General features: G+C 38.2%; 2 protein-coding genes across 3 annotated transcripts in view; one reads left to right on the plus strand and one right to left on the minus strand.

The window, feature by feature from the left end:
- Window positions 1-5,260: 5,260 nt before the first annotated feature.
- On the plus strand, window positions 5,261-51,878 carry LOC5579017 (protein msta). 2 transcript variants are annotated; one of them, XM_021838785.1, is made up of 8 exons: window positions 5,261-5,579; window positions 20,601-20,783; window positions 21,391-21,922; window positions 39,051-39,235; window positions 39,631-39,907; window positions 49,059-49,178; window positions 51,056-51,318; window positions 51,637-51,878. In XM_021838785.1, the coding sequence occupies exons 1-8, from the start codon at window positions 5,442-5,444 to the stop codon at window positions 51,763-51,765; spliced, it is 1,827 nt and encodes a 608-aa protein (XP_021694477.1). In that variant the 5' UTR covers window positions 5,261-5,441; the 3' UTR covers window positions 51,766-51,878. The 2 variants fall into 2 exon arrangements, with proteins under 2 accessions (XP_021694477.1, XP_021694528.1); XM_021838836.1 differs by lacking the exon at window positions 49,059-49,178 and having other exon boundaries at window positions 5,263-5,579.
- Window positions 51,879-67,651: 15,773 nt separating this feature from the next.
- Window positions 67,652-72,089, minus strand: part of LOC5577559 (zinc carboxypeptidase) — a 12,021-nt gene continuing 7,583 nt past the window's right edge. The window contains exon 2 of the mRNA XM_021838947.1: window positions 67,652-68,814. Coding sequence (XP_021694639.1) covers window positions 67,795-68,814 — 1,020 coding nt within the window. The 3' untranslated portion in view covers window positions 67,652-67,794. The remainder of the gene's footprint in view (window positions 68,815-72,089) is intronic.

Consider the following 72,089-nt stretch of genomic DNA (forward strand, 5'->3'; position numbering starts at 1 on the left):
ACTTGTTTGTAAACAACTGAAACTGATTTTGGCCAACCACCGAACAAAGTCTCCTCTTCCCGTCCTCGCAGCGCCCCTCATACAAAATTTAAACCACAATTGATATGCCCTTTCGCGAAACTAGAAAATTGTCGACCGCGCGCGCACATGTCTGTCATCCCCTTCTCAACCCAGGCAGCAAATCGCCCATGACAGGTGGGCTGTCCATCATCCCTCGGACGCGGTGCCGCCCAGATCGTCGATATCAGAAATAAGATCTCCGTCAAATAAGTGCTCATCAGTGATTTTTTATAGATTACCTGCATGTAAGGGCAAAACTTTAAAAACATCGTAGAACCCATTTTGAAGTTACGTCCTATTGACATAGTAGACCATGTCCTAATGCGTGACATAGTAAGCTCATCGAGAAACCAAGAAGACAAGAAGACAACAAGACAAAAAGGCAAGAAGACAAGAAGATTTTGTTTGAGGCCGTTTTAAGCCATTTTAGGTCGTTTTAGGCAGCCGATTTAAACCGATTTAAGCCATTTTAGGATGTTTTAAGCCATATTAAGCCGTTTCTAACCAATTTAAGCCAATCTAAGCCGTTTTTGGCCATTTTTAACCGTTTTAGGCTGCTCTAAGCCGTTTTAAGCCGTTGTAAGCCTTTTAAGGCTGTATAAGCCGTTTAAGGCCGTTTTAAGCCTTTTTAGGCCATTTTAGGCCGTTTCAAGCCATTTTAGGCAGTTTTAGCCGTTTAAAGCCGTTTTAGACCGTCTTTAACCATTTTAAGCCGTTTTTGGCCATTTTAAGCTGTTTTCGGCCGTTTTAAGGTGAAGATGAATCGAAGCCAGAGTTCATATTTTCAACAGCATGGATCTGGAGAACCAAACATCTGTTTGAGCTGAAAACCTAATCGATTGGTCACCACCAGCTTAAGTTAAAGTTTTCAGTTAAAACGGATGTTTGGTTCTCCAGATCCGTGAACTTAAAAATTTGAAGTTTGGCTTCGATTCATCTTCACCTTAAGCCAATTTAAGTTGTTTTAGGCCTTTTAAGGCCGTTTTAGGCAGCCGATTTAAGCCTTTTTAGGCCGTTTTAAACCGTTTAAATCCGGTTCAGGCAGTTTTAAGGCGTTGTAAGCCTTTTCAGGCTGTATCAAGCCGTTTAAAGCTGTTTTGGGACGTTTAAAGCTGTTTTAAGCCGTTTTAAAGCTTATTTATAGCCGTTTTAAACCATTTTGAGCCGTTTCAAGCCGGTTTAAACCTATTAAAACGTCATTTTGAGCTGTTTTAGGCTTTTCAAAGCCTTTTTAGGTCGTTTAAAGCAGTTTTAAGCCAATTTGAGCCGTTTAAAGCTCTTTTAAGTCGTTTTAGGCAGTTTTGATCCGTTTAAAGCCGTTTAAAGCCGTTTAAAGCCGTTTAAACCGTCTTTAACCATTTTAAGCCGTTTTAGGCCGTTTTAAGCCAATTTAAGCCGTTTTAAGCCTTTTAAGGCCGTTTAAGCAGCCGATTTAAACCATTTTGAGCCGATTTAGGATGTTTAAAGCCATTTTAGGCCGTCTATAACCATTTTAGGCCAATTTAAGCCGTTTTAGGCCATTTTTAACCGTTTTAAGCTGCTCTAAGCCGTTTTAAGCCGTTGTAAGCCTTTTAAGGCTGTATTGAGCCGTTTCAGGCCGTTTTAAGCCTTCTAGGCCATTTTAGGCCGTTTTAAGCCATTTTAGCCAGTTTAAGCCGTTTTAGACCATCTTTAAGGTGAAGATGAATCGAAGCCAAACTTCAAATTTTCAGGAGCACGGATCTGGAGAACCAAACACCCGTTTGAGCTGAAAACCTAATCGATTGGTCACCACCAGCTAGTGACCAATCGATTAAGTTTTCAGCTTAAACGGATGTTTGGTTCTCCAGATCCGTGCACTTATAAATTTGAAGTTTGGCTTCGATTCATCTTCACCTAAAGCCAATTTAAGTTGCTTTAAGCTTTTTAAGGCTGTTTTAGGCAGCCAATGTAAGCCGTTTTAAGCCGTTTTAAGCCTTTTTTATCCGTTTTAACCCGTTTTAAGCCATTTTGAGCCATTTTGAACCATTTTGAGCCATTGAGCCGAGAAAGGCCTCTCGGTAAAACTTTTACTGAAATCTCGGTAAACGTTTACCGAGATTTTGGCAAACAATTTGAATTGCCGAAATCTCGGTAAAATAAGTATCGAAATTTGGCATTGAAAATTACCGAATTCTCAGCCGATGGGTCCTCGGCAAAACGTTTTACTGAGGACGGTGAAATATTTTAAAAGTGTAGGCCGTCTTTAGTCTTTTTAGGCCGTTATAGACCGTTTAAATCCGTTTTAGACAGTTTAAAGGCGTTGTAAGCCTTTTCAGGCTGTATCAAGCCGTTTAAGGCCGTTTAAAGCCGTTTTAAAGCCAATTTATAGCCTTTTTAAACGACTTTGAGCCGTTTCAAGCCGGGTTAAACCTATTAAAACGTCATTTTGAGCTGTTTTAAGCTCATTTAGGTCGTTTTAGGCCGCTCTAAGCCGTTTTAAGTCTTTTTAGGCCATTTTAAGCCGTTTGAAGCCGTTTTATGTTTTGGGCTGTTTAAAGCCGGCTTAGGCCGTATCAAGCAGTTTTAAGTCATTTAAAGCAGTTTTAATCTTTCTTTAGGCCGTTTTAAGCCGTTTTCGGCCTTTTTAAGTCGTTTTAGGCCGTTTGAAGCCAATTTAAGCCGTAAATGCCGTTTTAGGCCGTTTTAAGCCGTTTCAGGCCATTATAAACCGTTTAAGCCATTTTGAGCCATTTCAAGCCGTATTAAGCCTTTTTAGGCGGTATCAAGCCAATAAAGGCCGTTATAGGCCGTTTTATGCAGTTTTAAGCCAATTTTAGCCGCCTTAACACGGCTTTGACGGCCTGAAACGACTTAAAATGCCAATAAACGGCTAAAACGACATAAAAATGACATAAACGGCCTAGAACGGCCTAGAACGACATAAACCGGCCTAAAATGGCTTAAAACGGCTTTAAACGACTTAAAACGGCCTTAAACGGCTTGAAATGGCCTAAAACGTCTTAAAACGGCTTAAAACGGTCTGAAACGACTAAAAACGCCCTAAAATGACTTAAAACGGCTCAAAATGACATAAACGGCCTAAACTTGCTTAAAATGGCTGTAAACGATTTAAAACGGCTTTAAACGGCTTAAAATGGCCTAAACGACTTAGAACGGCTTATAACGCATAAAACGATTTAAAACGGCTAAAAACAACATAAAACGGCCTTAAATGGCTTAAAACTGCTTTCAACGGCTAACAACACCTAAAACGGCTTATAATGGCCTAAAATAGCTTGAAACGGCTTAAAATGGCTTTAACGGTTTAAAACGCCAAGAAATGGCCTACAAGGGCTAAAAACGGCTTAAATCGACTTAAAACGGCCTGAAAAGGCTTGAAATGGCCTGAAGCGACGTAAAACGGCCAGAAACAATTTCAAAGGATTTTGGATTTTGGATTTTGGATTTTGGATTTTGGATTTTGGATTTTGGATTTTGGATTTTGGATTTTGGATTTTGGATTTTGGATTTTGGATTTTGGATTTTGGATTTTGGATTTTGGATTTTGGATTTTGGATTTTGGATTTTGGATTTGGATTTTGGATTTTGGATTTTGGATTTTGGATTTGGATTTTGGATTTTGGATTTTGGATTTTGGATTTTGGATTTTGGATTTTGGATTTTGGATTTTGGATTTTGGATTTTGGATTTTGGATTTTGGATTTTGGATTTTGGATTTTGGATTTTGGATTTTGGATTTTGGATTTTGGATTTTGGATTTTGGATTTTGGATTTTGGATTTTGGATTTTGGATTTTGGATTTTGGATTTTGGATTTTGGATTTTGGATTTTGGATTTTGGATTTTGGATTTTGGATTTTGGATTTTGGATTTTGGATTTGATTTTGGATTTTGGATTTTGGATTTTGGATTTTGGATTTTGGATTTTGGATTTTGGATTTTGGATTTTGGATTTTGGATTTTGGATTTTGGATTTTGGATTTTGGATTTTGGATTTTGGATTTTGGATTTGGATTTTGGATTTTGGATTTTGGATTTTGGATTTTGGATTTTGGATTTTGGATTTTGGATTTTGGATTTTGGATTTTGGATTTTGGATTTTGGATTTTGGATTTTGGATTTTGGATTTTGGATTTTGGATTTTGGATTTTGGATTTTGGATTTTGGATTTTGGATTTTGGATTTTGGATTTTGGATTTTGGATTTTGGATTTTGGATTTTGGATTTTGGATTTTGGATTTTGGATTTTGGATTTTGGATTTTGGATTTTGGATTTTGGATTTTGGATTTTGGATTTTGGATTTTGGATTTTGGATTTTGGATTTTGGATTTTGGATTTTGGATTTTGGATTTTGGATTTTGGATTTTGGATTTTGGATTTGGATTTGGATTTTGGATTTTGGATTTTGGATTTTGGATTTTGGATTTTGGATTTTGGATTTTGGATTTTGGATTTGGATTTCAGATTTCAGATTTCAGATTTCAGATTTCAGATTTCAGATTTCAGATTTCAGATTTCAGATTTCAGATTTCAGTTTTCAGTTTTCAGTTTTCAGTTTTCAGATTTCAGATTTCAGATTTCAGATTTCAGATTTCAGATTTCAGATTTCAGTTTTCAGATTTCAGATTTCAGATTTCAGATTTCAGATTTCAGGTTCCAGGTTCCAGGTTTCAGATTTCAGATTTCAGATTTCAGATTTCAGATTTCAGATTTCAGATATCAGATTTCAGAATTCAGAGATCAGATTTCAGATTTCAGATTTCAGATTTCAGATTTCAGATTTCAGATTTCAGATTTCAGATTTCAGTTTTCAGTTTTCAGTTTTCTGTTTTAAGATTTCAGTTTTCAGTTTTCAGTTTTCAGTTTGCAGTTTGCAGTTTTTAGTTTGCAGTTTTCAGTTTTCAGTTTTCAGTTTTCAGTTTTCAGTTTTCAGTTTTCAGTTTTCAGTTTTCAGTTTTCAGTTTTCAGTTTTCAGTTTTCAGTTTTCAGTTTTCAGTTTTCAGTTTTCAGTTTTCAGTTTTCAGTTTTCAGTTTTCAGTTTTCAGTTTTCAGTTTCAAATCCTTGGAATGATCATCGGCGTAACCTCGGAGTAGGCCCTACATTTTTTTAATTTTGCCCTGATATTTTGTCTGATAATTACGGTCTGGGAGCACCGCGTCTTCGCTTTGGCCTACTATGGTCGAAGAGGAGTGAGTGAAAAACGAAGCAACCCGGATCAGTGGACTACAAATGGAAACAAGACAGTCTACTTAGTTTGACTGCTCACGGTGGAGCATCTCGCGATTCATCGCATCGGTTAGGTGAAGTGGTGATCGCGTCAGAGTGTTATAAAACAGCGCAGTAAAAAGAGATTATAAATTGATCCATCAGCCTTGAGAATTTAAGGGAGTGGGGTTCAATGGCAGGTCGATGTGCGGTGTGTGACGCTTCCGGTGGAAAACAATGTTCCGGCTGTCAACAGGTCAGCTACTGCGGTAGGGATCATCAACGGCAGCACTGGAAGGCTGGACATCGCGAGCAGTGCCGGTGTTTTAAGGTGCATGGTGGGCGAAGGGAGGCGAACGTGTAATTTGAAAATGTGAATTTCAGGAGAATTTCAGAGTCGTTCTGTTGGTGCGATTCAGGAGAATTAATGTAAAAATCACGTTGGTTGAATTGCTGGTAAAAAGCGGAAGAGAAAATTGATTTCGCATTTTCTTTGTCATTTCCAGTGTGGTTTGAAAAGCCAAATTGGCCATGTTTTACCAACAGCCATTGAACATTTTGCTCCCATCTGTTTCTCCCGGTTGGACTTAAAGGAGATGGTCCCAGTGTTGTAATCTACTTCAAGGGGTCTACCTTAGCTTTGGGATAACATTCACAGCTACGAACCAAAACCCTGACCTTTCCTGAATGCAATGTATTGTCACTGACGTTTCGTCAGTTATAAAGGTTGTTTGCTCTTAGAACATTAAGCCGAAAAGCAGTCCCTGTCCCATTGGGAACGTAACACCATCAAAAAGGAGAATCACTTTTTTCAATGACCCAACCAGAAAGGAATCATTTGTATAGCGTCGTGTTCATTCCACACAGCTCGAATGCGAATGTGCTGCCTTGGGTTTAATTTTCCCTTTATTGGAGATTCGACCTTTTCGGTTGAATGGGATTCGCAAAAACTTGTCCGTACGAAATCCGTATTAAGCTGTCGGCTTTCTGTTGGGCCCCGTTGACAATGATGGTAAAATATTTATCGTTCTTTTCTGTGTTCGGTTTTGGGAGCGAGTAGGGATTTAAAGTCTGGCGACAAATTTGCAGTCGACTTTAAGCTTTGAAGTGGATCTTGCTGTGCTGGATGTTGAATTTGATAGGGAATTATGTTTCACTGAGGAACATTGCGTTTCATTGGTACACAAGCCTCGTTTTACTTAATACTTCATACGTAAAATCAATATAGAATATTTTGCAAATTACGCTTAAATGTGATCTGATATCTTATGAATGTTCCATAAACCAAAGCAAACCCAATGATGCACTGTTTTTGACATGGAATTCTTTATTTCTTTAAACCTAGCATTTTAGTTGGACTGCAAAGCGTACGATCAGATTTCTGATTCAGCAAACTTCAACTCTCAATCATCGGCCAGTAAATTATTGGAATGTTTAATTGCATTCACCAAAGCTCAAATTATATCTGAATTCATTCTGCTATTCGAGCGTTTCAGAGCAATCTGGCAAAAACGAAAAGCAGATAGAAATAGACTAAAGCTGGAAATTTAATTCTTCCGAATGAAATTCCTCATTTGAGTGCATTATTGTGCTTTAATGTCCGAATCTGAAAAGAGCAGGGGTTCCACCGGTATGGTGTACATGAACAGATAGCAATTAAAAATAGAAATAAAGGCACAATACATTCATTGTTCTCTTTCTTGCATGAGTTCACTCACATATCACATTGAGTTTATATATGAAATCGATACATATTTTCTTTCCGAAAACTGACCAACTAAATTGTGCATTCATAGTCATCCAGAATTAAGAGCAACTGTGAAATTGGGTTGTATGCTGACATTCACTAACCGGTGATGCCAGATAGATAACTTATTAGCCTATTTCAGATCTGTTCAAGGTTTACCATGAGAGCTATCGAGTTTTGTCTCAGAATTACGAAGCAAATGGATCAGAGGCTGCTTCTCTGACTTATGCATTTCTATAACCTACATTGTCTTTGGGCCACCTTTAAATCACCACCTAGAAAGCTATAATTTTAACAAAACACTATTTCTATGGTAAGGATGATAAGGAAGATATGGGAGATTGGACTTTCAAACTTTTTTTTATTTTGAACCGCTCTAATGTCCATATTAGCTTCCATTATATTTCATTATAACTGTTCCAAGAGTTTCACTACATTTTTCGAATCTTTTTTAAGAGTCATTTTCACAATGATTTACCAAGTAGTTCGCTCGATCCCTTCAGAACATTTTCGACGATTCCTTCTGTAATTACGCTTGTGATACCTCCAGGAGATTTTCTAGCGATTCCTACAAATTATATGCCAGAAGAATGCACAATGGTTTTGTCCAAGACTCCAAAAATTTAGTTAGAAAGTCTTTCATGGATCTTTCCAAGAATCAATCCATAGATTGACACCTGGAATACACGTAACGCGTATAGATCACTTAGTAGTGTAGTGCGTAGAAACAGGGGGCAGGGGGCTTCCCCGTCAATATCCTGGAAATTCGGTTCCCAAAAGTTGTATGTTTTTAATAATGCAAACATTGTTGTTTTAAAGTTTCTAGCATAAAGCAGAATATTCACTGTATTATGATTTCCCACAATTTTGGATGTCCTGTCGACTTGTTCGGCGATGATGATGATTTCCCTTATAATAATTCACTTAATACATCCATACCTTAACTACAACTCGTATCATGCCGAAAAAAAACTATTTGAAGAAAATAGGCAACATTACTGGAGAAATTTCTTAAATAACAATGGGAACCTTTGACGAAAAATAAGGCTTAGTTCATAACAGATCTTCTCAAAGAATTTCACTCTAGCTAAGTGACTTAGCTTGATTTTGCTTCAATTTTCACATTAATAAGCTTATTGCTTAATATCTAAACCACATTTTTTCAAGCAAAATCACGTTTTAAATTTTCAAGAAATTCCAAACAATATTTCTCAAAGAATTTTAGTATAATCAAATTCCTCAAAGCAAAATCAAAAAATGGCTTCAGAACTTTTGCTACAAATCTCTTGGAAATTAGTTAAACAATATTGATTTTTTCATAACGTGAATTCCTGCTGGAGCGGGTTGTTCTATTTATACTCTTTATCCACAAATTGATTCCAGAATATGTTCGCGGATTTAAGTAAAAAAACTAAAGGTTCAACCTACAAAAAAAAAACATTTATTTTACCAGATCTGCACTGAGATATTTCGCTTAAAGTTTTACTATAAATTCCTCTGTGAAATAGTCAATAGTTTTATAAAACATTTCATTACAAATAATTTTGTTAATGAATTATTTCCATAATACATCACAAATTACGTCAGAAATGCGTCATTGTTTATTGTTATAAAAATTATGCTTCAAATCTCCGAATTATAACAGGATTATCTGCAAAAACTGTCTTCAAAATGCCTCTTGCCTTAAAAATTCGAACTTCAGAGTAAGTTTGTTGGAAGCTACCAGGAATGCTTTTGCTCTCGGAATCAGCATGGCGTTAAAGAATGAGAAAAGTAACATTTAGCAAAACTAATGTGGAGGGATCGGGAGTTGATTTAGAAAACGCTGGTATTTTGCTTGGATGAGAGCTTTTGAAAAAAAAAAAAAAAACAGTTGAATGAATTCATCTAGAAATGTTTGAATTATTTAGAGTTGGAATTTTTGAGAAAATTGTAAAATTATATTTTGATAGACTTTTGAAGGAATTCGGCAACACCAAATTTTTTTTTTCGAATCTCAAGAAACACGTAGATATTTTTTTGTTGAAAAGTGCAGATAGATTTGCAGAGAACTTTGCTAATGAAAATCTTGAGAAACATTAAGAGGAATCCTTAGATTAACACCTAGAGGAATTTTGTAAAATTTTTGCAGGAAGTCCTGCATGCGAATTTTTCAAGCAGTCTTTGGAACAATTTCCGAGAGATTTTCTGAAAGATTTGTAGAAGGTGCCTGAAAAAAAACTTTAGGAAGTACTTCAAAGGCAAAGTTGGAAATACTGTTGATGAATTCTCTGAAGAATTTATTAAAAGGGTCATTTGTTGGTGATCTTGAAGACAATTTTGGTGAGACTCCTAGATTACTTTGTTACTATTTCCTTAAAGTTATTCCAGAAAATCCTAAACAAATAAATAATGTACAACTGGATAGTATTCAAATCTAACAATTGGGATTCATATGTAATACAATGTCGAGGATGTTCCAGGAGAATTATTTAAAACAATTTCTAAAGCATTCTCTGGCGCAATTCTTCAATTGATTTTAAAACAATTTAATAAAGATTCTTCGATAAATTTTATGATAAGATCAGAAAAAGAAACTTCAGGAAAAATCCTTTCAATAATAACTGCTAATCCCGTGAATGATTTTCCGTAGGAATCTGAACTGAAAGAACTCATTGAAAAATGTCAAAGGAGTTCTTGAAGAAAGTACTGAACAAGTACGGAAATAATTCATGAAGAAATCCCTGTGGTTGTATATGGTTAAATTTTTGAAAAGTTTGTGAAAGAATCACAAGGGATAGGGGAATTCGGGGTAAAACCGACACCCTAAGCTTATTGATAAATTTGTGTACTTTCGCTTGTTAAACGAACCTAAAATTATTGTAGAATCACATATTGGTTATAAATCTATCAATCCTTGCGATCGCTGGATGATATATTAAGGTTATATATTGATTTGAATTGAATTGATATTTCATCATTTTTAACTAAGACAATTAAGAGTGCGGGTAAGATCGACACCCTGTTGGGGTAAAACCGACACATCCACTTTGAGTAGAATTTATACATTGTGAACATCACCATCACATTGCATGTTAAAAGAATGCTTCAAATATGTCTTTCGACATTTATGTCCCCTTCTTCCAATGGATTATTCACATATTACGTAAACTATTGAGAAAAAGCCAAATATCCAATAAATATATGTAAAAATTTCAAATGTCCCATGCTAAGATTATGAAGTTGGGGTGAATACACATGGATATTATTAACTTGTGTTCATGGAATGTTTACGATGTTCTAGCGAATGATTGGTTGTGAAAATAAATACTGTTTTATTTTAACAAAACAGAAAAGTGTAATTATTTTTAGATAATAAAAACTGTCGAACCTCATGGTTTGTAAATAAACAATAAGATTAATTTATGTGAAAACTTTCAAATACTATCAATTCTGCAATTTTATATGAGAAAAATTTCTTCAAGCTTCATCAAAAAAGTTGAAACGTACACGCTCAAAAAAGAATTCTGAAAAACGTGAACTGTCAAAAATACACCATGAACTACCACAAATGGTCACATAAACATGATCTAGTTCACGGTGTATTTTTGTTGTTGACGAGTTCACGTCTGCTGTTCACGGATACGAGAACGGATTTTTTTCTGTGTAATAACATAGAAATATTTTTTTTAAATACTTAATGATGGCTTGTGGCAAGTCATACAGTGTCAAATTTTACATATTAACAAGTTCGGTATCCGTGAATTTCACTGTAATTCGAAAATAAAGACTCACATAAACTACAGAGATAGTCTTTCGATTAGAAAGATTCGCTGAAGTTTGATTATGAAGCAAAGAAAGGTGTCGGTTTTACCCCAAATGAAAGTGTCGATCTTACCCCGAGTGAACATTTATTTTTCAGTAGCATTTTCAGCTGCCGAAAAACCAAAAATTAATTTCTCCTTCATGCTGTAACAACGTAATAATAGTAAATGATGATTTAGACGCAGAACAAATAATGACATTTTCAAAATTTCACATGCGAAATAGTTAAAGAATAACAGCGAAATATTGCAACTGCTGTTGCTTCTATGTTATCCAATATGATTTTGTTGTTTATTTTGGCAGTTTATTGGTAGCATCAGTTGTAATGTCATTCGAAACACAACATTTCCCAAGTTAAGATAGAGCATGGTGGAAACTGCATGAAAATCTGGTCAAAACATGAAAAATCAAAGGGTGTCGAGCTTACCCACAGTGTCGGTTTTACCCTGATTTCCCCTATTCCTCTTGGGTTATTTGGAAGAACTCTGGTTGGATTCTTATTACTGGATTAGACAAAGTGTTGAAAATTGAAATTTACATATATCACTTGTGTGCAGCGATATAAGACAACATTACAAACAAATGAAATCAATACTGATCTATTACGAAACTTGTGAAATTCGTGATTATTGCGGCCGACAAACAAGAATTTGCTAAGCCCCCTCTAGGCCCCCTCCAAAAAAAAAATCCCAGCTACGCCAATTCCATAAGGTATAAAAAGCGGTATCTTTTTCGAGTTCCGGGTTATTTGGCCCAATTCCGTTTGGCCAAATGCCGTTGAGCCTAAATTGAAAAAATATTTAACTATAGTAAGCATGCATTTGTAATCAATTTCAAAGCTGAGTTTCAAAGAACTTATTCAGTCTATTCTTGAAAAAGAACGAATCAAGATTGATTTACAAATAATAAGCTCTTCAATGTTAGTTCAAGAAACAGCCAGTGCTGACGGATTCCATGTCATATCGGTCAGTCACAGTACTCGACCATCTTCGACTTGGATTAAATTTTGCACATGTTTTTGGTATGGTAGAATAAGTGTTTTCCATAGAAAAATTGATCATTTTGACTCAAATGTAACTTTTGAAAATGGCCTATATATTTTTGCCTGCAACTTATTTGAAAAATTCTAACTCTGAAACTGATGATTTCAGAGAAAAATGTTCTAAGAAGAAGTTGTAGTAAACCATTTGGACTATAAGAAAAAAATATACACTGAAAAAATATTTTATTTATTTTCATAAAACATTCAAAAATAAAACTTTAATTTGAAATTACACATAACCCCATTTTTAATATTTTTTAAATTATCACCGTAGAAGCTTGATAGTAAACAGATGTTTGGGACAAAGTTTCATGATGGAGACATTTTTAATAAAAATGTTTTTCAAAGAACAACTTTTGGTCGATATTCAAAATTTTGATTTTTGTCAAAATAAATACGTTCTGATGATATAGTAACCATCTTGAAATGATTCTAAGCCATAATGATTATATAAATAATTTCTCTAGAGGTAGCCATTTTCGAATTATATGAAGTTTAATACAAAATATACAGTGCCTTCCCGATTTTGGCAACACCCGGTTTTGTTTACCCCCGTTTTTGGCAACACCCGTTTTTGGCAACAATTTCTTCCCGAATTTGGCAACACATTGAAAATTATTTTTAATTCATTACTGAAACCTAACATTTTGTGTTAAAACAAAGTGAAAATAAGTCAAAACAAAAATGGTGGTGATAATTGCGAGCTAATAAACGTAATGTGGAACGTTCTTATGAGTAGAACTCAAATATTTCAAAATTATTATTCAACGTATAGGAGAAGTCTTATAAAACAGGCTACGTAGTTTTATAGGCATCATAAATTTGTGGAATAGGATAGTAATTGACAGTAAAAGCAAGTTAATAAAAAAGCTTCAAATGTTATGATGATCATCTATACTGTGAGATGTTTTGCTAATGTTTTGTTGTTATTGGGCTTGTATTTTTTTAACATATCAGTCGGATGTGGTGGTCTGATGAGCCTGAAAATGTTTTCAAATTATCGTGATTATTGATTACTTAATCCATAAACAAATTCATTGAATAATTGGAGGGTGATCTCTTTTAGGTATTTCTGTCAGCATTTTCAATAACAGTTGTTAAGGAAAACATTGAGAACCTTTGTTCACAACTCTAGATGAAAATTTGGGCAAAATGTTGAGAATGGGCTTTGACGTAGTCATTGAAAAACGTGTATACAGCATACAGGAATTCTTAAAGCGAATCAAAGAAGAGTCCATGGTCAAAATTCTTCGGACATTGTTAAAAATTTGTGGTTTCCTCCTTCCTGTCACGTTTATCCAGTATAGACATATGGAAATTATCTTTAGCAATATAGACCAGATTGACACTTCTTTAACAGTCAAGAGCTTTTCTGACCACATCCTTGCGACAGCTGGAAGGTGGTATAGGAGAATATTTGGATGCTTGCTATAGACCATCGCTCCTCAAACTTGGCTTCGCTTTGCTCGTTCAACAAAAAGCGAGGTGACGAAGTGTTGGGGGGTTGCGAAACCCAAGTTTGGGAAACGATGCTATAGACATTTGCAGACGCCTCTACCTTTAAAAAAAATCATTAAAACATATTACTGTTATCAAAAACAAACGTAAAATTTCACACATTATTTAGCAAGTCGAAGAAAGAAGTAATGATTATTAGAAATTTTTCCGCTGATTTCACAAAATCCAAGCTACATTTTGCTACCATCTGTTTTTATTTTTAGGGATACAGGTCGGACTCGATTATCCGGAGTATTGATTTTTTTTTCACTCCGGATAATCAAATCCTCCGGATAATCGAATCAGTAAGAAAAAAATTGAAATCTTTGACAAAAGAACTAAAATATTATCTTTTTTTGTTAGTTTATTTATATGATGCGGTGGCGTAGCCAGAATTTTTTTTTCTAGGAATAGTAGGGGTCTTTAAAAGAAAAAAAAATTTTTTTGGCCGGCATACACTAAAAACCACTTCTTCAAACCCCTCTTTTCTTAAATACGGTTTAAACTGCAAAACCATTCATATTGTATATTGGAATACCAAGTTGTCCCAGATTTATGCATAAAAATTGAAAATCAAGAACATCAAAAAACAAATTCCGGATAATCGAGTCTAAAATTCCGGATAATCGAATCCCGGATAATCGAGTCCCCGGATAATCGAGTCTCCGGATAATCGAGTCCGACCTGTATTACAAAAAATCCACAGAACATTAAATCGAAAATTGTATCCCTATTGTATCGTATTTTCATCAGAAGCATCAATTGGGGGAATCTTTGAGAAAAATCATATGTGCCAAAAAAAAAACACAAACAGCTCCTTCAAGATTTCGTTTAAAAAATCTTTGATTAAAAAAGAAACTCAATGAAATGAACAAAATTTCACCATTTAATAATTTATTGAATTATAAGTTCGAAAATTACTCATCATGTGTCTTCAACAATGCGGCATAAGTTACTTATCTAATCCATCCAATCCTCTGATCAGGCATTGCAGAATTCACTCTCATTTGAGTATGAAGCACGATCAAAACAAACAAAGAGAAACATCCCATCTGTTGCTGTCCACGATCGTCAATGTACCGCAAGTTGTAAAAAGATCAGATAAATGGTAGCAGCGAACGAGAGCCCCAAAGAGAGAGCGATGATAAAATCCATTTTTCTCGCTTGTTTACAATTGGAGGTAGGTGTTTTTTTTTTACTGGCACGATAAACAATCCACGAACTTCCAATAGCAATAGAATCCCCCAGGTTTGGAGCATGTTTAGAGGGGTTTTATCATGCACTACTATCCCCCCAATCTGATCAAAGTTGTATCAGTATACGATAAACAGTCTCTCATAGTGTGCTGCATGTTATGATAGTTACAGAGAGTGATACGTGAGAGATTCTCTCAATTTTCTCAGGGTTCAATCCCTGCCTCTGATCATTCGTTTGCTGCTCTCAGCAGAATATTTCCCGAAAATCAGAAAACGGAAATTATGCTTGATGAGATCTCGTCATTTACTCAATTTCTGGGCACACTCGATAATAAGCATTGAAATAGTGCAATGATCCGAAGAAGACGTGCAGTTTTATTCAGTTCCATCTTCAGTTCCATCTTCTCTTTTTTTTATCCATCCCTGACATTACCGTTCAACAGTGATAACACTGATTTTAACATATTAATTTATAAGAATTTCCACTTTTTTCAGCTCGTTCACTACATAATACGAGTGGTAACCAAAATTGCAATCTTTGTTCAAGCAATCCCCAAAAAATAAACTCACTCGAAAGTGAAGCGTACTTTTAAACAGTCGCAAAACAGTGGCCACTGAAAATAATACCACGCTTGTACTATGTACAACAAGTGTGCTTTTCAGATGGTGCATATAATCAGTGCATGATTTCTATGCTTTTAGGTCGAAAGCTGAACTTAAGAAGGCTCCCAGGCATTGTTCACATTATTCGTAATAGTTGTCATGCATTTTCTGATACTTTTAGAGATTAAAATGAAAATGAACATAAGCATTTAAAAATTCCCGATTTTGGCAGCATCCCCAATTTGGCAACATAAAAATCACGCCTTGTTGCCAAAATCGGTAAGGCACTGTATTGTTTAAATATTAAAATAGGCCACTTTCATAAGTTATTCGCGTTTGTCCATTAATAATAATACGTTTTTGAGATTAAAGACCATATTTCTTTCCACTTACTTATTTTCCTTGATGGAGAATCGTGAATAACTAATGAAAATGGCCTAATTTAATATTTAAATAATATTTTTTGCATTGAACTCGATATAATTCGAAAATGGCTACTTCTAGAGAAATTATTTATATAATCATCATGGCTTAGAATCATTTCAAGATGCTTACTGTATCATCAGAACGTATTTATTTTGACAAAATATCAAAATTTTGAAAATCGACTAAAAGTTGTTCTTAGAAAAACTTTTTTATTAAAAATTTCTCCATCATGAAACTTTGTCCCAAACACCTGTTTACTATCAAGATTCTATGGTGAAAATTTAAAAAATAATAAAAATGGGGTTTTTGTGTAATTTAAAATTTAAGTTTTATTTTTGAATTTTTTATGAAAATAAATAAAACATTTTTTCAGTGTATATATTTTTCTTATAGTCCAAATGGTTTACTACAACTTCTTTATAGAACATTTTTCTCTTATATCGACAGTTTCGGAGTTAGAATTTTTCAAATAAGTTGCATGCAAAAAATTATAGGCCATTTTCAAAAGTTACACTTGAGTCAGAATGATCAATTTTTCTTTGGAAAACACTTATTCTACCATACCAAAAACATGTGCAAAATTTAATCCAAATCGAAGACTATTGAGCACAATTTTCATTTTTTTTGACTCATTCTAGATGGAATTCGTCTGCTGAAAGAAGTGCATCCTAAATGTAAGCAATTTTTCACTTCCCTGCTAGTGATAATAAATTAAGCTGTCAGCATTGCGTTCTTAATCAGCTTCTGATAGTAATTAAAACAATTTAGGAATGATTCGTCATTCTGCAGGATCGGTTTGCTTCGATACCTCGAATTGTACTAAGTAAATTATTTCAAAGTTCTAGCCATCACAAGTTTTGGCTTGCTCTCTTCACGGAGAAACAGTGAGCTTTTTTTGAGGTAAGGGTTTGTAGAGTCATTCGGTTTACTGCTATACGCAAGTTCACACGTTGCAATCTTAATCCTAGAGGGAAATGACATCTTGGCCTAAGTTAACCCTTGAACAAAAATAAATGTTTTGAATAAAACTGTTTATAAACGTTTATGATCTAATACATTATAAAAATACTTTTCTTTTGAAAAAAAAAAACAGCTTATAATCAAAAGAAAGAAAAATCTCTCATAAAAAAATAACAAGAAAAAACTGCTGATGATTTAAATTCACAATCACGATATAAACTAAATTATTGCCAATTGAAATAAAAACAGTATAACTCGAAAGATTAGCTTATGTTTAAAAGAAGGAAAAATCTCTGGTGAAATCATTAAAAAACACCCTAGCACCCTAGGTAATTCAGAGACGAATCAATCATCAGCTTAGAGCTATGTGGGGAGCTCACTACTGCGACCTGAATTCAAGGGTCGATTTTATCATACGTTTAGAGCATTTATAGACAAAAAATCATCAAATTAATTGTTTTTTGGGCCATACTATTGGGCCATACTATGAATCCAACACATCAGCGTTGTAGCAAGTTGATTATATTTTTGTTCGTAATTCGGCCAAATGGCATTCGGACAAACGTCATTCGGCCAAATGGCCGGACACTCTTTTTCTAAAAAGGCTTTATGCAAAATGGTCAAGAATGATAATTGTATAAAAAATACTTCTTCATTATTTCTCAATAGAAATTAAGTAGAACGACATGCACTAAACAAAGGACACGGGTTTACTACAAAAGATCAAAGAAAACTGGTCGCAGTGGTTCATCCCGAACAGAAACAGAGCCCCAGGAATTTCACGACTACCTTTTCAAGATTTTACTCCAATAATTCCTTCAGTGATTGATCCAAAGATTCTTCTTCTTGGCATTACGTCCACAGTGGGACAGAGCCTGCTTTTCAGTGTTCTTATGAGCACTTCCACAGTTATTAATTGAGAGCTTTCTTTGTCATTTTCGCATTCGTACATTGTGTGGCAGGCACGATGATACTCTATGCCCAGGGAAGTCAAGGAAATTTCCTTAACGAAAAGATCCTGGACCGATCGGGAATCTAACACCTGGCAGAAACCTTCAGCATGGCTTTGCTTTGTAGCCGCGGACTCTAACCACTCGGCTAAGGAAGGCCCCACAGATACTTCTAGTTAAATAATACATATCTTTTTTCAGAACTTCCTCCAAAACATCACAAGGATAATGTTCTAGTAATTCTTTTTAACATTCATGCCGGTGTTTTGCCAGTTATTTTTACAAAAATTATCGTAAGATTTCCTTCCCTTTTACTGCAATTGTAAGTCCTCCTGATAAATTTCTGGGATTCATGCAGAAACTTACTAGACATTACTCAAGAAATACTTCCATGGATTTATTTGTGAAGAGAATTTGAAAAAAAAAACTCCTCAATAGTTTTTTAGCAGAACATGAAGGGTTTCTATAGATATTTCAATAGCAACTTATTCAGTGATCCTTTCAGTAATTTATCCAGTCATTTCAAATTCTTCCAGATATTATGCTAGAGGTTTGTTCAAAGATTATTCTAGAATCCCCCTGGAAATTACTACGGAAAACTATCAAATAGTTCTCTTATTAGTTTAACGAATTATTCTACTCCAGAAAACTAATCAAGACTGTTACAATGGTCTAGTCTTCTGGAGTCGTTGCAAGAGCTGCTCAGGTATTTCTTCAGTATTTTCTTCACTAATAGCGTCATCCAAACATTTTTTCTAGAGTACCTTCTGGATCTAGAACACCAGAAAAATCTCAATGAGTCTTGGAGGAATTCTTCGAGGACATCCTTGAGAAAATATCAGGAAAATGTCTAAATCCTTAGAGAAATATTGAAGGAATTTTTAACTTTTAAATGAAATAGAGGATAAATAAGTTCTGTTTGATCCTTCGACCTTGAGGCTTGCTTCTTCGATAGCGGGTGATGAGGGCAGAATTAATCGTGTTGCGCGTCGCTCGCGTGCCACTGTGGAATAGTATCGCGGGTCGCAGAACGCGTTAGTAGTGTTTGATCCTTTGATCTCGTCGCTTGCTCCTATGAGGGCGAGTGAGCGTTTATCGAGTAATATTGAGAATCCGGTTAGGCGCATTCATTTCAAATTATATATTTATCGTTTACCAAAACGAATCCCTCCCCCATATCCAAACTCCCAGTGTTCACTTGTGGAAGTGCAGAGTACTCCTCGGCTTCCATAAAGCAAGTAACACGTCAACATTTTCCTCCTATCCCCAAATTGACCTGCATTCGGACGCAGCCGGCACCGTTATTGTTTATTATAATAATGAGAGCACCAGTACTTACACATTGAGGATGCTACTGATCCCGAGTAGCGTCTGTTGGTTCCCTGTGTAAGTACAGCTGTTCTTGCAATAACGGAGTAGCATCTGCGGGCGGTCAATCATGCTCATGCTCAAATGAAATAGATTTCACGAGCTCTTTTTCTACAAAATCTTCAAGAAGCCTCCAGCAAAGTTTATGTATATATCTTTTAGAGAAAAAAAGCTCCAAGCTCTTGGAGTATTTTTGAATTGATTCTTGAAAAATATTCTGAAATAATTAAAACCTGGAGGGTTGTTGTTAATATCGCTAGGGGTGCTTAAAAAGAATCCTTGACCAATTTCCTGGAGAATTTCTCATCAATTGCAATACGATTTTTGAGGTCTCTTGAGTTTCTGAGAATTTCAAGAAAATCCCTAGAAGCGTTACGCGTATATAATTTGGCCACCTCCATTTGATTTAGCCGTTAATGGCCAAACTATGTACGCGTAACAGTCTGTCCAAATTATTTTGATCACTCTAGGCAGTCCGCAAACCAAAAAACAAGCCTCACTGCAAAAAAATTATCTTACCGCCATTCCTTCCCGCACGAACTGGCATAGATGCAGGGATATTTTCGGACTACTGTGGGCCAGTTTTAAATGCAACATCAATTCCCCACCCTTACCCTATTGGTCTGTATTTTGACGCATTGCATTTTGCATTTTTGCATTTTTTTTTTCTATTAATCGAAGTTTACCAGCACTTATACACTTCTTGTGTTAGTGCAGCTGATCTGGCGATTGATACTCACACTCCAATACTTATTTAGCTTCAGGTGTCAGGTTCGCTGCACCATTACACCATTACGCTGCCACTAAGGCAACTTATGCTTTACGTTTATTTTTCAAGATGATTGATGTTTAATGATACAAAAACTCTCAAGGGCCCAAATACCCTTTATTTCTCAGAAATGTTTGTTATATTTTCTGGCAAACACTTCAATCTGTATCAATCATTGCTTTGTTCAGTAAAAAAATACAGCCAATGTATTGAGTGGGCAAGGGCAATTGATATTTGATCTGAAAATTGCATTTTCAAACATGCATTTCCATTATGACAAGGGATTCATCCTGAGTACATTGTGGGTAATTTAGTTTTGTAATTACCGTTTTGACTCATATTCCGAACACTTAAGGCCAACAGTGACTTCAAATGCATCTGGTTGGCATAAATTAGCTGATATTTGGGTAAATTTTAATTTCTTCGCAAAGTTTAACTGTTAGTTATTGGGTGTACCGATAAAAATGTTGATTTAATTAGTTTAAGTATTGGTTATACGTAAAAGTATGGAACAACACTTTGAATCAAATTCCGAACAAAATAAATAAATCGTATTCATATGAATAATTTCGCAAATAAATTTATCTGAGCTTGTTCTACTGGTCTCAAACTAGAGAATCATCACTACTCCCGCGGTATAAATTATTTTGGGAACTTTAAAATAAAATTGTACTTAACTGCCATTTCCTTGTTATTTGGTGACATATTTCAGCGAAACATGTCAACCACATCGCCATACAAAAACCGAGTGTTCGGAATATGAGTCTGTTCGGAATTTGAGACAAAACGGTATTTTATTTATATTAAGCAATCGACTCCGAAAGCCACGGGCATCACAAGGTGTTAAACATACACTACCCACCAAAAATATGCATTCACTTCATCAAATATTGCAACACTCAGCCAAACGATTCCATACTTTTGGCAAATATTGTATGTTTATTGTCGGTTTTGCACTCGACGCGCAAATAACTCTATTAACAATTGCAGATTTCCAGCAACGCCATCCTCGGACGCCACCTCACGGCCACCCGCCCGATCCGGCGAGGGGAACTGCTTTTCACCGATTCGCCGCTGCTGTTGGGACCGAAAATTGCCAGCATTCCGGTTTGCTTGGGTTGCCATCGGAACCTACCGCCGTTGATTTTAAATCAGGAAATCGATGCTTCACAGGTGTGTGTTTATTTCGTTGTAAAACCATTAAAACGTTCAATTCCATGTGAAATGGGTCGAAATAATCAGAAATCGAGACCGATAATCGATTTGGACTAAGTTTTTAATATAATTTCGTCGTGATTGAATAAATGTGTTCTGTGTTTCCCATTCGGAGAGCGACCATTTTAATTTAAGAGGAGCTTAATGTTCATTATTTTTTTTTTTTTTTTGAATTTCGTCCTCACTGGGACAGAGCCTGCTGCTCAGCTTAATGTTCTAATGAGAACTTCCACAGTTATTAACTGAGAGCTTTCTTTGACAAAGTTGTCATTTTCGCATTCGTATATCGTGTGGCAGGTACGATTATACTCTATGTCCAGGGAAGTCAAGGAAATTTCCATTACGAAAAGATCCTGGACCGATCGGGAATCGAACCCAGACACCTTCAGCATGGGTTTGCTTTGCAGCCGCGGACTCTAACCACTCAGATAAGGAAGGCCCTTGTGTAATTCTTACAACACTGAAAACATGCGTAAAATTTGATCCAAATCGAACATGGTCAAGCTCCGTCACTCCCCGATTCGCCCTGGAATTTCTCATTAGCCAAATGAATTCACACTTGCAGGTTGACTTCTACCACTGCCGCCACTGCAGTTGGCCTCTGTGCGGTCCATCGTGTGAAACCGCAACCTCGCACAAGGACGAGTGTCCTCTCCTGGCGCGCTCATCCAAAGCCATCGGTTCCCGACTTCAATTCTGCTTCTCCGATCCAACCCGCAAAGAGTCGGTTTACTGTGCGGTGGTTCCTCTGCGAGCTCTGCTGCTCAAGCGCTCCAACCCAGAACGCTTCCGCGATGGCTTCCTAACTCTGGAATCGCACCTAGAAACACGACTGAAAACGCCCCTTTACGCGGCCCTTCGAACCAACCTGGTGCCCTTTGTGAGGGACATTCTCGGAATGGGCGGGGAGGTCACCGAGCGGGAGTTGCTGGAAATTGCTGCCATTTTGGATACCAACTGCTATGATGTGCGGCTGTCGGAGCGGGATGTGAAGGTGCGAGCCCTTTATGAATTGGGGGCCATGATGTCCCATCACTGTCGACCGAACACCAAGCACTACTTTGATGAGCGGCTGCGACTGGTCGTGGTGGCAACAGGTGAGTTTGTGGGTTTTTTTTTTTTTTAACCTAGTCGATTGGTCACCACAAGCTAGTGATTAATTAAGTTTTCAGCTTAAACGAATGTTTGGTTCTCCAGATCCGTGCTCTTGAAAATTTGAACTTTGGCTTTGATTCATCTTCACCTTAAGCTTGTGTTGGGATTTCAGTGGGTAGGTAGATAATGTGGAAACTGCTGCCGTTTTGCAGCTTCGCATGTACTATTTTGAAAACCACACAAAGCCTATAGGGTGATGTGCTAGCATCCATCGTATTAAGCATTGTTCAGTGAGAACTGCAATTTTCCAGGTATTGCAGTGAAAGATGCTGATACAAACCGATGCCAAACAATTCTTTCTGAAAACGGCTTCAGCATTGTACATTAACATTTTGATAAATCTTGATCTCTTTTTGGAAATAATGCAAAGAAAATGCATCTTACCGTATTCTCAATCCGTCGTATCGTTTTCAACTCCGTCGCAATCAGTTTCCAGATTCGTCTCACAACTTACGGCTCACTGTGATGTATTGGGTGATTAAAACACAACATATCAACGCTATAATAGAATGTTTTACTAGAATATATAGATCTACGGGCATCTCCCTCCATTCCTTCAGCATGGTGGAATATACTAATTTCCTTTAAAATTAATTGTTCGTCATCAAAATTCAGCCCAAACGTATGATCACAAATCCTTTTGACCGTACAATTATGGCATTTGCTCACAGTACAGCGAAAACAACACAATCAAAGGAACCGTATTTTTACGTCGACCGTCGCGCACACAATTGATGCGCACAAGCTTTTTTTCTCAGTACGACGGATTGAACTTTGTTTACATTCTCAATTATACGCGGTGGTTGAGGAAATTTCGTAAAATTTGGTGATTTATTGAAGTTTTACGGCGTGTGATTGGAATGAAATCCTTCAATGAAGAAGTACGAAGGTTTTCCATTGTGAAAATAAGTGCCCGGCGAAGTAAGTCCGACTTATGAAACAATACTCATTACATAGACAGATATAATTTCATAAGAAACTGTTTTTGGTTATCATACGCATTGATCATTGGCTTCCATAAGACAATCTAATGGAGTACGATTTTCTTAACAATTTCATACGAAAATCTTATGAAACACGTGGAGCGATAGTAATAACATAATATTCATGATAGAGATTCATAAGCGCGCGTATGATAATGATTAGTAACACTTGTGAAAAATAGTCGACTTCCTATCGAAAAACACGTAAGAATTTCATACGAATTTCTTATGGAATAAAGACATAAGAAGCATCTAATGAGATTCATAAGAAAAACTTGTGAACTTCCATCGATCATTGCGTTCATAATATAAATGGGTATAATATCATTAGATACTCTTATGAAGGATCATAGATATCAATTATGGAACTCTACACGACCATTATGTATTTAGAGAATCGCTCTTTGAATTAAGGAAAATAAAGATATTCATAAGATCTCTAATGATAACGACAAGAATTTCTTGTGAATATCGGACGTTTTGTATTTCATAAGAATCTTATGAAAGAGAGAAAACCAGTCAAAAATCAATTCACAAGCGTTCTCTTATGAAATTCGTACGCAATTTCTGGCTCAGTATAGTGGAACATTTAAAGTTTGATACGGCGAATAGTAGCGCTTACGACGATGTAGAACGAAACCCTATGGTAGGGCCCGGAATTTCATTAAATGGTACTTTAGAATGATATGACAGTTAACATGTACATCTGGTGTTATCGATGATAGTTGGCGTAAATGATTATACGTATTTTCAGTGCGCATCGTACCTTCGTGCTGTGCGTACACGAATTCTCTCTGCTCTTGGAAGTTTTCTTAAAAACTACCTAAAGCAATAAAACAGTACTTTTCAGTGCTAAAATTAAAAACGGTACTTTTTAGTGCTACTTAAACAGTACTTTTCAGTACTATTTTTTCTACTATTGATCCCTTTACGATCCTTGTTTGGACTCGTGCCTTCGATTTTTCGTTGGACCCGTTGGCGAAAGCTAGCGGTGGTAATCCTTCTTGGACACCGTCTAGGGAAAAAACCTCTCAAAGGTCACGTCTTTCTCGTTTATTAACTAAACATGGTATCAACAACTAACAAAAGGAAGGGTGAATCTCTGAATTCACTACTTCCTTCCAAAAAAGTGGGTTTTAAAACTGTCACTACACGTGGCAAGAATGGAAGAATGCGAAGTTTCTTCCAAGGGTGAAATGAATAATTGTATCGAAATGAGCAATCAGTTCGATGCTCTAGACAAATTTTCCTAACACCAAATCGAAGCAGCCTCTAGCCCAGGCTCTTTGATTCAAGTGAGGAAGCAAAGAGTGCCGCCTATCGTGGTCAGTTGTTCCGAATTTTAGGGATTTAGGCAGGGGATCTTGAACTCCATTAGGGGAATCAAGGTTTCCTTCCAAATCACAAAGAAAGGCGACTGTCGCGTTTTGCCGGAAACTCTCAAAGATCGCGAACAAGAAACATCTTGAAGATAAGAAGCACAATTTTTTTACTTATGACGACAAAACTGAACGTTTGTTCAAAGTTGTCTTGAAAGGTCTCTCAAGTGACTATAAGTCACCTGAAGAGATCAAAAATGATATAAATGGTTTACTTGGATTTTCCCCAGTCCAAGTAATCATTATGAAAAAGAGAACCCAATCTGGCATTGTTCGGAAAGGGCTTTCTCAAGAATTTTATTTAGTTCACTTTAACAAAAAATAACTAAATAATATTAAAGCTTTAGAAAAAGCAAAACTTATGTTCGATGTCCGTGTGACATGGGAACATTTCCAGAAACCTGGAGGAAATTACCAGAACCCCACTCAGTGCCGTCGTTGCCAAAAGTGGGGTCATGGTACAAAAAATTGTCGCATGGATGCTAAATGCATGATTTGTGGAGGTTCTTCTCACGCTAAGGACGTCTGTCCAGTGAAGGAAGATACCACCAAGGTCATATGCTCTAATTGCGGGGATAATCATAAGTCAAATTTTTGGAATTGCCCTTCACGCAAAAGAGTCATTGAGGCTCGTGCCAGGCAGATGAGAGATAATATCTGTTGCGATAACGGTCGTTTCCGGAATTTCCCTGGTAGAGTATCGAACAATGCTCATTTTTCAGTTAACGATCGCTTGATTAGGAATCATACCCATCAGGAAGTTCATAATCATGCTCATTAACAAACTAATTTTGTTCGAATCTTTCAAATTCAAATGTATCTACCCACGGTAAATCCTTTGCCGATATCGTAGCAGGTGATTTGAACTCCTCCCCTATTCGTACTATGAGTACCCATTCTACTTGTTTCAAATCAAATGGAAAAAAAACCCTACCGCCACAGGTAACTCCTACTCCACTTCTTCGTCTACCGAAAATTCTAATGGGAAATTATCAGATAATGTACCCACTTCAAGTGATATGTCTGCCTCTGATTTTAATTTTCTAACTGAACAATTGAATCTAATGATTGATGCAATGTTCAAGGCCACCACTATGACTGATGCAGTCCAAGTAGGTGTAAAATTTACAAATCAAATTGTTATTGGATTACGTTTTTCTAATGGATCTAAACAATAATTTAGTAAAGAGGATGAGCTGTTTAATTTTCTTACAGCTAATAACGTGCATATAGCAGTTATTACTGAAACGTATTTGAAACCTGGATCTGAACTCAAAAGAGATCCTAACTTTTTTGTTTATCGTAATGATCGACTTGATGGAGCATGTGGGGGAGTTGCAATCATCATTCGTAGGCGCATAAAACATCGATTGTATTCGTCATTTGAAGCTAAAGTTTTTGAGACTTTAGGTGTTTCTGTTGAAACACAGCTTGGTAAATATACTTTCATAGCTGCTTATTTGCCTTTTCAATACTCTGGACAGCAAGTTAATTTGCTCCAAACTGACTTGCGTAAATTGGCTCGCAATAAGTCAAATTTTGTTTGTCATTGGTGACTTCAATGCCAAACATCGGTCATGGAATAATTCTCAAAGTAATTCCATTGGCAGAATTTTATTTGATGAGTGCTCTTCAGGATATTTCTCAATTCAATACTCTGATAGCCCTACATGTTTTTCCTCTTCTAGAAATCCATCTACTATTGACTTGGTCTTAATCGACTCTAGTCATCTTTGTAGCCAATTAGTTACTCTTGCTGATTTTGATTCTGATCATGCCCCTGTTACATTTCAAATATCCCATGAAGCGATTCTCAATCCTATCAGCCCCACTTTCAATTATATTTACGAGCCAACTGGAATATATATGAAACGTATGTTGACTCTAATCTTGATGTTAACATTTCTTTCGAAACTAAACTTGATATCGACCATGCTCTTGAAACTTTAACAAATTCCATTGTTGAAGCCAGGAGCATTGCAATTCCAAAATGTGAAGTAAAATTTGAATCCGTGATTATAGACGATGATCTTAAACTCTTGATCCGTCTTAAAAACGTGAGGAGAAGGCAATTTCAACGCACTCGTGATCCTGCTATGAAAATTATATAGCAGGATTTGCAGAAAGAAATCAAGAAACATTTTGCAGATTTAAGAAACAAAAATTTTGAAAATAAAATTTCTCAATTGGATCCTGGCTCTAAGCCCTTTTGGAAATTATCTAAAATCTTGAAAAAACCTCAGAAGCCAATACCGGCATTGAAAGAGGAAAATAAATAATTGCTAACTAATTACGAAAAAATAAATAAAAACTTGCTATGTAGTTTGAAAGTGCGCACAATTTTAATTTAGGACTTCCTAGTCCAATTTAAAATCAAGTTACTCAAGACTTCGAAAATATTCTCAATCAAGAGAACGTTTTCGAAAATGCCTTGGAGACTGATTTGGAAGAAGTAAGAACTGGGGATTTTTTTTTTATTTCCGTACAAAGTGGGCCGAAGGGTTTCAGATTTTCATGAAACTTTTTCCACAGGCAGGGCTCATCAATATATGAATAAAAAAAATTGAGAAAAATTCAGGGTCGCCTATTATCCCGGAAAAATCAGTTCCATTTTCATTGTTTTCCTCTGACACTACTAACTTTGAAGAATCATAACTCAAGAACGAAGCATCGTAGAAACAAAGTTTTTTTTATGAAAATGAAAGCAAATTTTCTCAGGAATAAAAAAAAACATTAACTGGAAACAGTTTGATAAAAAATCTTTGTTTTTCCGATGCTTCGATTAAAATATGGGTTTTCAAAGAAAAGGCTTATATGGTCATTTTCCACAAAATTGGCCATAACTCAAAAACGAAAAAAAAATACCATTTCAAAAATTTCAGCGATTAAAGCTTATAAAATTAACTTCTCAAAAATATGTTTTTGGAAATTTTCCACGAGTTGGAGCATAGTTTTTCCGGCTTTTCTTTACGAATTTTCTTTACGGTGGAAAATTTTGTGGAAAACTTTTTCCAGTTAATATTTTTTTTATTCCTGAGAAAATTTTCTTTAATTTTCATAAAAAAAAACTTTGTTTCTACGATGCTTCGTTCTTGAGTTATGGTTTTCCAAAATAAGTAGTGTCAGAGGAAAACAAAAAAATAAAACTGAGTTTTCCGGAAAATAAACGACCTGATTTTTTCTCAATTTTTTTTATTCATATATTGATGAGCCCTGCCTGTGGAAAAAGTTTCATGAAAATCTGAAACCCTTCGGCCCACTTTGTACGGAAATAAAAAAAAAATCTCATGCTAGCAGTTCGGAATGAGATTCAGTTGCAGTTAAGACAGTCTCCTCTCTGCCATGGTGTAGCTTTGTAGAAATTGTACTTCGTCATAACGCCACAGTAATCCAGTCTCGAAGTCTTTACGTTGTACCGTTGTACTTTCCAGAATCTCCCTTGACAAACGCCGCTTTCATCTCCCTCCAGTGTTTGTGGAGTCCAATGACTTTCCACTTTCCTCCGTGAAGAAACTTTATACTAGCTCATGAATTCCTTTAAGTTCCTCGCACTCGAAAATGTGAGACGACGGTGATTCAGGTCCAACCTAGTTTTGTTTTCGTAGCGACAGGTTCTCGTGCACCGTACTCTCTTCTTCGCAGAGGAAGAGAGAGACGAATGTTGTCCATCCCTATAATCGTTGGAACCGCTTGCTTGTAGACCTCAATCGGAAATCCTTCCAAATACATATGGTGTCTTACTAGCTCGCTATATTGCCTCAGTAGAGCCAAACCTTCTACGGTACGAACTTCGTCCAACACGAACTTTGTATCACTCGATAAACCAGAGATTAGTAAACTATCTTGCTGTGATGCGGCCTTTCTTCGTTTGATGTTTGCAGTCCAAATGATGCACAGCGGACGTACTTCTCAGACGATATGCATATATTGATATTTGTGTCTCTTCCCCGTAGAGCGTGACCGGGATGATGCCAAATAGGATCGTACTCTGGCGATGCAGAGAAACGACCGCTGGTGCACTGGCTCCGGAACGTGAAGACTCCTCCGGCTGACCCGGATGTAACAACGTATTATGCGGCATAATTTATGCCCTTTAGAACAATACCCAACTTGACACACACTCTATTGTCTACTAGCTTACCTCCGACCACGGAACGGAAGGGTAACTTAGAGCAAATGAACCTTATGAAATGTGATGACATTCGTGTTCGAAAATTCAAATAATTTTATTTTGGGTTTCACCTATTTCATTTTAATCGTGTGATAAAACGTCAAATCATCTGGTATAAAAGTTGCGTCATTATTGTCACAGCCGATTCCGTGTATTACGGTTTATTACATCAGACTATATTTTTAATTTAAGCGTCACTAATGCTGATCGCAATGCTGTTCCATATTATATGGCCAGTATGACTAAAACAACGCATTGGCAATGCACAAGTGCAGTTCAATTCACCAAGCTCATGTTTGAAACAAATTTAAAATTGTACGACACGTTTGTTTCAAACTTGAATCGATGTGAAATTGAAATAGAACTTTGTTCCAAATTTGTCCGATAGTGTTCGGGTATTCCAAAAACAATTGTTAACCTGGATGTTGAATCATTTTTGCGGTAAATATATTCATAAATCTTAGATGTATACTGACGGGGTTGGTGGTCTGATGGCTACCGCTTCTGCTTCATAATAAGCAGAAGGTCCTGGGTTCAATCCCAGGCCCGTCCCTTTCCTCGTACAAATAGTTGTATATCTCTCACTTGCTTCTATCTTCCATTCTAAATCAATCACACTCAAACTATTTGCTATGAGCAAACGCTAGAACCCGATACGGACAAGAAACCGTTTCCCTAACGCTTCCATTCTTCCACGCGCATGCCTTTACTTACGCCTGATACATAGGCAGTCTGCTAACCACAAAAGCAAATTTCTCTGCCATGCCTTTGCCCCAAACCATACACTCCCGCATGTACTGGCGTAGATGCAGTGGTATATACGGTCTACGTGGGAGCCAGTATAATGCATCATCAATTCCTCCCCCTTCCCCACATTGGTCTGCATTCTGACGTGGCAGGCACCATTGTCGCTAAAAATAGATCACCAGCACTTATACACTGAGGATGCCTGTTAGTCCCAAGCAGTCATTCGGTTGGTTCCTTGTGTAAGTGCAGCTGATCTGGCGATACTGGAGTAGCATCCACGGGCGGCCAATCAAGCTCAAGCTCAATCTTAGATGTATACTTTTCAGTATTATTTTTCTACTTGTGATACCTTAACGAATCATTGTTAGGATCCGTGCCTTCGATTTTTCGTTGGACTCATTAGTGAAAGCTAGCGGTGTCAATCCTTCTTGGACACTGTCTTGGGAAAAAAACCTCTTAAGTACAGCGGGATTTTAAACTTGCACTAAATGCGGCAAAAATCATGTAAGAAAGGACGTTTCTCAGAAATGCGCGCTTTCTTCCAAGGGTGAAATGGTTAATGGGCAGCGTCCATTTAAAACGTTACCGTAAAATTGTCAATTTTCGACATCTTCCCCCTCCTTCCGTAACACTTTTTACATGACAAAAACATAATTTTTGTATGAGCCGTAACACTTGAGCCTACCCAAATAACAAGAAACTCAAGCTTTAGAAAATGCTAGACTTATGTTCGATGTCCGTGTGACATGGGAACAATTCCAAAAACCTGGAGGTATTTTTCAGAACCCCACTAATTGCCGTCAAAGCCAACAGTAGGGTCATGGTACAAAACATTGCCGCATGGATGCCTAATGCTTGATTTGTGGAGGTTCTTCTCACGCTAAGGACGTCTGTCCTGTGAATGAAGATACCAAAAAGTTTGTTCGAGGGCAACCATAAGTCTAACTTTTGAGATTGTCCGTCGTGCAAACGAATCGTTGAGGCTCTTTCCAGGCAGATGAACGGTAACATTTTTTTTTAGCCGGGATTCCCCAGGAAGAATCTCCAATACTCATTTTTCAGTCAACGATCACTTGCTTTAGAATCATACACATCAAGTAAATTATAATCATGCTCATTAAAAAGATAATTTTCTTTTGGGTAGCCCTTCGAATCTGCTAATTTCGAATGGATTTGCCCCAAGAAACTCCTATGCCGACATTGTAGCAGGAAGTTTCAGCCCCTTCCCTTGAAATTGTATTCCTACCGATAACCGTCCTAATTGTTTCAAACCATATGGAAAAACCCTGCCGCCGCAGGCAACTATAGGAGTCCGTCTCTTCATTAACGGATAATCCCAAAAAAATATATTAGAAAAAGCAAATACTTCTAGTAAAATGTCTCCCTCTGATTTTGATTTTTTTACTGAACAATTGAATCAAATGATTGATGCAATGTTCAAAACCCCCACAATGGCTGAAGCAGTCCAAGTTAGTTCAAATTAACTAATAACATTGTTATTGAATTACGTTTTTTTTTTCTAATGGATCCAATTTTTTTTTTAATATTTTGAATTGAAATGCTCATTATAGAATGGTTAAGAGGACGAGCTGTATAATTTCCAATGGATAATAACACACATATAGCAGTTATTACTGAAACCTATTTGAAACCTTATTACAAACTCAAAAGAGATCCAAACATTTTTAATTATCGTTATGATCGACTCGATGGAGCATGTGAATTTGCAATCACCACCAAATATGTGTATAAAACATCTACTTTTTCGTCATTTGAAACCAAAGTTTTTGAAACTTTGGGTATTTCTGTTGAAACATAGTTTGGTAAATATACTTTCATAGCTGCCTTTTTGCCTTTTCATTCACAATGCACTAGGAAGATGCAAAGGACAATATATTTACACGATCTTCAACCTCGGCTCCGAAGCCCAAATTTTCATTTTAATTTTTCTTTACGGATTATTGGAATCGAACTGTTCCCTGTTTTTGGTATAGTTATACCAGCTCAACAACGTCAACAATTGAGCTCTCTCCGAGTGGTGTCACGAACACAAACGCAGAGTTGATAGTGGAAAATATCCCCTTTTGAATTTGCCGGGGACAGCTGACCTTTGTTTATGTTTTCCATTACAACTGTCGAATAGTATTCGTGATATGTAACGTGTATTTACACGATTGCAAAAACCACTACGGAATCGTACCGAATCTGATCCAACAATAACCACGGATGAAACGAAATAATAGGTTGGTTTGTTATGAACGAGATGGTGACGTCATTATTGTCTTCAAGCAGCGTCTTATTCCGGAATGAGATTTGCGTTCACATATGAGATTTATTTTAATATATATCGCTTGGCTCGCTTGTATCACGGATTTGTACGTATTGCCGACAAGCGAAGAAGCCGTGTTGATCACCTGCCCCTTTGACAAGTATCCGCACGAGTATCGTTTTGTACCGTTCGATTCTTTATCAAGTAGGAGTTGATGACGTCATGTTTAATTAATGAAATATTGTGATACTTCTTTATGCACATACTATTCCGTTTGTGATTATTTGCTCAATGCTGAAAACATAAATCAAAGCACAATTATTTTTTTTTTGTTTGTTGATATTTGGCAGATCTAATTGAGAATAATGTTTTGACATATTGAAGTCAAAAAATTCAAATTTCGAGTTATCTAGTAACATTAAGGAAACGAAATAGTGCGGTATTCAGTAATAATATATGTTGCCCCGTGACGTCATTAGTCATTGAATATTTGGGCATCCTAGTATATCCGAAGTAAAATGCTGACTCAATTCAACAGAATTTCCTCTTAAGTAGGTCCATTGAACATACTTATATTGATTATTTTTAAACCACCATCTTCTCCAATGGTAATATATTTTGTATGAAAATCTGAAATTAATTATGACGCACGTAAGTAGTCTCACTTTTCCCTCTCTCACCTGGACCTCTTACATAATCATAATCACGGAAATCATGAAACCCCAAAAATAAGTTCTTGAAATCCAAATTTGAGCTAAACGCGTTTAGTTTTTACCACCCGTTGGGCTGTTTTGCCTCTCTCGCAACAGCAATGTTCTCAAAAAACGGAGAGAGACACGTCGATTCAGCGATGAATGTCCGTGAAATAAGACAAAATTTGGTTTTTAAAGTTTATCTAATTTTAAGTTGTTTTAACCCACTACGGAGACTTCATACGCTAACGTTGGGTAGAAAATACTGAGTTGGCCATTTTAGATATGGACCAATGCACGAGTTCATTAAGGCGAAGTAGGCCGTCATTGAAATTTGTACGTGTCGTTGATGATTGTTGATAATTCATCTCACGACTTCGAATCAAAAAAAAAATCAGTTGGTTTTCCAATGACACAGCTGCAAAAGTATCAGCATACTTTATGCATGTTAGCACGTACAGTGATACATTTTCAAGTCAATATAAACTATCAAGACTGAGTTTTATCACTTTGAAATGCAAGCTGAAAAATCATCATTGTGGCCAAAACGAATGACGGGCTACTAAGCCTTAAATTAACCTGTTATCATAGCCACAATACAGCACCACTCAAATGTCAAATAGTGAACTCGTGCATTGGTCAATTGCCAAGCGAAAACTACCTACTGAGAGCTATATGCCAGTTTATTCAAATCTAAGTTATCCACAATTTAACTGAACGGAAGTAAAATTTAATTTGTTTTAGTAGCCCGTGTAACGTGTAACAAGTAGAGATTTTTAAAGCAATAAACAATTTGGAAAATTACAACGCAACGACTTCTTCAAATAATTCTTTGCACCTTTCGGTTGATACATTCTTGTTTATACTAGGTTGACTAATATGTTGTATAATTCCATATCAATTTACTGTGTAAAATGTGTGCCTTCTACCGCTAGGTGTCGCGACTAACGACTGTTAATTTTCGTCACTTTTTGACTTCAAAGATACACTTCCGTTCCGTGCTCCGACGGTCCCTGACTCGCGAACATCTAGTACGGAATCCGTGTTCAAGAACGCTTTCTCCTTGGAACGCTATCTTTCGCTTCGGTTGGCTCGGTGGACGTCCTGGTCGCACAACTGCTAACATCGCTGGCTGCCGAAATTATCGCAAAGGTGAATTCGCTGAAGGTCCCCCTTCCACACCCCCAGATCGACAAATCCAGCACGCTGCTTGTGAAGTGCGCAGTCTAAATGGATGTTAACCGGCAGCTACTCAACCGACTCGTTTAGCAGCGACCTGGGCCTGCTGGTTTGCTGCTTTCAAGTGTCCTACACGATTTTACACGATGATGCCGAAGTTGACCAATGTTTCCAACCGTTCTGTCTTCGGTGTTGGAACATTTTGCACCTTGTTCAACTTGGTCTGCAGTAGTCTGTCGGAGCTTCCAAAAAACCTCTCGTAGTAAATTGCTTCGAACAGCCTCCAGCGCATTGCCCTTGGAGCACCCATGCAGGTTCATGAGCTTTTCTGCATCTGATAGCCACACACTTCCGTCGAGTTTCGGTAGCTACTCATGAAAAGCGGCCAATCCTCGGGGTATCCGTGAACACTAGTAGCTCCTTCGGAACTACTTGGCTTGCAGCCAGCTAATGCTGAAATTGGCACCATGCAGCTGGGACTGGTAGGGTTGAAACGATAGCGATCTGTGCTCAGTGGTTCACAAAGGAACCATGAAATTCAGGAGGCGACCCAAGGGGTGTTGTGAAACATGTTGCTGCTATGGTGGAAATGGCGTCGTGATAAGCTGCCGTGTTTGCATCCGACTTTACTCCGCCACAGATCTTGAATGACGAACCTGGAATTCCTCATGAGATTCCACCAGGAGTTTCTCTAAGGATTCCTTAAAAAGTACTTCTAGGGATTTCATCAGGAGAACTTCAAAAGTTATTGTGAAGATTCCACCATGAACTCTTTCAAAATTTCCTCCAAGGAATCTATCAAGAGTTCCTACAGAGTTTCCTTCAGTATGTCATCTACAGATGAGGAGTTATTTTAGGGAATTAATTAAACACGAGTTCATCCAGGCATTTCATCAAGAGTACTTCTAAAGATTTATTCGTTCGTTTGTCCAGGAGTTCCTTCAGAGTTTTTATCATGAGCACCTCTAGGGATTCCATCGAAAGTTTTCTTGGGATTCCATCTGAAGTACATCTATAAATTCCATCGGATGTTCCTCTAAAGAGTCCATCAAGAGTTCTTCTGGGGATTTCATCAGATGTTCGCCTAAGAATTTCATCAGGAAATCTATCAGAAATACCATCTGGAATTCCTCCAGAGATTCCATCAAGAGTTCCTTCAGGGATTGCACCCGGAATTCATCTAGGGATTCCATCAGGAGTTTCTTTAGCAATTCCATCAGATGTTTCTACAGGGATTCCATCAGGAGCTATTTCTAAGATTCCTCCTAGAATTCCTCCATGGATTCTATCAGGAGTTCCTTTAGGGAATCCACCAGTAGTACCTTAAGGCCATCTATCAGAGTTCTACTGGCGATCCAGTAGATCAGTAAATCATCCAGAGATTTCTTCAAGAGTTCTTTCAGAGATTCCTCGAGGCATTCCATCAGGATTCTTTCTAGGGATATCATAAGGAGTTTTTCTAGGGATTCTTACATGAGTTCCATCAGGAATTGCTCCAGGGAGCTCATTTTGCACCTGGATCTCCTCAAGGGATTTCATCAGGAGTACCTCTAACAATTCCATCAGAGATTTCATCAGCAGTTTCTTCAGAGATTCCATCAGCAATTCTTCCAGGGATTCTATCAGGAGTTGTTATAAGTTCTTGTTGGGATTTCAACAGGAGTTTCCAATGAATTCTATCAGGAGTTCCTTCAGAGATTCCACTTGGAACTCCTACAGGGGTTCTTTCAGAAGTTTCTCTAGGGATTCCATTAAAAGTTCATTCGGATATTGCACCTGGAATTTCCCTAGAGATTAGGAGTTCCATCAGAATTTCTTCTTGGGATTTTATATGGAGTGCAGCCAGACATATTATAAGGAATTCCTTCAAGGTTTTTATAAGAAGTTCCTCTAAGGAACATATCAGAAGATCTTCCAAGGATTACAGCAGGAGTTCCTCCAGGAATTCAATCAGTAGTTCTTCTAAAGATTTTATCAGGCGTTCCTTCAGGGTTTCCGTTAGGAGTTTCATCAGAGATTCTACCTGGAATTTCTACAAGAATTCTATCAAAAGTTTCTCTAATGATACCATCAGGAACTTCTCCAGGGATTGCATCAGAAGTTCTTCCAAGGATTCCATCAGTTTCTTCATATAACTTTCTCGAAGGATTTCAGCAGGAGATTTCATTGGGAGTTCCTGCAGGGGTTCCATCAGAAGTTCTTTCATAGATTCCATTCGAAACACTTCTCAGATTTAATTAAAAAATCCTCCTGTGATTTCATCATGAGCACCTCCTGGGATTGTATCAGAAATTCTTCTAAAGGCTCCTTCAGGAATCCCTCTAGGGTTATTCTGGGTTCCATTAGGCTATTTGTTACGGATTGTTCCCGGAATTCATTAAGGGGTTCTACCCGAATTTTATTCCAGGTGGTTTTTGAGATAATTCTTAAAAACATCCAACTCTTTAAGGTAGTCTTCTCGAAATTCTCTAAGGAATTCCTCCCGGCCTTCTGAAATTCCTAAGCTATTAGTCCTTAACGAATTTCTCCCGGAATATCACCAAGAATTCTCGAGGGTTAAGGTGAAGATGAATCGAAGCCAAAGTTCAAATTTTCAAGAGCACGGATCTGGAGAACCAAGCATACGTTTAAGTTGAAAACTTAATCGATTGGTCACCAGCTGGTTTTTTGCGAGAGAAGTTTTTTAAGGGATTTCACAAGAAATTCTTCTAGGGTTAACACTGGAAATATCACAAGAATTTCCATCAGAAAAAATGACTATTGAGTTTCGTCAGAAGTTGTACTTTAAAATACTTTGAAGGTTTTACTAGGATTTTCCTCCAGGGAATTAAATGATATCTACTCAGAAGATCAAACAAAACATTTCACTGAATGGTTACAGTTTAAATACCTTGAGTGGACTTGAAAGATTTGTTTTGGAAAAATTTCTGAAAATAATCATGCAGCAATTTCTGGAGAAATCCTTGGAGGAATCACCAAAGAAATCACTGGAGAAATTCCCAGAGTATTCCCTTGATTTTTTTGTTCCCCAATATATCACTGGAAAAAAAATAAAGCAACCCCTGAATGAGTTCCTGAAGGATTCTCTAAGGTTCCTGGTGCATTCCTTGGAAAAAAGTCCTTGAAGAAATACTGGAAGGAATTGATGGATAAGTTCCTTTAGGAATCTTCGGAGAAATTTATGGTAGATTATTGAAGAAATTCCTGCAAAAAACCCAGGACGAATATCCCGTAGGTTCCCTTCAGAGATACAAGGAAGAATCTTTGAAGGAAATACAAAAGAATTTATTGAAGATAACCGTAGAAAAATACCGGGAGGAACTCTCGAAAAAATTGCAAGTCGAATCTCTGAAGAAATTTCTGCTGATACTCGTGTAGGAAGTTTTGATGGTTTTTTTTTGCGGTATTTCTCGTGGAATCCCTGAAGGCTTTCCGATGGAATCCTTGGAGTTTTTTTTTGTTGGAATTCCTGGAAAAACTCCTCGATGAATCCTTGGATCAATTCAGGGTAGAAGTATTGTAAGGGTTCCTGGAGTAAATCTCTGCATGCATTTCTGTTGGAATTTTTGAAGGATTTTCTAGAGAAAATCGGTGAAGGATTTTCTGGAGGAATCTGTGGATGAAATCACTAGAAGAAACAATGAAAAGTTTTTGATAAGAGCAGTTCCTGATGGAATTCCTGGATCCTTATGATGGAATCTTTAAGAATTTTTAGAGGAATTCCTGGTGGAGTCGAAGGAAAAAAAAACCCTGATAGAATCTGTTTCGAAATTCCTGAACTTTCACTAGAGGAAATCTTAAATAAATCTTTGGAGAATTTTCTTATGAAATTCTTGAAATAAGCATTGGATGAATCATTGAAGAAATCCCTCGGGAAGTTTTTGTTTAAATCCCTGGAAGAATCTGCAGAAAAATTGCTAGACGGAATCGCTGAAAAAATTCTTGGTGGCATTTCTGAAGCAAGTCCGTGTGGAATTCAAGGAGGAATCGTAGAAAGAAGCCCTGAAAAAAGTCTTGGTTAAATCTTTGGGAGAATTTGTAATGATGAATTGCTTGAGAAATCCCTTAAGAAGTATGTTATGTGATTCCTGGATGATGGAATCCTTGAAACTAGCTTGAAGAAATCTTTGAAATAAATGCTATAACTATAGCTGAAGGAATTCTTGGAGGCCTTGGAGTAAGCCCAGAAGGATTACTGAAAAAAAAAATACTTGCGAAACATTTTCGATTGATCTTTGAAGGAATCAGTGGAGGAAATCCACATTAATTTTTAGAGGAACCTTTGAAGGAATCTCTGGAAGAATGTCACCTGGATGCATGCCTGAAAGATTTTCTTCGGAGGAATTTCAAATTGAATCTGTGGATAAATTTATAGCAGAATTATTGATAAAATTCTTGCAAGGATCCCAGGAAGAATTTTTGGTGAAATTCTTAGTATTCCATGCATTTTTGAAAAAACTACAAAAAAGAATAACTAGAGTAAACCACTAAAAGACTCTGAATAGAACGTTTGAAAACAATTCCACAACCATTCTAATATCGATGACTGCTCAGAATATTCCCCGACAAATACCCCTCATAATTTAAGAGTTTTACCGGAATACTTCGTGCACATTATAACTGGAATTCCTCATCAATATCCATTTCTTCCGGTATTCAAATGTTGAAAGTTCTGCTCTTCTTTACTGCGATTATTGTCAAAAAAAATTGTAGATATATTCTCCCTTACAGCCATAAACATCTAAAAAATAATAATCACATACCTATTCACTATCTCTCCTATGGCGGTTCTGCTGGAAATCCTTCTTCGATCAACATCTTGGTAGGAATTCTTTAAAAAATGTTGTTGAAGTAGGAATATGGGTCCACGAATCTTAGAATCTTAGAAGTCCAAAGAGTTTATTAAACGACGCATCGAATCTGAAATACATTAACCATTAGTCATTTAAAAATCATAATATAATGGTTGGAATCCTCTTGAAAGCCGTTAGGAGTCTCTTTTGAAACTCTTGAAATGCCTTTTCAATTCCTCAAAAGTTCAATGCAACTACCGGAAACGCTTTGTACGCCGTTCATTGTTTTCTAGGTTCGATTAATCAAATTTCCTTGCAAAACGTCTTTTGTGAACCCGATAGGGGAACTGGGGGTAATATGCCCATAGGGGGCAAAACGCGCCACCATCGATTTGGACGAACGATGTGTTTTAGAATGCTTTTTTTTCATCCTAGATCATAGAAAAGTATGGCTAACGCCAAACTCAAGCGAGGCGTTTTACCCCGCAAAACAATACATATTCAGTTAAACAAGCATTTTTTCAAAATTAATTTATAAGCCCCAGAAAAGCTAAAATGGATAGCTGTTTCTACTATTTGGTAGAAAACATGTTTGTTTATCTGACCATAATTAAAAAAAAAGAGCATAAAATAATGTTTGTCACATCTAAAATCGCTGTTCTCCTTAACATGGGCCAACAACCCCCAGTCCCCCTATCAGTATCGATTCAAACCATGATTGCCCGAGCTTCACACAGATCCATTAAATATGCACGTGGCATACCTAAGTCACGTGTTCACTAGTTAGTTTCCAACTTACTAGCTCCCGTATGTTCCGGTTCACAAATTACAATAAGCCTTTTCCGCCTCATCTACAGTGGACATTCCGAAGGACGCCGTCATTAGCATTTCCTACACCCAACCGCTCCTCAGCACCATCCAGCGCCGATACGCCATCCAGCAGTCCAAGTGCTTTGAGTGCTGCTGCGACCGCTGCCGGGACCCAACCGAGCTGGGAACCTACCTAGGATCCATCGTGTGCCCATCCTGTCGCAAAGCCAAGGTCTGTATCGGTAGCGTAAGAAGGGGTAACATTGATAGGTTTGCCTACATTTAGGCGCGTTACGCAATTCTTTTCTTCTTAAACTCTTTATTAGTATTATTCCAAACATTACATTTATTTCTTATATCTAGGTGTTCTGTGTTAGGAAACACTATCATCCATTGTCTTTATCTTTATCTTTCTTCCTGGTATTACAACAGCTAGTTCATATTGGTAAAGGATACAACATGGCCGACCTGAAAATTTGTTTATCTAAAACTTACAACATAAGATTTTTTTCTAAACAAACTGATCAATGTTACCCCGCATTACGGTACCCGTGAGTGAATGAATGAATTAATAGTTGTTCAACCAGTATCCCCTCTCCTATGAACCGCACATTCCCGTCCCCCTAGGTTGTGGCCTTCGATCCGTTGGACCTGCGCTCCGATTGGCAGTGCGAGAGTCGCAAGTGCTCCTTCCGGGAGTCGGCCGTCGATGCGGTGCGACGTAATGAGCTCCGGCAGGCCGAGATAATGGCGTTGGCCCGTACGGTTTCGCCGCGTGACCAGTATGAGCAGTTCCTGGTAACCCATCAGCTGGAATCCTCAAAAGGGGAACTGGAGCTGCTGCACCCGTGGAATAGCAATGTGCTGCAGGTGAAGTACGCTCTGACGCAGCTGTACCGGGGAGGTGAGTATGCGTTTCAAATGATGTACCTTCTCATTTGATGGATTCTGAATGGTCATTAGCGTAACTTGAACTCAAATCTAGAGGGGGCTTGACCTTTCTGATCGAAAAAATCCCTTAAGTAAAGCGTATGCTTAGCATGAGAGTAAAAATTTTCTAGGGGGGGCTTGAACTTTTCTAGGGGGGTCTAAGCCCCCCTAGCCCCCCCGTATTTACGCCAATGTGAATGGTATTCATTTCGCAGCGAGAGTTTAGCTTATTTCGTACGATGGTGGGTTTGTGGCGCATAAGGAAGGAAAATTATCATTACTAGAGGAGAACTCCTCCTCCTCGAATTTAGATAAAACTATTTTGCTTGATGCGGGAAGCAGATTATATTCCTGTAAGAAGCCGATCATGTTATTGAATGTAAAGGTTTTCGGTACAGCTTCTATGCAAATTGCTTTCTAATTTTCATGGAGAATGCATTGAGATGTACTTGCATAAATAATGTGAATACGAATATGCAGGGCCGGATTTACAAATGTGTGGGCCCCGGGGCCAGAGTCTTGTGGGGGCCCTTTTCCCAAAAAAACTTGTTTGATAAAATTGAATGAATGTAAGGTTTTAGGTACAGTCAGGTCTCCTATTAGATACATGGTTGGGGGGGGCGTAATAGGAATCTGCGTTATAGGAGACCCAGGGCTTATGGGATTTCATCACTTTGAGGGTGTCGTTGAATATCTCGTATGCCAAAAGAGATAGCACAGTACTATCTTCGGCGAAGTTTCAGTGCTAAGTACGATCTACCTTTAGGAGTTGAGGATCAACCTTTCAGTTGAGAACTTGACCGGTAGGGGCGCTTTTTCTGATTTGCACTACCGTGCGCCCCCGTTAATTTGAACGGTACCTCATGCAAACCATCGGGGTTCATTTTTAATTTGAACATCTAGTCACCCTAGAAACGTGTTTCTGGTTACCTCTTTCACTGTTTTGTTTTGATTCTGCGTTCCGTTCCACAGTGTTCCATCTCACTTCACTCCGTTCCATGAGCTAAATGACGTTTGAACCATTTTTAATCTGAACGATGTGCAAATTAGCGGGGTACAGATTAAAAAGTGTTCAGATTAAATGAGGTCAAACCAACGGGGGTTGTTCAGTAGCTCAAGGGCTGACATTATTTGAGCCGAAAGTTTCGAAATTTTGCCACTAGGCAGCGCTGGTGAGCAAATAATTTTTGTTTCGTGGATAGCTCAGTAGCCTGACCACTTAGAAAGATGGCGTCTTCGGCAAAATTGCTCAGTATCACAAGGGCTAACATTATTTGAGCCGAAAATTTCGACATTTTGCCACTAGGCGGCGCTAGTGAGCAAATAATTTTTGTTTTGCGCATAGCTCAGTAGCCTGACCACTTAGAAAGATGGCGTCTTCGGAAAAGTTGCTCTGTATCACAAGGGCTAACATTATTTGAGCCGAAAGATTCAAAATTTTGCCACTAGGCGGCGCTAGTGGCGACGCCATCTTTCGTAGTGGTCAGGCTACTGAGCTATGCGCAAAACAAAAATTCTTTACTCACCAGCGCCGCCTAGTGGCAAAATTTCGAAACTTTCGGCTCAAATAATGTTAGCCCTTGTGATACAGAGCAATTTTGCCGAAGACGCCATCTTTCTAAGTGGTCAGGCTACTGAGCTATCCGCAAAACAAAAATTCCATGCTCACTAGCGCCGCCTGGTGGCAACATTTCGAAACTATCGGTTCAAATAATGTTAGCCCTTGTGATACTGAGTAACTTTGCTCAAGACGCCATCTTTCTAAGTGGTCAGGCAACTGAGCTATGCGCAAAACAAAATTTACATGCCCAATAGCGCCGCCTAGTGGCGTAATTCCGTATCAGAATGACCACCACATGTCAGCCCTTGAGCTACTGAACAACTCTTCCGAAGACACCAACCTTCCAAAACATCAGGATTCAGAGATATCATATGTTACAAAATTTTGCATTCTTATCCCTCATGGTCATATAGTGCAAATCAGAAAAAGCGCCTCTACCGGCCAAGTTCTCAACTAGAAGGATGATCCTCAACTCCTAAAGGTAGATCGTACTTAGCACTGAAACTTCGCCGAAGACAGTACTGTGCTATCTCTTTTGGCATACGAGATATTCAACGACACCCCCAAAGTGATGAAATCCCATAAGCCCTGGGTCTCCTATAACGTTCTGGTGTGTCTTATAGAAGTGAGCGTAATAGGAGTGCACGTTATAGGAATGCGTTTAATAGGAGACCCGACTGTATTTCGGAAATGATATTTGAATGTAGTTGCCAGTTACCAGAAGTAAGAATCTAACTGCTTTGAATTCTTCATTAACATAACTTGAGATCAGAATACTTTAGGTGAAGATGAATCGAAGCCAAATTTCAAATTTTCAAGAGCACAAATCTGGAGAACCGATTACTCATTGGAGCTGGAAAACTCAATTGAATTGTCGCCACCAGCTAGTAACCAATCGATCAGGTTTTCAGCTTTAACGGATGTTCGATTCTCCAGGTCTGTGCTCCTGAAAATTTAAGGTTTTGCTTCGATTCATCTTCACCTTAAGAGTCATGAATTGCTATTGGAGAAAAAAATATAAAACTCAAAAAAAAAAAAACAAAATAATTGTAATTCGATACACTGTTTTTGTTGTGTTGGATCTCTTAACTATTCTATGGATTTGATTTTTGCAATTCGCGAAATAAGTTCACCGAATATCATAGTGATCTAATATAAATATGAGAGATCATTAAGAGTTCGAAAAGTATGCATATTTCTCTAATGGCGTTTTCGTTAATTGCTGTCAAAACGCTTTTTTATTCAGTCGAGTCGGACCCGGGTTTGCACCAGCTTCGAACCAAACAAAACGAGGTCAACGCACAACTATATTTAGGTATTCTACTTTTTAAAATGTGAAATCATCGAAAACCACCTAGAAATTTTAATTTCGTTTACTTTAATTTTGATGCTTTTTCACGTCCTGCCCTCCGCATGTGTTGGTTTTCATGTGACAGTTGGTGACAGGTTCCCTTGACTTTTGAGAGCTCGCAATCTAAGCCAGCTGTCTCCTCTCTCTTAGGCTCTAACCCGAGCGGGGTCAAACTGCCAAAAATGGGTTATTTACATTTTTGCATTAATCAAAATTAACGATTATACAGTGACATTTGATGTTATTTTTCATTAGATTATAAATTAGACTTAGAAGTAAGTCTATGTAGAATTTGATAAAATTGTGTGGCTGACAGTTCGAATGTAGAAACGCCACAGTTGATTAGACTAGAACCTGGATCCGTTTTCGTTCGTTTATTGCGATTCGGGTCAGACCTGACCCCAGGTTTAGAACCGAAAACGCCATAAGATCCAAAATAATGGGACAAATATACTCCAACAGGATGAGACACTAATTTTCTGACCCACATATTTTTTGAGTTATTAATATTGTGTTTTATTATTTTGGTTTGAGTATGTTTTGGGTGAATCTCAACTGTTATTTTAAAATCAATTTAAATATTTTTGAATCTTTTGATTCAGAAAAAGTTTGTACTCCCTAATAGATTTGTAATACAGACGTCTCTCCTCATCGAAGAGATCATCGAGATAGGGAAAGATCGAAACAAAGAACATATTTTTAATGAATAAAACAAAGAACATATTTTTAATAAAGAAAAAAAGATACAATACTAAACAGCCAGATATCATTGCGTGCTCCCAAACTATTTTGGATAAATAAAATTTGATCTAGTTACCTTTGATAGCAATAGAGTCAGGCATGGTGGTGTAGGTGCTGAGGTATTGTTTGATGGGGATGTGTTTGAACTTGTTGAAGAATTTTATTACCTTGGAACACTTGTGACATGTGACAGCGACGTTTCCCGCGAAGTAAAAAGACGTGTTGCGGCTGCAAATAGGGCCTTTTACGGACTACGTAACCAGCTTAGGTCCCGCAGCTTGCAAACGGAAACAAAATTCGATCTGTATAAAACATTGATTCTTCCGGTGTCTCTTTACGGGCACGAAGCGTGGACATTGAAAAAGTCAGACAGGAAAGCTCTCGGTGTTGGCGTGACGCTACGCTGTAGCCATAGGTATCAAGGTATCTAGTTACCTTTGATACGGGGCATATTAATTTTAAGTTTTTATAGTAGTTTAAGTTAACTCACGAAGGAACAATTTCGGGTTTGGGGAGTAAAAATAAGAGTAACGTGCTTCTAGGTTGAGCGCCAGATCACAAGTGATCAGACGACGATTTATTTCGCTTTTATCAGCTCAGGTACTATTCCGAACGTGATACCACAGTATATCACAATACAGACGATTCTATAAATTCCGTATATTATAGCTCTTCCCCCTTTAGACAATATTTAGGTAATTCACTTTAATTCGAAATGACATTAATCATTGTTATCTATACATGAAATTCACTTATAATTATTTCGAAATCAGATAAACTGAAATTAATAATTCATTTATAATCATAATCTTTGTCACGTTTCAATGTTCTCTTGCGTTTCAATCTACGGGGTGGGTTATCCTGCAGGTTAGCTGATAAGGCATCTCGTTTACGGCTTCCGTTGCTTCGAGTGGGTATAACAGGGAATTCCCCGTGTCTTTCTGCTTCAGAGTTGCCCATTGGCGATTGCTCAGCGTTGTTCATTGGGATGACCACATTAGGAAGCAATGGAGCATTGACGGTGCTTTTAACCATTTTCAGCTGGGCCCGATGTGCCATGATTGTTGCGTTTCCAATGATAATCTGAAATGTATTGATCGAAAATCTTTTTAGAAAGATTGCTTTCAACCAACGTTCTTTAACGTTAGGATTATGGTTTCTAAACCACACCTCATCTCCTTCAGTAAGTTTCTCCATAGGGTCTAGCTGCTTCGCTAATTCAGTACTTGGGTAATCTCCATCATCTGTTTGAGGTGTGGATAAAAACTTTTTATAACTATTCTTAGGTTTAATGAGGTCTACTAAGGTCTTTGGTTTGAATGAAAACAACTTCTCTGAAGGAAAGTCACCCTCGGATGAAGCCGTATTTCGATAGTTAAATAAAAATAGATTGATTAGGTCCTCCAATTTCAATTCCATTAGGGCTGGATCGAGCAAAAACTTTTTTAGCACTTCTTTCACCGTCCTTACCATTCTTTCCGCCTGGCCATTGCTGGACGGGTGGTAAGGTGGACTTTTCAGGACTACAATCCCTTGCCTTTCTAAAAATTGTTTAAACTGGTGGGAATTGAAAGGGGGACCACCGTCCGAGACTAAAACGTCTGGCAGGCCAAACCTAGCGAACAGTTCTACTAGTTTGGTTAAAACTTGATTGCACTCAGTTCCCTTTCTCATCCATATTACTTCTAACCATTTAGAGTAACTATCGACGATAAGTAGGAAAGTATGATGGTTGAAGTAAAAAAAAATCAATATGTATACGACTGAATGGTCTAGTAGTAGGAATCCATTTAGATAATTGTTTCTGTTTTGGAACTATAGTCATGCAATTACACACATCACAGTTTGCCACATATGCCTCGATATCTGAATTGATCCCAAACCAGTATACGTATCGCCTTGCTTGCTGTTTCATTTTTACTATACCAGAATGGTTGGCGTGCATCATCTTAAGTATCCTGCTTTGCATTTGCTGTGGTATGACCACCCTGTTCTTGTACAATAGGCAATCTTCTATAATCTCTAAATCGTGCTGATTTGAATAGACGTCCGCAAAACGCTTGTCTATTCTCTCAGGCCAACCATTCTGCCAAAACGAAATTATATTTGTTAAAAAATCATCTTTCTTAGTTAATTCAGCTATTGCCGTAAAGTCTATAGGAAAATCGTTGCCAAAATTTATACTAGACACACAATCTACATCACAATATTCGGGGACATCTTGCTTCAAGGGAAATCTTGAGCAGAAGTCCGCATTGCCCATTTTGGCTGATGGTCTATACCGTATTTCAAAATCGTAAATGGAAAGTTTAAAAAAAAATCTTTGTAGTCTTGTCACGAATATCGAGTTCTTACCCGCTTTACCAAAAATGCCAACCAGGGGCTTATGGTCAGTGTATACTAGAAAATGTTGTCCGTACAGGTATTTATGAAATTTTTTAATTGTGCAAACTAGAGCTAATGCTTCTAAGTGGAGTATTGGATAAGCTTTCTGGGCGTCATTTAACGAAAAGGACGTAAAGGGCCTATCTCCTTTACGTCCTTTTCGTTAAATGACGCCCAGAAAGCTTATCCAATACTCCACTTCTCAATTCCTTTGACAATATGTGCGATAACTCTTCCGAGGCCATAGCCCGACGCGTCAGACACTACCACTATGGGTTTTTTTGGATCATAAAATTCTAAAAAATCTGCTTCAAGTAAAGAGGTTTTACTTTTTTCAAATGCTGCCTGACAAACATCGTTCCATTCATATTTAACACCCTTTTTTAGTAAATTATACAAGCTATACAGTTTGGATGACAAATTAGGGATAAACTTATGATAATAATTAATCAATCCCAAAAACGATTTCAGTTCTGTTGTATTTCTAGGCACTTTTGCACTTTGAATGGTATCAATTTTGTCTGTGCAAGGCATTAAGCCTTGCTCGCCAATAATGTGACCCAAAAATTTCAACTCCGTAACGAAAAACTTACACTTCTCCCAATTGATTTTAATGTTTACCTCTGAAAGTCTTTCAAGAACTAATATAAGTTTCTGTTTACATTCATCTAGGTCTTTACCTGCAATTAAAACATCATCAAGGTATACAAAAACATGCTCAATACCTCTCAATACTTGGTCCATTACTTGTTGAAAAATTGATGCGCTAGAAGAAGCACCTTGCGGCAATCTATGATATTTATAGAGGCCTTTTAGGGTATTTATTACCATAAATTTCTCAGATTTCTTCGATAAGGCCAATTGTGTGTATGCTCCTTCCAAGTCCAATGAACAAAAACATTTACATCCCGCCAACCCTGCAAACACATCTTGCGCGGTCGGAAGAGGATAAGTATGAGCGATGATCTGTTTATTGATTGAAACTTTGCAATCAATGACCAACCTAATTTCGTTGTTTTTCTTCATCACTACCACTACCGGCGAAGCCCACTCACTCGTCTCAATTGGAGTTATCACTTTTTCTTTCCGTAATTTATCTAAGTAAGTAGAAACTTTATCTCTTAGCCTATAAGGAACATCGTATGCTTTCTTAAATATCGGTGTGTCATTCTTCAAAACCAAATCTGCCTCAAACCCCTTTATAGGAGACGAAAAGTCTTTCTTGAAAACTGTACTAAACTGTTGCCTTATTTCTTCAACTAAGTTCGCGTTTTTTATTATATTAGAAAAATATTGCCTTCGATCCGGGAAAAATGTATCCAACCATGGTCGGCCAAAAAGTGGAAAGAAATTATTAGAGCAATCTAAAACTAATAATTTCAACTCCGCCTCAATTCCATTATGTCTGACCACCACTGTAGCTTCTCCTTCTATTTTTAGTTTCGACCCATTCACAACTATCAATTGTTTCGTACATTTTTGTAGGGGTTTGTCAAAAAACGTAAGATATTGACCTTTACTTATGACGGAAACCGACGAACCACAGTCTACCTCCATTGTAACTGGTTTACGATCAATAGTCAACTCTATCAGACACGGTTCGCTAATTCTATTTATAGACGACACCAACATACAGTCGACTTTCCACATCTCGATGTTCTACATCTCGATATCTCTCCCTATGTCGATGATTTTTTCGGTCCCTTCATTCTGCATACATTTTCACACTCCTTATCTCGATATCCTTCTTTTCTCGATATCTCCCTATCTCGATGTGATTTTCGTTCCCAATTTTCTCTCCGTATGTCGATATGCCCATTATCAAAGGTTACTAGACTAGATTTTAGAGATTCAAAACAATTTGCGAAGACGAAATGACATCTGTTTGTTTTTGATTTTCCTGGCAACGGAGTGATTTTCAATCTAGTATTCATTAAAAATTTGTTCTATGTCTCGATCTCTCCCTATCTCGATGGACCTTTCGATATCGAAATGTGGAGAGGCGACTATACAAGATAATTCACCTGTGTCATTATTGTCGTTCTCATCCTCACTGTCGGAGTCATTGGTAGTCATCCTGCTTAACAGCTCATTTAAGTGTCTATCCGCACTGGGTCCAGGTTTGTGTGACTCCACCAGATTAATGGCATCCCTTCGTAGATTTTTTAGCCTAAAGCATTTTCTTTTGATATGCCCTTTGGCACCGCAAAAATCACATGTATAGCCTGAATAATTAGGTCGTCTTTTTTCTTGACTTTTTGTCGGAAATTTTCCCCAATTCTTCTATTACTATTAGGAGAATTTTCAGCCTGATAATTTCGGCTCTAAGGCTTTGCCCCTAATCTGGTTTTAACTGGACCTCGCATTGAAGCCACTTGCTCATTCTCACGATTTGCAATCGTATAAGTCGTCAATAATTTGTTCATGGCTTGCCCAACAGTGGGTACACCAAGTGTTCTGGCATTTGCCCCCGCCATTTCCCAAGTAGTAATAATTTTTTCTGCTACTTTCAATGTAAGATTTTTTTCGTTTAACAATCTTTGTTGCAAGGCAACTTCTCTGACCCCAGCTACCAGTCGGTCTCTGATCGCCAGCTCTTTAAAGTCACCGAAAGAACAAAACTCAGCTTGTAGTTTAACGAATAAGACAAAGTCTTCTAAGGACTCGTCCGGTTGTTGAATGCGATTATTGAATTTGAACCGCTGAATTAAGTCCGATTCGGTCTTGTCTAATCTTGTTTTAAGCTTGGAAACCATCTCTTTATAATCAACTTCAGCAATATTAGTATTGGGGTACAATAATTTCAGTTCCTTGTATACTACTGGTCCTCCCAGCGTAATAAAATGGGGTTTGCGCGAGTGTTCTTGTATAGCATTAGCTTCAAAAAAGAAATCAAGTCGTTCCATCCATTCGGCAAACGAAATTCCCCTACGGTAAGGCTCAATAGTTTTAGCCATGCCTACCGCGGCCATGTTAACACAAAAGAAATGACCAATTGAAATATAACAATACTAATTCAATAACCTCGTCTTTTTTGAATAGGAACAAGAAAAAAAATGCACTCACCCGAAATCCACTCTATTGCAGATAGCGTCAGACTTTTGCCGACTTATTTTTCTCACCAATCTCCTTTTGGCACGGAAATCCTTGTGGTCGAACCGCACTCACTGGCGAGAATTCTGGGCAAGCACACACCACACTTCCAAGGTAATGCTCCAGCTAGGTATGAAGTACAGCGTTTTCAGCGGATGCCGAAAACGTGTCAACTGGACTTCAGCCTCTAGTAGCTGGCCGGATAGAACGACGCTGGTTCAAGCAAGGGTGCTCTGATGCACGAAAACCTTGAATAAAAAGGCACTTTTAATAAGAAACGCTAATAATCTCACAACTTCTTCAATTCTAAGTCGCTTTAAAGAAAGATCAAAGGCTATTGTATAATATGCTATTGAACAACTGCCTTTGTTCTCTGAAATCGACGCCAATCAAATGGCGTTCTCAACAATTAAGAATAGTGTGCATGCGTCGAAAAAGCCAGCTTCTATAGGTTGCTTCGTACGATTATCCCTCTAATTTTCGTCACTTGCACTCGCGTAATTCTGCCGTAATTATCCACTTGCACAAAAACTTTTTATTCTCGTCGCCAACTTTTAAGTTTTTATAGTAGTTTAAGTTAACTCACGAAGGAACAATTTCGGGTTTGGGGAGTAAAATAAGAGTAACGTGCTTCTAGGTTGAGCGCCAGATCACAAGTGATCAGACGACGATTTATTTCGCTTTTATCAGCTCAGGTACTATTCCGAACGTGATACCACAGTATATCACAATACATACGATTCTGTAAATTCCGTATATTATAATTAACATACGGAGAGACAATTGGGAACGAAAAATCAACACGAGCACATCATGATACAGAGATATCGAGATAAGGGTGATATCGAGATATGGGGAGGAAAAATATGTGTAGATTGAAGGAACTGAAGAAATCATCGCCATAGGAAGAGATATCGAGATGTGAAGAGTCAACTGTAGTTCTTTAATATGCAATAATAAATATTTTAGTTGTAATTTGTGGGGGCCCCTAAAATGTGGGGGCCCGGGGCCATGGCTCCCTTGGACCCCCCGTAAATGCGGCCCTGCGAATATGCAATGCTAAAATTTAAACTTAATAAAATAGATCCGTCGCAGTTCGTGCAACTTACATAACATGCGCGGATCTGAATCTCAATTTCAATCACATTCTCTAACTCAGTCTCAGCTTCTATCTCAATGCCAATCTCAATCTCAATGTTAATGTTAATCTCCGTCACCGTCTAAGTCTCCGTCTCAGACTAAGGGTCGTCCATTAATTAGGTAAGGGCTTATGGGGGGAGGGGGGTTTGCGATTTCTTACGCACCATACAAATTATTTTTAATTAATGGATCGCCCCTTAGTTCATTACGCAACGCTTTCTCATTACGCAACTGTTTTGAGTTGCGTAATGAATCATTACACAAAAATTTGTCAGAAATTGTAGAATATTGGTGACTACATTCCGATATAATTTCTGATACCCTCAATTTGTCATCTACGATATTACAAAAAATGTTGTACGTAACTGGTTGCAGAACTCGATTTTTACAGCACTCGTCGTTATTATCCTACTCGACAAGCCTAGTAGGATAAATTTACGACTCGTGCTGAAAAAATCATCGTTCTGCAACTTGTTCCGTAAACTACTAATATACGAGTTATTTGAATTGAAACCTGGTAAAAAATATTCAAATTTGAATGTTGTAAAATTTTTGAAGATGATTTAACGAATCTTAAAATGCAATCAATTATATACACAATTTTTGACACCTCAATGGTGGTTCCATTTTTAAACATTTCCAAAACCCTGAAAGGACGCTTTGTTTGATTTAAATTTATCCTCTCGTCGGAAACGCTTCACCGCATACCTAAAATGATACAACTCCATCACGAACGTGCCACAATTCGACAATGAATGTGTCAACCACCCATCAGCCGTATTGTTGTCCCATCCACCATTTTTTTATCTCTGTTCTTCTTCACAATAATAAAAAAAGGTTTCGCATTTCAGCCGCAACCGAACCGCAACCGGAAGCGCACCTTCGCCGCCAGGTGGAGCTCTGCCGGGACCTGCTGGAGGTGGCGAACCGTCTCGAGCCCGGGTTCAGTCCCTTTCGGGGCAAACTTCTGGTCGCGCTGCGGGATGCATTGCTAATTCTGCGGGAAAACCCATCACCGGCTGATTCGAACCCGGAGCACGTTCCACCGAGTAAAATGATGGCGACGACGAGCGAGGCCAAGCAACGGCGGCAGCGCGGCAGAATCAATTCCCAGGTACAGTAAAACCTCGTTTTTCTAATCTTATAATTACGTAAATACAATACAAATAGTAAAATAGCTCAAGCTTAATTGAAAAAAAAAAACTTTCTTGCAAGTTTAGACTTCAAAAGTCAAAAACTAAGAACTAAACTCTCTCTTCTAACGAAATAATTAAATTTACGAACCCCTCAATCAATGTTCCTAAATTGAGTCCTCAGTGCACCAAAATCGTTTGATTTATAAACAGTGTTTTTCCTCGGAAGGATCACAAACGAAGAAGGATGGGAAAAGTTAGCTGATGAGATTTTCATCATTTTTTTTTCTCTTTTGCAGATTACGCCCAATTGCGGCGGGGGAGGAGTGAAAAGTACGGCCCAGCTGTTGGACGAGGTGGAGAAGGAACTGGCGGAGATGGGGAAGTCGGATCCAACATTGTACGACGCTCAACCCAAAGCTCCGTGACAAGGGCCGTCGTGTCGTTTTAGGAAAAGTTACGTGACGAGTGGTGGGAGAGGAGAGGAAATTTGAAAGCTAGGAATGAAATCAAATAAATACTTAATTTGGTTCCGACCGCATGGTTTGAATTGCTCATTCAATTTACATTGGCGTTTTCGACGAAATTTTTCGAGCACCGTGCAAAGTGAGCCGTACTGCAAATTTGTGAAATTTCACTTGGCGATGGGCGAGAGGATGGGGAAATTTGGCATATTTCGTTGAAGTGGATTGAAATATGTTTTCTGGAGAGTCATATGGTGAAATGTATTGACATTTCTAACGAAATTTGTCTCCGAGTGATGTTATATGACTTTCCCTATTTGACTTACCTACCTCGATATCTTGCTAGCTACAGTGTAGTGTCACGCTATTTCCAGGCGTTTAGTAGATATTCAGCGGTCTTGGGTGATACTTCTCCAGTTGCTTCGAAAGGTACCCGGGTTCTCTTCCACTGCGTACAGTCAGCGTATTAATGGCCTTCAAAGACAATACGACCTCTACCAGATTCCGTGCTGAATATTTTTATCGCAATTCTTTCTTACGACATTCGCAATGCATGACCAGCCCAGCGAATTTACACGCTTCGCCATTTGCAAAATGTGGGACCGCAAAAGATCCTATTCGCAGACGCAAGACACCTTCTTACCTACCTTGACAACTTGATAGCTACAGCGTTGCGTCACGCCACTGACCTCTACCTGGTTCCCTGCTGAATTTTATTTTCGCAAGTCTTTCTTCCAAGATTCGCACTAAGTGATCAGCCCACTGAAGTCTGCCGTATTTTACACGCTTGATAATATTCGCATCTTTGAACACGGGACCTAAGCTGGTTACGTAGTCCGTAAAAAGCCCTATTCGTAGCCGCAACACGTCTTTTCACTTCGTGGGAAACGTCGTTGTCACATGTCACAAGTTATTTATTTATTTATTTATTTTGACTGATAATTTTGAAAAAGGGAAAAGCCCCTTTGAGTGATTTCCTTTCGAAATCTTTCTCAAAAAGGCACAAAACCTCTTTATCTTTTCTTATAACATTACAAAACAATAAAAAAAAACTCAAACTATAGGCTCATACGGCAAAAAAGAACCATAACAGAGCCGAAAACTGCAACATAATCTAGACTTGAGTGACCATTGATATCATGAAAAATGGGATGAGGGGGAGGGGGGGTGTCTAAGCATCATCTAGGCATCCAAACGCTATCTTGATATCTGAAAATAAAAAAAAATACAAAAAAAGCGAGTATCAAACAATATATGAAATATCGATTAAAAATTGAAATAAAAGTTTAAGTATAGGGTAGTGCTTTGTACCCAATATATCCCGAATTGAAACAGGAATTGGATGACCAAAATTGATTATATTGTTAAATAATTTTTCTCTTGGTAAAACGTATTTTGAACATTGAAGTACAATATGATCATTATCTTCATAATAGATTCCACACTTACACAAATTGGTATCCTTAATATTGATGCGATATACATGACTGTTACATGAATAATGATTCGATTTCAAATATTCAAAAGAGCAAATATTAAAACAAATATTAAACCCCTAAATGTAGACAATCTCCAAAGGAATCTCCTGATACCTAACAAAATATCAATAATTTGAACAAATTTGGCAAATTTGTACGAATTTCGATGATATAATCTGTTTAAGGGATATATTTCAAGCATCTTCCCAAACTTTCAGATTGACACCATGTCTAAGTCCTTGTTTAAAACAAGAAGTTTATAGGTGTCTGTCAATATCACACCGAACACGATTATGGAATTTTACATTATTTTCATAGAAATTAACATTATTTAACACAAAAAAAGCTTCACAACACACAATTCGACAATAGTTAAGTCAAACAACATTCATTTGCTTTATGTTACATTGATATTTGTGCTCTTTTAGTAAGAAATAAAATCATGTGACATTGTGATCAATTTCACCCTACTGATCAATTTGACCCGAATTTACGGTACTTGGTAGTGCCAGTTGAAGTTTTACTCCGCGAGCTACCCGTGGTAGTAAGTGGTGGAAAAAACGATGCTTTTAGGTGTTTCTTCAAGGTACAATATTGTGCCTCTGCCTTTGTATTTGCTGAACGTTGGCTGATTAATGGTGTACAAGGCTGAACACGGTAGCAGCTGAACACTAACATGAAGAAGAGCTTATTAAGCACTCTTGTTCAGCAGTACTCTGGAAGCTGAATATCGAGTTGAATAAACCATTTTTTTTTTAAGTTAACCTGAATTCGATTTCAGCTCAATAATCACGTGGTCCTTTTTCGCAAAGTGCACCTCTTTCGGAAGAATTAGATGCCCAAACAAAAAAATTATCGAGCAACGGACTTATGTTCTGTAACCGGTCGTTTGAGAACGTCTCGACCCATTGGAAGCCCACACAATAGAAACCTCAGCCAGCGCAGTTGCTGGCTAGTGTAGTTTGCTATTCCTTTACCTAAAAAACAATGCGCTCTCGGGCTAGGCACTGGATATATATAGAAAGCGTTGTGTTTGGATGGGCATCTAATTCTTCCGAAAGAGGTGCACTTTGCGAAAAAGGACCACGTGATTATTGAGCTGAAATCGAATTCAGGTTAACTTCTGCGTTCATGAGTCCTCTCATGGCGTAGGAGTAACGCGCCCTAACTAGAGATCAGGGAGTCGTGAGTTCGATTCTCACTGAGAAAACGTGTAACTTTTTCGCAAATCTTCACATCAATTTGTTCATCTAATCCAATTGCAAATTATATGTAATGTTTAGCTTTTCGGTAGTTGTTAAACTTCCACTCGGCAGGTTGACCACGATTCATAATTAAAAAACAAGTATGTATTAAAAATATAGTCAAATCAATATTCTTTATCCAACTATTGTACCGCCGAAGCTTAACAAGAATGTACAGACACGAAATCAATGTTTATTGAAAAACAGTTCAATCAACAAATATACAAATCACGTAGCGGATAATTGTTGTGAAAGAAACCAGGTTGATTTATGAACAATCTGTATTTCGAACAAAACACAGTAACTTACATGTTTTAAACGCACACGGGTCTATAGTAAAAACGTCTGAATTCTTCATCGATGAATTTGTGAGATAAGATTAAATAACTACACTCTAGCACGAAGATTTCCTGGAAACACATTTTGGTTCATTAAACGAAACGAAACATTTTGGTTCACTAATCGAAAACTATCGGGGATTCTGTTAAAAACCAAAAATCACAACACACTTTTGACAGCTGGCTTAAGTGTTTTTGCGTAGTACTAATATCAGTTCTCCAGCTTCAAAACAACCTTCAAAACAGCCTTTATTCAGACAAGTCGATAAGTTATTCTCTTGCTTACAATAATAATCATTCAGTCATATGTAGATCATATGTCAAGGTAAGTGGTTATATATCAGTGAATCGCAGTTCGATTCTCAACTGATCATGATTAAAAATCTTTGTAAAACTGTAAAAATAAAATTATTAAGAATGTAAATTTTGAAGAAATTCCAGTCACAAAACAAACGTCGTGAAATTGTTGACAGCTGAATCAACAATCTTAAATTACAGCCTACTTTGACCTAACTATAAAATTCGTAGCTAAGAAATGTCAACATCGAATTATCCCCTGCAGTTTTATAGCTAGCGTAAAAAGCTGGATACGCTCGCATTGTATGCTATTACAGATCGGACTCGATTATCCGGTGACTTGATTATCCGGGATTCGATAATCCGGAATTTTAGACACGATTATCCGGAATTTGTTTTTTGATGTTCTTGTTTTTCAAAAAAATTGAGATAATTTGTAATTGCAATATATAATATGAATGGTTTTGCAGTTTTTAACGTATTTAAGGGTTTAGAAAAGTGTATTTTGTGTATGCTGGTCAAAAATTTGTTTTTCTTGTAAAGACCCCTACTGATCCTAGAAATAATTTCTGGCTACGCTTCCGCATCATTTAAATAAAACAACAAAAATAAGATAATATTTAAGTTCTTTTATCGAAGATTTCAATTTTTTCTTAGTGATTCAATTATCCGGAGGATTCGATTATCCGGAGTGAAATAAAAATCGATACCGTAAATTCGGGTGAAATTGATCAGTAGGGTGAAATTGATCACTGTGTCACTCGATTTTATTTCTTCCCAATGGAGCACAAATATCAATGTAACCTGCAGTAAATGAACGTTGTTTGTCGTAAGTATGTCCAAATTATCTATTGTGAAGTTTTTTGTGTTCAACAATGTTCATTTCTATGGAAATAATGTGAAATTTCAAAATCTAGTACGTTGCAGTGGCAAACATCAATAAACTTCTAGTTCTAGACAAGGATTTGAACCTGGTATGATTCTGAAAGTTTGTGAGGATACTTAAAATATATCCCCAAACTAGATTTCATAACCAAAACTCGTACCAATTCGTTAATTTGGTTAAAATTATTGAATTTCTGTTATATATCAGGAAATTCCTTAGGAAATTGCATACATTTAGGCGTTTTCTGCGTTATTCTTGAAATTTAAACATTCATTATTTCTATAAATATTGTATTGTTAAGAGTTTGACAAGCATATTCGGATTCAGGGAGCTCAAATTTATTATGTGAAGTTGTTTTGAAAACTAACAATAATGGCATTGATAAGTGATCAATTTCACCCCGAAATGAGATCTCCTGATTTTTTTATTTTAGACATATTTTTTAGCACTAAAGTTACATTCGTTAGAAAATTTCGGTTCTTGAGTCAATGAGGCTCACCTTCATACTCGTTTTCCTGCATTCAATTGTTTGGCATTGTCAACATTATAGAAATCAGACAAGAAATACCGTGAAAATTGATCAATTTCACCCGAAACTACGGTACTCCGGATAATCGAGTCCGACCTGTATTCATCACATAATATATGCACGTATAACGTCTCCACTTTTGTACGTAGAAGGCCTTTTCACGATATCTTATAAGTGAAATTTTGCACATGCAAGACCTCCAGGTGGTGGTAGGTCATTTGGCATAAAGTCGTTTGGCATAAAGCCGTTTGGCATTAAGTCGTTTGGCATAATGGTCGTTTGGCATAATAGTCGTTTGGCATAATAAATCTGAAACCAAACATTTCTTAAGGTTTTACGTTTCTATTGAATCTTTCTGATGACATCAGGCTTGTTGTGGAGATCAATTGATCAGAATGACACTATATCAAACAATTAATAAATGAATAAACTTAAGCATATTATAAAAGTTGTTGCCAATAATATTTTATTATTTATCCAGAAATTACCCTTCTTTCAAATATTAATTCTTCTTTTGAGTTACGCTACTGGAATAAATTTTTGCACTGAAGATATTGATATATTTAGCACAAATTTACCCTTCTTTCAAGCGCTCTATGATTTTTTCCAAATATGATGTAACCTTCATTATAGGTATAAAAACTATTGACCTCAAATTTAAATAAATTTCACCTTCTTTAATACATAGGCTGATCTTTGGAGTTTTATTTTTTTAAATATAGTTTTGTTTCCAACTGACAAAAAGTCGGTGATCGATAACATTGATCTGCTCAAATTATTAGAGAAAGGAGAAATCGATTACTGCAGTTACTTCGAAGGCTTGTGCTACTTTTCCCCGAATGTCGTTTCCCCAAACGCCAGGTCCCCGAATATCCCGCTTCCCCGATTAGCACACTTCCCCGATAAAAAATAGCATTCATAATTGTCGTAACTTTTTACATTTCAGGATGGTGAACGAACTGGCCATCTTATATGCACCCTTCTTTATTTAATTGGTGAGTTTTACCGACCTCAGCATTTTTGCCAACATGTCTATAGCCGAGAATGACTGAATACCTCCTTCTTTAAATAGCTTATCGTTCTTTCTCGTTCACTATCCAGCCATTGAAGGTTACTATAGCACCTACTGCACCACTTTTCTGGGTAACCGGTCATTTGAGGAAATGGAATTCGAGGAAAAGGAACATTCGAGCAACTGGCCCCAACTAACATTCACTCATTTAACAAACACCATTATGGCAGTTTTATCCATCATCATGTTTTATCCAGCTTTTTACGCTAGCCATGCTATAAAATCTTTGACAGAAGCTGACTATCACCACTGAACTGAAACTCGAAAATAAATCCTTAGTAACCCATCACTTACTGAAATATTTTTCGTTGCTTTTCTGTCACTTAAAATAAAATCGAATTTCGATTTGCATAGATAATGCTTTGATCGTTTAATAATTATTCCCTTTTGTTTTTAGGTTACATTTAGATCAAGGCCCCAACACCTTTTTGAGTTGCAGGCCAAATCATTCAAACAATATAGTACGGTACAACATTTCCGTAAATATAATAAAAATCAGTCAAGGGATTGTTGTCTGGAAAATTGAGATCTCTGCTACTGTGCAATTTCAACAAGGTTTTGTGAACACATCTCCCAGGGATAATATTATCCAGAGTTGAAATCGTGCTCAATATTACGCCATGGACTCTGTAGACTCCAGCCCTGGATTGAAAAAAAATCTTGCCATGAAATCTGTGAGAATGATGATCAGTTTTGCAGAAGCAAAAGCAAACCCCCTCTTTCCTGTCAGCATACGACCAAAGTTCCCATCGGGGTTGGTTACTCGATCTTCCTCATGGTTACTCGTTCCCCGGCCAGTACCACGAGGAGGTAGGGATAGGAGTTGCTAGGCAAGAGACTAAGGACCTCAAAAAGGGATCTAATTCATTCCTACAGGTACGCGAGGTACCAATGGTATGCCATGCCCAGCCATTTCCCGTGCAATGTTTGATCCATTTTATTTTTTTCGCCTTGGTCTTGCGACATTCAAAGAGCTAAGCCGGGTCTTTTAAATATTTCTCCTTCAAGTTGTTGGGATGTATGTTCAACCAACTTATTAAGGCCTTAAATAAAATAAAGAGTTCTCATTATTTTTTTTTTTTTACTTATAAAATCTCGTTTATTATGGTTGATTATGTTTAAAATTAATTACAAGTAAACTAATTACATTTCAACTTGAAGGAAAAAATCTAGTTCTCGTACGTCTACAGCATTGTCACAATTTATGACGAAGGTGACATAATTTATAAATATTTTGAGAATCAATGTTTTTTGTCTTCTATTTGTATTGATTAAAGTAGGTCGCAAAAGATCCTCAAACGTGAATGTCCTCGGCCTGTTTAGAATTGTTGCTAATCTACCTTGAAGATGTCTCCACGCCGCTGCTACTCGCGTACATTCACTCAATTTGTGTTTCAGCGTTTCGACTGCCGAGTTGCAATGGACACATTGTTCACTGTCAGCCCTGCGAATGGTGAACCACAAACTTCTGTGTTCCATTTTTTCGTTGACGAGTAGATACCAATTGCTCCGTTGCTCTGAAGTCAGCGTTTTGCTTCCAATGTTACGCCACACCCGTTTCCAGTTTACTGTTGGATGCCGTAGCTCAACTCGTGGCTGGTCGGTTTGGTCTATATAAAAACGATGGATCTGATCGGCGGAAGGGTTTTGTTGGAGTAGAGGAGGCAAACGTGGATATGTTTGCAGGAGAAATTTAAGGCAGGGAAGGTCTGTGGGGGGAATGGGATTTGCTTGAGATAAAAAGGAATTATAGTAAGGCATGGATCCGATCTCTTTGAGGTGCCGGTTCAGAATTAAGGCCTTCGATTTCAAAGACGGTAGTTGCAGCTTAACTCCTCCTTGGTCCCACGATCTCGCCATTTGCTGTAAAGGCACGCGAGCAGGATGTCTTCGCCATAGAAAGGTCCCAATGGTGCTAATGAGTTTAGCCACGTGGACACTATATAGTGGCAAAATCGACGATAAATACCACACCTTTGCCGTAATAAAGGTGTTCAGGAGTATTATCTTCTGGTGAAGCGTGAGCGTGCGAGCCGAATGTAGCCAGATAAGTTGTCCAAATTTTCCTACCAGTGTATCCCAATTCAATGTGATCATCCGTCGTATCGAATTTACATAGAACACACCGAGAATCTTGATTTGGGTTTCTGTCCTCAGCCAGTCGATTTGAATGGGATTCCCGTTGATAAAACCTACATCGATGGACGTTGTTTTGCGCAAATTGAGCACAGCACCTGATACATTCCCAAACCGTAGAAACAAGTCACGCATTGCTTGAGCTCTGTAAGCCGACGTTGTGATAACGCTAATGTCGTCGGCATAAGCCACAACCAGATCATCTGTACCACATACACGTTCGAGAGAGACCATCAGTGGATGCAAATATAATACAAACAGATGCATCGATAATGGGTCTCCTTGTCGTACTGACCGTTGGATAGGGAACGATGACGTCAAACGACCATTTATCAGCAATCGCGAAGAGGAGAGAGTTGAGATCCGTTCAATCAAGTCCACGAATCGACCGTTTATACCAAGAGCACGCATGTTTGAGTATAGAAAAGAGTGTCTGACTCTGTCGAATGCGTGGTCAAAATCGAATCCGATGAGCTTCGCTACCTGTTTTCGAGACGTTGTAGCGGTCAGGAGTTTTGTATATATTTTGTAAATATATATGTTATGAAATTGTAAATATTGTACAAAAACGTTCATAGAATAAGATAGCAATAATAGGCAATGTACAGTATATTAAGCAAATTCAAATTATAGTAAATCCCTTAGCATAGGCAATTACAAGTTGCGAACATTTTGCTGAATCTCTCCTAGGGCGGGCTTATGGGTTTTTTCAAAAGGTTGGAAAGGGACAGCTGCACTACCATCGTGCCGAGTTATCCTTCGTGACTATATCCGCCATTGCAAGGCTCCGGTGGACGCGCTTCATTCAGCAGTACCGCCATTGGAGATCGCCGCTCGTCTAGACGAGGACACTGACCTGGGTCACAGGTCAACGACAGCGTAAGCAAGCCAACGAACTCGGTGAGTCAAGCCAACCTTTGAACCTTTTCTTGGAGTGAAGTGGGGCGTCCGGTGAGGGCGCCTCGGAGTGTTTTTTGTCCAGTCTTAAGACTGAAGAGTATGCGCTACTAAAGCCTTACTAGTGGAAGAAGTGAGGATCACGATGCGTGCGTGACGAATTGCCGCCGCCAGATCCAATTGTCACCAGGAGTGCAGACTAGCCTGCAGATGCACTGCCATCGACGGTGACGTAGAACACGTAGAGCACATGAGCACAGAAGTAGAGAGATAGAAGTAGAAACCGCACACATGTTAGGGAGTAGTTAATGAGAACGAACACATACAGACACACGAAAATAGGATGATAGCACGATAAATAAATAGGAAATTATGTGAAATCATTAATAAATTATGTCCCTTCGTCTAAATCGTGTCTGAAGTTAATAAACGTTAAAGTACTGTGTAATTATAATACTCCCAAATGTTTAATTGTTTTCATGTGTGAACCGTCACTTCGCGTTTCCTTATCGTCCCGTCCTCCTTATGGGGTTTGATCGTTGGGTACTCAGCCCGCTTCCTATTTGTTGATGCGTAGCGCGTCGAACGACGAGTCTGCCCGTGATGAGAAAGAGCGAGCGGCAGCATATGTTGGCTCGTATTGAGCATGAGTGATTCTCTTACCGGAGTCTCTGAGTGCCTTTTTGATTGTGTGGTTGCGTAGCGGTAATAGGGTGAACCCCGTTCGGTCGTTTGGTTCGTAAGTCAGCTGAAGCGATCTGTAAAATTCCTTTCGGGAAAATTAAATGGACTCGCCCTCAGGAGAGTCTCAACCGGGCAAATTAATATTGGGCATGTGGTCTCCCTTGTGGAGTGGCGCTTAAGCTACGTGCTTTAAGACGGATCGCCCGGGCTGGCTACAACGTGAGATGAGCAATGCGATCTTTTAATGCGAGCGTAGCTTGAAATATATTTATGTCTCCGTTCGAACACTTTTGGGAGGAGCTGAGAATGTTGTGGGTTCTCATTACCTTGTCCAGACGTGCTTTGAGTATACGGGAGAAAAGCTTATAATCAAAATTGAGAAACGAGATAGGTCTGTACGATCCCACAGTATTGCCAGTTCCTTTTTTCTTCACAAGCACAACGATACCATACCAAGCATACCATCGACGAATTTGGACGGGAAATTTGCCGCCAAAGCCTCATTCAACAGCAGATTTAATTCACGATGCACAACGTCAAAAGTTCGAAGATAAAATTCTTTCGGAAATCCATCTGGTCCGGGTGATTTTTTGGAAGCACTAGATTTTATTGCGGACCATATATCCGCCGTAGTGATGGCGTCCATGCATGCCTCGTTTGGATCATCGTTTTCGGGAACAATTTGGTTGCACTGGAATTCTCCTGCCTGCTGAGTTTCTCCTGCTGGCGCAGAATACAGCTCCGAAAAATACCGATGAACGTGGTCGTGAATGGCTTGCGATTCATCAATGATGCCTCCTTGTTGCGTGTCGAGCCGAGTTATAGCAGTGCGTTTCCTTTTGGATTCGCCGAGATGAAACATTGAGAGAGGCTCTCCTGCAACGATACGTTCGTTTATCCTTACGAATGCTTGGGTAAACCGACGTTGCAAACTGAGAATTTCTCCCTTGAGACGATTTATGGTTGCCAGCATTGCCGGGTTTTGAAAGTAGCCATCATAAGCCCGACGCAGTTGAACGTGTAAAGATTGGTGTGTATGGTAAAACTCGTCATATGCTTGTTTCGATTTCCACCGAAAGAAGCTGGTGATTTTGGGCTTGGCAAACTCCAACCACCATTCCATCCAGCTGCGATAGTTTCGCCTCTGGCGAGTCCAGTACTGCCACCGAATTTGAAAGTCGGTTATATTTTCATTAGTGAGGAGATGAGGACGAAGTGACCAAAACCCTCGCCCCTGGGGCTGTCCTAGGTTTGGTAGGCAGATACGCGTTGTCACAGCCATATGATCGGAGAATGAGACTGCGTGTGTATGAATATTTCTCAGTTGGTCGCACAGTCCGCCACTGACATATATTCGGTCTAGACGAGATGAGGAGATTGACGTTACGTACGTGTGGCCCTGTTCTCTCGACCGGAGTTTGATCCAAACGTCGTGTAGTTGTAGCTGTTGGACGGCATTTTGGAGAGATGGGCTCGTGTTTGATCCCGTTGCATCACACTGCCGCAGAACACAGTTAAAATCTCCGGCAAGGATGGTGTGTTCGGTGCGATGACGAAGGTAGTAGGCCAGTGTGTTGTTGTAGAAGCGTTCTCTTTGCAAGCGGTATGCGGTGCCAGATGGTGGATAGATACAGCAGAGTGTAGTATCATGAACCCGTAGTGAGACCAATCGTCCGTCTAGACTTTTCTCTACATTTGAGAACTGTATGTGATTCTTCAAAGCGATGGCAGTCCCTCGCCTCGAGTGATCGACGTTTGCGATGACATTAAACCCGGGTAGAACGAATTGCTCGTTCTCAATCTCTTGAAGGAAAAGAATATCGATGTCCAGAGTTCGGATAAATGTTCGAAGCGCATTTAGTTTAGTTTGGCTCGTGATGGTATTCACGTTGATTGTCGCTACGGTATAACTGGTGAAGACGATGTTTTAATGGTGGGGGTCAGTGTTATTGGAGTCATCACTGCCATCGCAGCGCATCTTTTTCCCAGCTGGACGTTTGATCGAGTTTTTGCTGGAAGTTGATGAATCAGTTTCATTGCCGTCGGTTTTCTTCGCCGATCTTCGCGTCACTCTAACCCACTGATCGCTCTCGCTTTCTCCTTGTGCCACGTTCGGTGTTGTCGGAAGATTATTACCTTCGGTAGCTTTCCTATTGCATGCTGGTGGCGGCATTAGGTCGGACGTTGACGGACCCGACGGGTCGGTTGGGCTTGTAGTCGTAGTTTGCTGAGACGTTTTTTGAGTTACATTCGACTCGGAGGCCTTCGGTGTTGACGATTTCACTGAGGATTCAATATAACAATAACGAATAAGATTCTTTCCCCGCAAATTCAAACAAAATTTTCATCTGATTGACAGAAAGAAAATTATATTGCTTTTCTTTTTTGATGGTTCGTCAAGGCATGCTGAGGATATATTTCCAAGTTTCAGTTCAGTGCTGATAGTCAGCATATGTCAAATATTTTATAGCATATTGTTTTTATGGCGAGCGTAAAAAGCTGGATAACATTTTAATAATTTCCATGGCCAACCTTTGTTAAAGCATTGTTCACACAAATTTGGAGAAACTTTAAAGCATGTCGTTGAATACCAACTTTATTTTTCAGCTTTAAAAACGTTTTACAAGCATTTAGTTCAGCTTTTATACGGCTGGTCTAAAAATAATTAAAGACTAATAAAAACAAAAAAAAATATTTTTCTAGGCACTTTATAAATGTAGTGTGCACTATTATTACGATAGTATAACAATCTTATTTAAAAATCGCCTGTATACTGGATTCGAACTCGAGACCTTCCAATTGTCAGCGGTATGCCTTGCCATCTGCGCCATCCTAGAATTGATGATTATACCGTCCAGTGCAAAATATAAACTTTTCATAGCTGAATAATGACCATGTTCGAGCTTCTATTCGACAACGTCTAATCAACACATGGTACGCTAATCTACAACTGAACAAGCATATTATTCAGCTGCTGTTTAGTGCTGATCCAAGCTGAGTTCAGTCGGCTATTTTTAGCGCACAGTGAGAAAATTTATGTCGATGTTGGTCAAAGTAATGTTTATTTACACAAAATAAAAACATTCTGAAATGATTAATCTAATCTCATAATAAGTTTTAGTTTGTTCAAAAATGATTAATTAACTAAAATTATTTTATAAATTATAGTTTGATTATATTTTTATTTGCATTTTTCAAAAAAAAAATTTAGTCCTATTTAGATTCTGCAAGATTTTACCAATAGCTGCGAGCTATTCATTAGATCTGCGTACATCAAATTTTTCATAGGTTTAGAAGTTCCAGGAACAACATTTTGATATTGTCTTCAGATATTTTATATCTTATGTCAATCAAGTCAACATCACGCTTTGTTTGTCAGTACTTTGCTCCTACTCGGAATACTTAGCTTAAATGTTTATTTTTGTTTTTCACAATAATTCTGCATTTCTGGAGACTGACCATGTTTATTTTCTGAACAGCTATTTCAAAAGTTTTAAGAAAGCATAGTTTATGAGCTTTGAAATGCATTCGGAGCTCAAAACGAATTTCGGATATTTTGTCCATTTTATGAAATTCAGCTATAGTGTGATCGCTTTTACAAGGCTTATTCATTGCTGAACAATGTGTTTGTTAATCGTCATTTTGGCCTCCATTGGATCAACTGTTCTTATAATATACTGAAGCTAAATTAGGATTTTATAAGATACTTATTCAGCTCTTATTCATGCTTATGTTAAACATGTGGGAATAGCTGAAGTGCGACGCAAGTAAAACGTTAGTTCGTCTTCTGAATATCCTTTTATACATATACATTTGTTTAGTGGAATATTGGCTTTTTAATTGGGGGAAACACGTCTTGTTCAGCTCATTTGTAGAACAATCTTGACTAGTCGAATGAGAATCTTTGGAAACGTTTAATAAGTGGCGATTCAACTTTTGTTCATTCTAATGCATAACGTTGAACATTGATCTAAGTTTGTGTTAAAAAAGCACCTTCTCAGCTCTTTATAGAGCAAATTTTTTATTCAGCTGCCATTACCATTATTGAACAATAATTAAACATCCATGCTTGTTTGTGGCTCTGAATTGTTAGTTGGGGCATTCGGGGAACCGACATTCGGAGAAACGACATTCGTGGAAAAGTAGCACAATCACTTCGATGATTCTGAACGCAATTTTTATGTCTTTTCAATTTATTATGCCGCAATAATTTTTGGCGTCCAATCTTCTATTGGTTTAACCATAAATTTGGCCTTCTTTTAAAAATAGGCAGTTCTTAATATTTATACTGTTTTAAATTTTATTGTTTAGTAAACATAAATGTTAACCATTTTTATATTTTGCTGTTTCATCAATTCTCGCAAGACGTGCTGTTATAATGATATTTACTTTAGAACCTGCCAATATTCAACATATTTTTTTTTTGCAAACGTAATATCTCCTTTCGAGAAATGCTAGAAAAAATATTATTTCAATTATAAATTTTCCTTTCTCTCGAACATAGATAAATTGTTTTAAATGTGTTGTTTGTTTGAGTTATGCTGTGAGAAGATTTTTTTTTGCGTTAGAGCCTTGAAAATTGTTAACGAAAAATTATCTGATCTCGTATATAGGCTGTTTTTGCATTATTCTGCATTAATAGATCTTTGAATAAGAGCTTTTAATATTTTTCAAATAAATTTTCCCTTCTTTATCAAGTAATTTTTATCAAGTGTTACGTCCAAACTGGGACAGAGCTTGATCTGCAACGAACTATTCTATGGTCGTTCCCTTTATTAATAACTGTGAACTTTCCTTGCCATTTTACTATTTTCAAATATGTATATCGCAACAAGCTCAAAGATACTCTATGTTCTAGGAAGTAGAGAAAATTATTATTCCGAAAAGATCTTTCACCAGACCCGGTATGAGTTTTATTTAGAATGTCACAACAATTTTTGACGTTCGTAGCTTGGAAAATCTATGAAGGAACACCACACTTGTTGAGAACCGACCAAAAAATTTTGATATGGGCTCGGTTGTATTGATCTCGGTAAAAGCTTCAAAAATGACGATATTCATTCCAAGTCAATCATTATGCCAAACAACCATTATGCCAAATGACCATTATGCCAAACGGTCGTTATGCCAAACGACCTTATGCCAAACGGGGTACAATCCTCCAGGTGATTTCGTTATTTTGGTTATTTACATTTTGGTTGTCTGGGGATGAGTTCTATAAGAGCCTACGGAGAGTGCCCAAAACAAGACGTCAAGATAGTCATCGGCGACGCAAATGCGCAGATCGGGAAAGAAGATTTCTTCCTACCCGTAATTGGAACGGAAAGCCTTCACTCCGTTACCAATGATAATGGCCTGCGGCTAGTAACCTTCGCTGCTGCTAGAAAACACCTTACTTCACGAGAAATGTCTTTGTCACATGTCACAAGTGTTCCAATATCAAACACTACCTCAGCACCAACACTACTAGGCCTACCTCTACTTCTATCTGCAACCATGTAATTCATCTCGGTTGAATTTATGGTCAGGCCTTTCCTCGCTCTCTCCCTCCAAGGGGGAAACTGAGCTTGGTATACGCTGACGAAGGTTCCCATAGAAGTCATCTAAACTTAACAGAAGTCTTCGAAAAGGGCTCCAAAAAATGTCACGCCTGAACCCTACAGTACTTCATTTATGTGCTTTCTGACCAAGCTTCGTTACTCTGTGACAAATTAAGCTTTGATTACACAGTGCGTGCAATGCACGAGCATTTGGGCAAGCAGCACGAATGTTTGCACGAACGGTGTAATATGTGCACGAACTACAACTAGCAATTCGTTTTGTAGAAACATATCCGGGCATTCAAACATGTTGGTTCGTCGAACTTGCGTTGCATAGCAACCGTAACCGTAATCAAAAACATTGGTGTTGGAAGAAAAGGACACAACGAATAGATGGAATCACGTTGTACTATATTAAGAAGGTGATATAATCCGAAAACTGACAGCTACTTGACGACGTCATTCCTATCCACCTCGAACAAATTTGCGAAACAAAATGATCTAGTGTTCTGGAAGGTATAAGGTACGATAGGATTGACGTCACATGTTTACAATCAAACTTGATATTTACATCAGTGAAGAGCCTGCCTTGTTAATTGTTATGCCGTGGATGGAATCAGGAGTGGAACAACTCTGAAAAAGGAAGGTGACCTCTAAGTATATTGCATTTCTAAAGATAATATCGACGTTGCTAAACATCTTAGATCAATATCGAAATATAGGCATTTGTTCGAATAAAAATATACCAGTCTTGCCAACATAATATTTATTTTCCATGTTTCAAGTTTTTCAAATCTCTCCGCTATTTTATTTATTTTCTTTAGAAAATATCCTACTTATGATGAAAATCGAAATCACCTAAATTTTCGGCTTTCTCTGCTTCCTGTCACGTTTACAATTCACCTTTCTGCGTTTCGGCACTCTCGTAATATCCCAGCTCCCTGGCCGCCTTCAGCATTGCCACGTACGCAGCTAGCGTTTCCTCCCCAGTCGGCTCAATCTCCTCCGCCGGCAGAATGAACATCTTCGTACTGTCCGGAGGACCTCTCAGTTCAAACGTGAACGCCACCGGAACGTCACATTCGCTGTAAGCCCAGTCCACCGAATCTCCCGACGAAGGATAGATGGTCTCGATCATCGCTCCCGAAACGTACTCCTTGCCGTGGGTTCTTCGAATCGCTTCCGATCCCCTTTCTCCGATCGTCTGCAGATCTTCGTAGTTCTGAACCTTATCCGCCGTGTACCCGTACGGAAACATGATCAACTGCGAGAACGAGTGCATCGAGAAGTAAGTCTTGATTCTGCTGGACTGTGCGTTCTCTTTGAGGAACTTCTGCAGCACCTGAGTCTCCGACTCGCTCGCTGCGGATCCACCGGCAAAGTCGTAAGCACACGGGTCCGAACTGGCTCCGATTCCGTTCCAGTCGCTTTCGAAGTTCCGGTTCAGATCTACTCCGCGGCAGAGACCGTACGGCTTGCGGTTCTTGCGCCAGAGGCGATCCGCCTCGAAGGTGTACTTGTACCCGTCTGGGTTCACCACCGGGAAGAAGAACCAATCGAAGTTCTCGGCCAGGTCTTGAACATCTGAGGTGGTAGATGTGAGCAACTGATTTAGAAGGTAGGTGCACACAGCAGGGGAGATCCATTCGCGGGCGTGAATGCCGCACTCCACGAAGACGGCAGTGTTGCCGGATTTCTTGGAGAGCTTGACCCCTTTGATGAGATTGCCTTCGTAGCTTGCTTGGAGGGGGATTGATTGTAGGATGGAGGAGTGTTTTGTGACTTGCAAATCCAGCCATTTGTGGATCGTGTCCAGGTGGAAGTAGTGTTGCCAGTCGAAGTGTTCCGGGTCGTTTCCGCTAGGCATGACGGTGGAGTCTTCTTTGTCGATTAGATCTTGAATGTTGTGTAACTGTGGAAGAGAATAAGAGATATTTTGATTTCAGCAAAGATTAGAATGTGCGTGCAATCATATGTTAAGTTGTTCTTAGCTTACATAAAATTTTTTGAAATCTCTTCGATTCTATAACATTCTCCACAAAATTATTCCCCCGAAAGCCGTTCCCCAGAATTCCATTATTTTGAATTTCACTACTTAGAGTGTACCATTCCCCAGAAAACTATATACCTAATCCAAAATATTTATTTGAAACTCCATACATATTTCAAAATTCGTTTTCAAGTACAGTCGAATTTCGTTCGTTGTTATATCTTTAGGTGGGCTTCGTTTCAATTAGGCTCTCGTTAGGTGGGCTGTAGCTCACTTAAAACGAAGACAAACGTCACCTTTTGAAATAAAGCTCGATTTGGTAGTCCTGATTTCTGAGCTCAAGCAATTGAGTCTCCAGTTCTACCAACATCTGGCACTGATTTTCAACCCGTGCCTCTGCCTTAGCTACTTCCCCTCGTCGTGGAAGTCAGCAAAAGTCATCCCCATCAGGAAACCTGGGAAGGATCCTTCCTCCCCCAAAAACTATCGACCCATCAGCCTTCTCTCAGGGTTATCAAAGCTTTTTGAAAAAGTGATCAACAGACGGCTGCCTGCGGCAGATGAGCAAAACAACATCTTACTCGAGGAACAGTTTGGATTTCGACGCGGTCGTTCAACCGTGCTCCAACTGACTCGAGTAACCAACATCCTCAGGCGGAACAAGTCCCTCGCCAAATCCTTCGCCATGGCGTTGCTCGACGTTGAAAAAGCATTCGACAACATCTGGCATGACGGCCTGGTGTACAAGATGCACCGATACAATCTTCCCACCTATTTGGTGAAAATCATCAAACATTATCTGTTTGACAGGACGTTCAAGGTTTCCCTCAATGGAGTCAACTCAGACCCACTCAACATCCCCGCAGGTGTTCCACAGGGTAATAGTTTAGGTCCCCTACTATACAAGCTGTTCACCTCGGACATGCCTCAGCTCCCTGAAGGCGGTTCTCTATCGCTGTTCGCTGACGACACCTCAGTCGTCTACAGCGGCAAATTCACTAGAGCGTTAACATCTCGACTCCAGAGAGGCCTGAATGTCTTGTCAGATTATTTGAACAGCTGGAAGATCTGTATCAACGCATCAGGTCATCCTCTTCCCCTATTCCGAATCCCCCAGACTTGTTCCGGCAGAGGATTGTAAATTCACCGTCGGTGGATCAACGGTGGAATGGTCTGATGTAGCCGACTACGTTGACTTAACGTTAGACAGCAAGTTTCTTTTCAGACAGCAGGTTGACAAAACGGTCACCAAAAGCAACATCTTGCTAAAAGCACTATATCAACAACACTAGCTTAATTTTTTATAACAGATTTTTTCTTCTTTTGATCATAGGCTGTTCTTCAATATTTTTTATGTTTAATGGAACTAAGGCTTATTATACGTGCATAGAGAGTGCTTCGTACAGCCCAAGCAGGACAGTTCGGTTTTGCGTCGTCCGATAGATTTTGCTCACGATTTCGCGCGTGTTTTTGTCGCTGGAGATTTTTTTTCTGTTTTGGAGCACAATCGACAAGCATTTCGCGAAATACTATTTATACTATAAATAAGCTATTGTTTTCTCTTTTGATTGCCGGCATTCAAAAGATTAATTTGAAAACGCTTAAACAACAAATATTTATGGTCTATCGTCAGCTTTCTAGGCGAATCCTGACAATATACCTTCCCCAACCTCCAACTCCGTAGCACTTATGAGGGTTTCGATGAGTCGGTGGCCTCTCATTAAGTAAGTGCTACATCAACATTTCCTTCCCCTATTCCAAGTTACGGTAAAGATGGGCGTGTCCGGGAATAGCGATAGTCATGCTTTTAGTATTCTTGTTTATGATTTGAACAAGGTATACTTCCCTGCCTTCTTCTTGAAAGTAGTCAGGATGAGATTATTAAAAAGGAACATTAATGTTGCTAGTATCCAATCTACGAAGTATACCGTAACTACGCTAACGCTAACGCTAAGGCTTATTATACGTGCATAGAGTCTTAGGGATCATGCACAAATTACGTCACGCTCCGAGGGGGGGAGAGGGGATCAAGCCAAGCGTGACAAGCCATACAAAAATTTCGGAGGACTCATACAAAAAACGTGACAAAGGGGGGGGCGAAGTAGGCTGTCATTGAAATTCGTACGCGTCGTTAATGATTGTTGCTTATTCATCTCACGATTTCGAATCAAAGAAAATCAGTTGGTTTTGCACTGACATAGCTGAAAAAGTATCAGCATACTTTATGCATGTTAGCGCGTACAGTGATTCTTTTTCAAGTCAATATAAACTATCAAGACTGAGTTTTATCACTTTGAAATGCATGCTGAAAAGTCATCATTGTTGCCAAAACGAATGACGGGCTACTTAGCCTTAAAACCGAACGACTCGATGAATACTTACGTTAAAAAAAGCTAACTGTTTCTCTGTTGTGGAAAGAAGAAGCCAAACTTGTGTTTGCTATAAATTAATTAATTTACTAAGTACTATCAGAAGGATTGAAGTTACAGATATACGAATAAGTCGTAAACCGTTTAGAAGCTGTCAGAAACTACAAACGTATTGCGAAAACCTATGCTGGCAGCTATTACTGCTAGCAGAGAAGTGAATAGATGCTTACATTTAGATTGTTCTACTTTCTACTAACTAACATTGAAGAGCTGTATATCAATGATGATTTATCCTTCTTTAAGTATAAACCTAAGACAAGACGTGACAGGTCAAAGTACAAAAACGAAACCAATTGCCTGTCAAAAAAGACCACTTCTCATTGGTCGCTTTGGCAAAGGCCTACTTTTGAGTTGGATTGCAACAGGGCACCTTTTTGCTAGCCCGGCCGTGTTGCTAGTTTATAAAATTTAATTTCTACAAAAAGTTTGAACAATTTTCATGATAACTTTTTGTTTCAAATCTATTTATATTAAGTTCAAAGCATGTATTCCTACAATGCAAAAATGAATAAAAAATCCCAAGTTACACACATGTTATAATTGTGTATTATCAACTTATATATGACTAGTTTTGGTTATAACATGTGTGTTTCTAGGGATACCCAATTCTAACCAATATAATGGAAATCATGTCAATTCTCTTTAAAAATAACACCGGTTTCGAATTTTACCCTGATTTTTTTTTTTTTTTTTTTTGAATATAGCATCCTCTATTGTACTAAATGAATGATACGTGCAAGAAACAATCAGATTATGAGTCTTGATATT

This window comes from Aedes aegypti, chromosome 1 (genome assembly GCF_002204515.2).
Source record: "Aedes aegypti strain LVP_AGWG chromosome 1, AaegL5.0 Primary Assembly, whole genome shotgun sequence".
NCBI lineage: Eukaryota > Metazoa > Arthropoda > Insecta > Diptera > Culicidae > Aedes > Aedes aegypti.

Excerpts from the sequence above, each read along its gene's own strand:
- LOC5579017 (XM_021838785.1), top strand. The coding sequence starts at position 5,442 with ATGGCAGGTCGATGTGCGGTGTGTGACGCTTCCGGTGGAAAACAATGT. Across the intron at positions 39,236-39,630 it reads CATCCTGTCGCAAAGCCAAG|GTTGTGGCCTTCGATCCGTT; the intron begins GTCTGTATCGGT and ends CCGTCCCCCTAG. Across the intron at positions 49,179-51,055 it reads GCACACACCACACTTCCAAG|CCGCAACCGAACCGCAACCG; the intron begins GTAATGCTCCAG and ends TTCGCATTTCAG.